This window comes from Harpia harpyja, chromosome 14, assembly GCF_026419915.1.
Source record: "Harpia harpyja isolate bHarHar1 chromosome 14, bHarHar1 primary haplotype, whole genome shotgun sequence".
Lineage (NCBI taxonomy): Eukaryota > Metazoa > Chordata > Aves > Accipitriformes > Accipitridae > Harpia > Harpia harpyja.
In genome coordinates, this window is record NC_068953.1 from 39,947,377 (window position 1) to 40,017,701 (window position 70,325).

A 70,325-nucleotide genomic window follows, 5' to 3' on the forward strand; every position below is an offset into this window, starting at 1 on the left:
CACGCGGTCTGCTGCCCTGGTCTGCTGGTGTTGGGGTCCGCATGCACGGCGGGAAACCACCGTCCGCGCCCCCTTATCCTAGGGTGCATGCGTCGTCTGGGCCTAGAAACTTCTATCCCAGATCTGAACAAAGGTAAATGAACAACAACACTATATAACAATGATTAATAATACTTTAACCTAACATATTTAACCAAAATATATACACTTACAAGACAAACACATACATACCACAAGAGAAAATATAGCGAAAGCTAACAAAGCAATTGCCACAAAATTACTAATCTGAGTAAACACCTGTGTCTAAATAATTGATACAGTTGCGTGCTTTGATTGACAAAGGACACGAATCTGTTTTACACCATCAGGCGAGGCAGTAGATACAAATTGCATTTTAGATACGACATGCTGGATTAATTGAATAAAACAAGGAATAATACATGGCAAAAACATCAAAGCGACAAATGCACATAACGGATAGAAGCTGTTTTACCCATGGTGCTTCGAGTAGCCAAGACCATAAATCACTGTTCCAGCTGTCCCATGTTTGAACGGGGACATGGGCTAGTTTCCTAATACCTGTGGTCAGTTGAAGAACTACTCCACCTACATCGTCTATTTCCAAACAACGAGAGACATTTAATTTCCCACATACTCCTCCCTCTTCAGCTAGTAAGTAATCCAAAACCATGCGGTGTTGAAGGATTGCAGTGCGCATCTGTTGAGATTGTTGAGTTACAAAAAAGAAGTCTATTGGTTCACTGGGATTCCAAGTGGCAGGCCCATAATGCTCAATTATTCTTTCGGGAGGCCACTCATTTTCCCCCCACTTTTGGGTTCCACCTATTTTAACCTCAACAGATCGCTTGCTACGTGCAATCCTTTTGTCCCCTAAATTATCATATAGTCTTACTCCCAATCGAGGACTACCCGCCTCTGGAAGAAGGAGAAACAGAGGTCGGATAATCCCTATATAACAAATCCCTGACCAATTTGCTGGTAGTTGTTTGTAGGCAGTATGTCCACAAATCCAATAATGGCCTTTTTTGGCTTTGGCACCATTAGCAAATGGTCCAGCTGCAGTCTTTGGGAATTGGAACTAAGTTGTGTTCTCATTTCCCAAAGGGCTAAAAAAGGTGCTTGGCTTGTTGTTGTTTGTCTGGCCGGTACAATACCAGGCACCAGTGTTGTTCTTCCACTCACAAATTTGATGATAAATATGGTTTCCAGGCCATCGGAGAAAGAAGGTTTCGGTTTTGTTCGACCAAAACCCTTTAAACCCTTTGTTGCGGCTGGTTTCATCAAGCCACATCCATATGTAAACACCTCTATCTTCATTAACCAATTGATGTGTGAGTGTCCGTTGACACCTGCTTTCTCCGACATTGACCCCTCCCTTCTGGGTGCGATTTAAACAATATCTACCCACAATAGGAAATTGAATTGGCCATGTTTCACTATCATCCCAGGTAGTGCTATCAGTTTCACTATAATTGCTTACGATTTGTGCTGGAGTGAGGGGTGTGGAGGTCCACGGCCAGCTTGACAACCCTAAAGGTCCTCCACAAACCCAGCAGTGACTCACATTAAAGGTTTGGCTTACAGCTTTTGCTAACAAAACAAATTCGTTATCCTTAAAGGGTTCATATGGGTGGGGGGGAGGTGGGGCAATTGGCTTCCCTTCACCCTCATAGGTAAATCCCCAACATAACATAATTAATAATTAAAAATAACATCATGTCTGCTCCTCTTCTACTGTGGGTACGTCTGAGTCGCTTGCTTCCTCCTGAAAATGAAACAAAAAAAAAATTTGCTTCTCGGGTTAGAAAGAGGGAACAATCCATCTAGTATGAATCTCATGAATTTTTCCACAGGCATCTTTTGCCTTCCAGGTATGTTTGTTAAGGGGTGTGTCCAACACCAGTGGCACTGTGCCCACTGTGGGAAGTTCGACTAAGACAGGTTGTCCTGGGAAATGAGATGGATTGCTGAGGTGATCAGGCCCATGTGGGGCTGGCATGATTGTTGGAGCTTTTGGACAGAATGCTGTGATCTTTGGACACCCATTTACTCCCCAGTGACTATTAACGCTGGCCACTGCATCCCACACTCGCTCAGCCCATCCTGGCTTATGCGGTTTGAGGAAGCGTTTTAACAGACCATTTGTTCTTTCCATAATTCCGTTTGCTTGTGGGTAATACGGAGTATGAAACACCCACGAAATTCCCCCCTGGGCTGCCCATTCCTGGACCACTTTGGCTGTGAAATGTGAGCTGTTATCTGATTGGATTGACTGTGGTTTGGGGAAAATTCCAAACCATTCTTTCAGAGCCTTTATTGGGTTTTCTGCTGTCGCCTTAGCACATGCTTTAGCTTGCACTCGTCCGGATACTATCTCCACACCTACCAGTATGTAGTACTTTCCCTCTGACCTTTGAAAAGGACCAATGTAATCAATCTGCCAGGCCTCCCATAGGCCTTTTCCCTCTCTTAAATGCAGGGGGTCACCCTCCAGCGGGTGTCTGTCCAAACGGACGCGGCACTGTTCGCAGGAAGACACGCAAGTTTTACATTCTTCCCTGGTAACTGGCCACCCTCGGGCTTGTGCCTCACAATAGAGGTCCTTAACTCCTGAATGTTTCCATTTTACATGTAGCCATTCTAACAGATGTTCCCAATTTTCTACTATTTGTGTGCTTTGTAGGGGAGCTAGCCGGGCTAGCTCATCTACTTTGGCATTCCATCGGCTCACCGCGGCGTCCTCTGGTTGGTGAGATGCTACCCATGCTACTGCAAATTTCCCTTGTCTGGCAATGGTAAGAATACCCTGCCATTTTTTCCTTTTGCCATACAGGTATTCTATTGACGTCCCACCCGTTTTGTTCCCAGAATGGAAGCCACTCAGTGCAACCTTTAAACACAGCATAAGAATCAGTATAGATATAGACAGAAGAAGCAGATTGAGCCTCGTGTTGAAAAACGCTCCACACAGCAATTAGTTCTCCTACTTGTGCACTACCTTCCCCTTCGGTAATGATCTGTTCCTTGGTATCTACTCGAAGTGCCACAGCTCGATATTTCCAAATTTTTCCCTCTCGCCTTGACGAGGCATCCGTAAACCAGACATTTTGCAATTGTCCAGAAAACGGAGGAGCTACTTGTATTACAGGCAAAAGCTCAGGGGTTTCCCTATCTGGGTTTACCTCATCTTGTATATTTAACACTTTCGTGGCTCCTTCAGATACAGAAAAAAATTCGCAGAAGTGTTCTGTTTGTGCATACCATTTTCGCACAGAGGCTCTCTGGGCCACCCCGTCAGGGGGTGGAGTTCCTGCCAAAACTGCTTTGATCACTTTAAATGGACCTCTGAGCACTATAGGTTGTTGCCGGATGGTCCGTTCGGCTTCTCTCAGAGCTAAACTAACTACAAATAGACCTTTTTCCCAAGTTGTATACCTTTTTTCAGCATCTTTAAAGCTACGAGAATAAAAACCAATGGGCCGAACAGGCCCCTCTGGACCCTTTTGCCACAGATGGATTGACAGTCCAGTCTTGGCAAACCCCCACTCAATTTGAACCGGATCTGTTGGGTGAATGGGGCCAAGGGCCTGATAGGCAGTCGCTTCAAACACCAACAGCTGTAAAGCCTCCTCATGGACCTGAGTCCATTCCCACTGAGCTCTCTTTCGCAACAGGTCATACAGGGGTCTAGCAATAATTGAGAACTCAGGAATGTGTTTCCTCCAAAACACAGCAAGCCTAGTGCATGCTGTAAGTCCTTCTTTGACTCTGGCATCTTGATCTGATCAAGAGAGGAAAGGGTATCCGGTGGGATACACGTCATGCCTCCCTTCCACCAGGTTCCTAAAAATTTTACCTCATTTGAAGGGGTTTGGATCTTCTCAGGTGGAATTGTCAACCCTATACTTTCCAAATGGGTGATGATGTCATTCTGGGTTTCTCTAACTTCTTCTACCTGACTCCCTCCTATGAGCACATCATCTATATATTGATAGATCTTTACCTCTGCTTTTATGGGAATTGTTTCCAACTCTTGCGCTAGAGCATGGTGAGCCAGCGTGGGGGAGTGTTTGTATCCTTGAGGCAGTCATGTTAAGGTGTACTGTTGTCCTTCCCAGGTGAAGGCAAAGCGATCCTGGTCCTCAGGTTGTAAAGGGACCATAAAAAACATATCCTTAACATCGATCGTTGCCATGACAGGGTGGGATTGTTCCTGAATGGCAGCTATCAATTCAGCAATGTTTGGTACAGCAGCTGTTAGTGGACCTGTGTTGGCATTGAGCTTCCTGTAATCTATTGTCAATCTCCATTTGCCATTTCGTTTTCCGACTGGCCATGCTGGAGAGTTGAAGGGGGAGTGAGTGGGAACTACAGCCCCTTGTTTCTTTAAATCCTCCAGAACTGGCGTAATTCCTTCTCTTGCTCCTAGAGGCACTGGGTAGGGTTTAACATTGGTCAATTTGGAAGGGGGGAGCTTGCAATAGACACACCTCCATGCCGGATGTTTCGGCCAATTGCCTAATCTGAGGGACACCAAAAGACCATGAGTTTCCCTGGGTGTCACGCCACTGTCTACCCTTCACAACATCTATAGCTAGAAGATTCATCTGGAAAGATCCTACGGCCACCATGGTATTGACAGGGTTTTCCTCCCTTGGCAACCATAGTGTCACCGGCGTCATAGGCACTGATTGTGTTTTTCCCAAGGCATTTAAGACAATCAGATTTCTAGATGGAATCGAAACTCCACATTGTTCTGCTTCAGTCCACTTTAGCGTGGTAATTTGTGCCCCAGTATCAATTAAAAAGGTCACCAGTCTTTTCCTTGGTCCTACAGCAACAGTAATCAGTAAATCCCCTTTTGTATTGCAGGTGAGTTGTCTAACAAACATCCATCCTCCGCCTCCCCCCTCACCTTCGGGGGGTGGAGGGTCTAGTTTCCCACGACCTTCTTCTCCCTAGTCGGCTTCTCCTCAAGGTCTATCAAGGGTGGGGCACTAGGGATTGGTTTGGAAACGGCCCTTTGCCCTGACCAATTCTGCACAAGTTGCTCCAATCTTTGGGTCGGGAGCCCATCCATCAAGTCCCGGGGAATGCCTTTCTGAAGCCCTAGCTGCCACAGTCCCTGTCGACTTAGGGGCCTCTCTCTTCCAGGGGGTAATTGCCGCCCAATAAGTCGTCGTACGATCTTGTTTTCAGTTCTTTGAGACAATCCACCAACGGGCCATATTTTCTCCCAAAATTAATCAATTCCTGAGCTATCTCTCCCCATGTCCATATTTTTCTCCCTGACTGCCGATGATCAGGGGACATTTTTCCCTCCAGAGTGGCCATAATTCTTTCTCTATCGGGGGTGTTTTGAATCCTCCCTTGCAATTTAATCCCAATGGGTTTCAGGGAGTCGGGAAGTCCCCGTATCAGAGGAGTCATCCTCTCCGGGTCCACAGGCATCATCATCGGGGAGCCCTGGTGGGGCTTGAGCTCCCGATCGTACATCATCTGGAGACATGCCGCCTTTTGCACACTTTCCACTAGCTGATCCACCGTACTGGTTATGGCCAGGGGATCTCCCCTCTCCAAGGGGTTCAGCCCTCCGGCCCAATACGCAGCTCTCTGAGTCCATGGCCATGGGGCTCGGCGATCGCCAGTAGTTAGAAACACACCTGGACCCCAATATCCTTCTGCTTCTTTCTCTGACAACAAAATTCCGTCCCCTCCTGACAAAGACACTCTCCACACATACTCTGTCTCTGATTCCTTTGCTGTCCTTGCAAAATCTTTTTTCAGCTTTGCTAATTCAGTTGCTGTAAATGGGGCTTCTTTGGTGATAACCTGAGGACGGTCATCGCTATCGTCCTCATACACATACTCTGTTTTAATCAGTGGATACATATGTGGGAGGCTTTCTACGGTTTCTTTTGCCTTCTGCAAATCTCCCTGGGGGTAGATTTGCCGTATCCCTTTCTCCGCAGGCGTCACTTCTACCTCTGCCTGTGTATCCACCTCTCTCAAAAGTTGGTTCTTCAATTCCTTCTTTAATATCACGTTTAGGTTCCTTTCCTGCTCCAACAACTGTTTACTTTCTTTCAATTGTTCCTGCAGACCTTTGATTATCATCTGCGGGGAGTCTATCACAGTATCAGTTTGACAAGACTTCTGCTTTCTCTCTTCCATCGCAGCTGCAAGACTCGCTCCCAACACCGCACAAATTATAGCTTTTCCTTTCCCCTTCTTAACCTTAGCTTCCTTCTGCAAGATTCTTATCCTATCCACCACACTCTGTGGTTGAAACCAGTGGGTTTTCGCCCAATCTTGTCCCTGGAGTGAGGGGCGAGATTGGTGCGCCTCTAAAAGATCATATAGTTTCTCTATTCCTTCAACCTGTGAGGGCACAAAATCACAAACATCAACAGTTTTCTGAGCATCCATTTTCTCTAACACAAAGCGGGGCGTCTGCGTCCTGAGAGGGTCACAACTTAACAACAAATTCCCCCTATTCGCTCTCAGAAGGGCACACTTTAAAGTTACAGACCAACACAAAGGAGGGGGTTACGTCCTGAGAGGGTCCCACAATAGTACCGAATTCCCCCTTTTCACTCTCAAGAGAACACACTCCAAAGTGACACACTAACTCAAAGGACGGTTACGTCCTGAGAGGGCCACACATGAGTATCCAAGTTCCCCCTATTCGCTCTCAGGAGCCAGACTACACATTAACACAAAAATTCCACAACAAAGTCATACAGCACTCTCATCTCTGGGGATTCTGTCCGTGACGCCAATTTAAAAAATGTCTCGATCCAATATCGGGAAGGGTTCATAAATGATCCCAAGAGCGAGATGAAGACACAAACGAGGTCAGATGCTGTACAACCTTACAAGTTTTATTTCCTATAACAACTGATAATAGCCACAGGACAGAGGGAAGAAGGAAGGAAAAAGAGGCAGACCTATGCAAGAAAATGGAAGAGATACAGCAAGACGACCAGAAGAGATACAAGAGACCACCACCACGAAGCCAGCAACGTCCCGTTGACTCGGTCTCGGTGCAGGTGATGGAGGGTCCAAGCTCCAGGTTCCAGCAGACAGGTGATGCCAAAGTCCCAGTTCCAAGCGCTGCAGTCCCTTTTCAGTCCTTTTTGTCTTTTTGTTCCTTTTCAGTTGCTTTTCAGTTGCTCGAGAGAGGAGTACGCAGTTCTTTTATTGTCCCGGTCCCCACGATTTCTCCAAAGAGTCCACCCATTTCCACGGAGCTCATTATCATACATGCCGCCCCGTGTTCCTCCATGGGCGCATGCCCAGGTGTTCTCGCGATGCACCGCGCGAAGTGTACCTTCTATATTCTCTCTCTTGGGCAGAGGAGCGCTCACTCCTAATAGCTGAGATGTTGGTCCTTACAGGTGGGGAATAGGACATCTCCTCCTTGAATCGCTGGAAATCCTCGGACAGCTTCTCCACAGCCAAAATGCAGGCTTGTAGGGAGGAGGAGAGATTTTCTTCGTATTGACGGAGTTGGCGAGCCACTTCATCCACTGTCGGTGCCTCTTCGTCTTTCCAGGTCATTATTGCCAGTGAGTTGGCATAGGACGATGGTGCGCTCCGTACAAACTCCCGCCACATGGGTCGTGTGCATTGGACTTTGTCTGGATCTTTGGGTAATTGTGGGTTGTCCGGGTCATAATGAATCGTCTCTAGCACAGCTAATTCCCTCAGATATTGGATACCTTTTCCCATGGTGGTCCACTTGCTTGATTGACATATAACATCTTCCTTAAAGGGGTACCTTTCCTTCACACTTGACAGGAGTCGCCTCCAGAGGCTGATGGCTTGTGTCCCTTTTCCAATTGCCTTGTCAATGCCACCTTCCCTGGCAAGTGATCCCAGCTGCTTGGCTTCTCCACCTTCTAATTCCAAGCTATTAGCCCCATTGTCCCAGCATCGGAGGAGCCAGGTGATAATATGCTCACCTATATGGCGGCCGAAATCTTTTCGCATATCCCGCAGCTCACTCAAGGATAGGGACCGGGTTATTACCTCTGGTTCTGCCTCTTCCTCCTGTTCCCGTGATGACCCTGGTTCACCTTCATCCTTCGCTAAGCGAGCTGACTTTTTTGTATATTTCTTTTTCTGTACGGGGGTGTCCTGGGTTCAGCTGGGATAGAGTTAATTTTTACATAACCTGGGGGGGGGGGGGGGGGGCATAGCCGGGGCAGCCGACCTGAACTAGCCAAGGAGCTATTCCATACCATGTGACATCATGCTCAGTATATAAACGGGGAACGGGCCGGGGGGAGGGCTCTTGATTTTCGTTGGTGGAGCGTTGGGTTCCGGGTGGTGAGCAGTTGCACTGTGCATCACTTTTTTTTTGTATATTCTTTCATTAGTACCGTTGTTGTTGTTGTAACCTTTTTTTTTTGTGTTGTCCCAGTAAACTGCCCTTATCTCAACCCTCGAGGTTCCAGGTTTTTTTTTCTTTTCTCTCCTCCGTCTCCTCCCTATCCCACCGGAGGGGGGCGGGAGGAGTGAGCGAGCGGCTGCGTGGTCCTTTGTTACCGGCAGGGCTGAAACCACGACAGTCTTTTTTGGCGCCCAACGTGGGGCAGGAAGGCTTGAGATAACGACAGATCTGGCCAGAGCGTGTTGAAACAAATTTGTTATACGCATTTCTTATATTAGATAAATAGATGTTAGTCACAATGTTGATTCATTTGTTTACATGGTGGCGTTTTGTAAGTTCTTATGTGCTCTATGTATTGCCTGTAGTTACGTTTCACACCTCTGGGAGAGTGATTGGGATTATCATCTTGCTGTACTGGGCAATGTCGACTTGTGAAATGATTACATCACTGGTCATGAGGTTAAGCTGGTATCTGTATGAGGCAGTGATATCATTTCCATACTTCGGGCACCTTCTATCAGATTTTATTGGTAATTACACTCAGTCCATGGGGAAGTTAGGGGGGGATGCTTCCCCCCGTCCGTTTGCCTCCCTTCTCTCCTTCCGACTAATTACAACAGCCTTTGAGAATTTTGAATATCCTTGGGATGCACAAGCCAGTGTGCTGTTAGTGCTATGCCTCCTGAATATGTTTCAGGTCTTGTTTAGGGCTACAAAAAGGCTCTTTAAGAGTACCACCCAGAGATCTGCCCCAAAGCTGGATACTCATGGGTGGCACGGCATGTGGGAGGATATGGGCAGGTATCTAGAGAACTTCTTACCTCCAGTGGCTTGGAAGTTCACTCCCAAACAACTACAGAACCCTCATGAAGTGGTAGAATATTTGAAAGAAAAATGCTGTGGCTATTCCAAAGACGTACAAGTCACTGCACTGTGCTGGGCCCTGGCCAGTATCTACCAAACACTACTTGATGCTAGGCAGCACCGTCAGGGGGAAAAGGGGGAAAAGATGGAAAACAGGACAACAGGCACCGTGGCAACCCAAACCCTGACAACAGGCACCGTGGCTACCCCTACCCTGACAACAGGCACCGTGGCTACCCAAACCCTGACAACAGGCACCGTGGCTACCCCAACCCCGGAGACAGATACTGCAGCTAAACCAGAGAACCAACCTGTGCCAGTATCAGTCGCCCCTGTACAGAAAAAGAAACACACAAAGAAATCAGTTCGCTTAGTGAGAGATGAAGATGAACCAGGGTCATCGTGAGAACAGGAGGAAGAGGCAGAACCTGAAATAATTACCCGATCTCTATCCCTGAGTGAGTTGCGTGACATGCGAAAAGATTTTAGCCGCCACCCAGGTGAGCACATTGTTACCTGGCTGCTCCGATGCTGGGATAATGGGGCTAGTAGTGTGGAATTAGAGGGTAAGGAAGCCAAGCAGTTGGGATCTCTGTCTAGGGAAGTGGGCATCGACAAGGCAATTGGGAGAAAAACACAAGTCCTCAGCCTCTGGAGGCGACTTCTGTTATGTGTAAAGGAAAGATACCCCTTCAAGGATGAAGTTACATTTCACCAAGGCAAGTGGACCACCATGGAGAGAGGTATCCAGTACCTGAGGGAATTAGCCGTGCTGGAGGTGATTTATAATGATCCAGAAAATGCGCAGTCACCCACAGATCCAGATGAAGTCCAATGCACACAACCCATGTGGCGGAAGTTTCTACGAAGTGCACCACCAACCTACGCCAACTCATTGGCAGTAATGTCCTGGAAAGAAGGCAATGGACAAACGGTGGATGAATTGGCTGTCCAACTCCGGCAATACAAAGGAAGTCTCTCTTCCTCCCTACGGGCCTGTGTCTCGGCTGTAGAGGAATTGTCCCGAGAGTTCCAGCAATTCAAAGTGGATATGTCCTTCTCCCCACCTGTACAGGCCCGCATCGCAGCTATTGGGAGTAAGCACTCCTCTGCCCAAGAGAGAGAAGAGAGAAAGTACACACGACGGGCTAACCTGTGGTTTTACCTGCGTGACCATGGAGAGGACATGAGGAGGTGGGATGGAAAACCTACCTCAGTCCTGGATGCACGGGTACAGGAGTTGTGAGAAAAAGCAACCAGAAAAGAGGATTCTTCTTGGAAAACTGCTGCTCTAGTTTCCCGTGAGCAGTCCCCCAGACGCAGTAGATGGGCTGATCCCATTTCTGATCCTCTTGAAGGGACTTCTGATTCACGTGTGCGAAAAGTGAGTAATGGATATTCTAACCAGGATTAGAGGGGCCCTGCCTCCAGCCAGGTGGACGAGAGGGACAACCGAGTCTAATGGACAGTGTGGATTCGATGGCCTGGCACGTCAGACCCACAGGAATATAAGGCTCTAGTAGACACTGGTGCACAATGCACCCTAATGCCATCAAGTTATAAGGGGGCAGAACCCATCTGTATCTCTGGTGTGACAGGGGGATCCCAAGAGCTAACCGTATTGGAAGCTGAAATGAGTCTAACCGGGAATGAGTGGCATAAACACCCCATTGCAACTGGCCCAGAGGCCCCGTGCGTTCTTGGTATAGATTATCTCAGGAGGGGGTATTTCAAGGACCCAAAAGGGTACCGGTGGGCCTTTGGTATAGCTGCATTGGAGACGGAGGAGATTGAACAGCTGTCTACCCTGCCTGGTCTCTCTCAAGACCCTTCGGTTGTGGGGTTGCTGAAGGTTGAAGAACAACAGGTGCCAATTGCTACGACGACAGTGCACCGGCGGCAATATCGCACCAACCGAGACTCCCTGATCCCCATCCATAAGCTGATTTGCCAATTGGAGAGCCAAGGAGTGATCAGCAAGACTCACTCACCCTTTAGTAGTCCCATATGGCCTGTGCGGAAATCTAATGGGGAATGGAGACTAACAGTAGATTATCGTGGGCTGAATGAAGTCATGCAACCGCTGAGCGCTGCTGTGCCAGATATGTTAGAGCTTCAATATGAACTGGAATCAAAGGCAGCTAAGTGGTATGCCACAATTGACATTGCTAATGCATTTTTCTCCATTCCTTTGGCAGCGGAGTGCAGGCCACAGTTTGCTTTCACTTGGAGGGGCGTCCAGTACACCTGGAATCGACTGCCCCAGGGGTGGAAACACAGCCCCACTATTTGCCATGGACTGATCCAGGCTGCACTGGAAAAAGGTGAAGCTCCAGAACACCTGCAATACATTGATGACATCATTGTATGGGGCAACACGGCAGAAGAAGTCTTTGAGAAAGGGAAGAAAATAATCCAAATCCTTTTGAAGGCTGGTTTTGCCATAAAAGAAAGTAAGGTCAAGGGACCTGCACAGCAGATCCAGTTCTTAGGAGTAAAATGGCAAGATGGGCGTCGTCACATCCCTATGGATGTGATCAACAAAATAGCAGCTATGTCCCCACCAACTAATAAAAAGGAAACACAGGCTTTCTTAGGTGTTGTGGGCTTTTGGAGAATGCATATTCCAAATTACAGTCTGATTGTAAGTCCTCTCTATCAAGTTACCCGGAAGAAGAATGATTTTAAATGGGGGCCTGAGCAACGACAAGCCTTTGAACAAATTAAGCGGGAGATTGTTCATGCAGTAGCCCTTGGACCAGTCCGGGCAGGACAAGATGTTAAAAATGTGCTCTATACTGCAGCTGGGGAGAATGGCCCTACCTGGAGCCTGTGGCAGAAAGCACCTGGGGTGACCCGAGGCCGACCCCTGGGGTTTTGGAGTCGAGGATACAGAGGATCCGAGGCTCGCTATACTCCAACTGAAAAAGAGATATTGGCAGCATATGAAGGAGTTCGAGCCGCCTCAGAAGTGGTTGGTACTGAAACACAGCTCCTCTTAACACCCCGACTGCCAGTGCTGGGCTGGATGTTCAAAGGGAGGGTCTCCTCTACACATCATGCAACTGATGCCACGTGGAGTAAGTGGGCCGCACTGATCACTCAACAGGCTCGCATAGGAAACCCCAGTTGCCCAGGAATTTTAGAAGGGATCACAGACTGGCCAGAAGGCAAAGATTTTGGAATGTCACCAGAGGAGGAGGTGACACGTGCTGAAGAAGCCCAGCTGTATAATAAACTGCCAGAAAATGAGAGGCAATATGCCCTGTTCACTGATGGATCCTGCCGCATTGTGGGAAAACATCGGAGGTGGAAGGCTGCTGTATGGAGTCCTACACGACTAGTCGCAGAAACTGCTGAAGGAGAAGGTGAATCGAGTCAGTTTGCAGAGGTGAAAGCCATTCAGCTAGCGTTAGACATTGCTGAAAGAGAAAAGTGGCCAGTGCTCTATCTCTATACTGACTCATGGATGGTGGCGAATGCCCTATGGGGGTGGCTACAGCAATGGAAGCAGAGCAACTGGCAGCGCAGAGGTAAACCCATCTGGGCGGCAGCACTGTGGCAAGATATTGCTTTTCGGATAGAGAAGCTAGTGGTAAAAGTACGTCACGTAGATGCTCATGTACCCAAAAGTCAGGCCACTGAAGAACATCAAAACAACCAGCAGGCAGATCAGGCCGCCAAGATTGAAGTGTCTCAGGTGGACCTGGACTGGCAACATAAGGGTGAGCTATTTATGGCTCAGTGGGCCCATGATACCTCGGGCCATCAGGGAAGAGATGCAACATATAGATGGGCTCGTGACCGAGGGGTGGACTTGACCATGGACACTATGGCACAGGTTATCCACGAATGTGAAACATGTGCTGCAATTAAGCAAGCCAAGCGGCTAAAACCCCTGTTGCATGGAGGGCGATGGCTGAAATATAAACAGTGGGAGGCCTGGCAGATTGACTATATCACACTCCCACGAACCCGCCAAGGCAAGTGCCATGTGCTTACAATGGTGGAAGCAACCACTGGATGGCTGGAAACATATCCTGTGTCCCACGCCACTGCCCAGAACACTATCCTGGGCCTTGAAGAGAAAGTTTTATGGCGACACGGCACCCCAGAAAGAATCGAGTCGGACAACGGGACTCACTTCCGAAACAACCTCATAGACACCTGGGCCAAAGAACATGGCATTGAGTGGGTATATCACATCCCTTATCACGCACCGGCCTCCGGAAAAATCAAACGATACAATGGACTGCTGAAAACTACATTGAGAGCAATGGGGGGTGGAACTTTCAAACATTGGGATACACATTTAACAAAAGCCACCTGGTTAGTTAATACTAGAGGATCCGCCAATTGGGCTGGCCCTGCCCAACCAAGACTTCCACATACTGTAGAAGGGGATAAAGTCCCTGTAGTGCACATGAGAAGTATGTTAGGAAAGACAGTCTGGGTTAGTCCCCCCTCAAGCAGAGACAAACCCATCCAAGGGGTTGTTTTTGCTCAGGGACCTACGTACACCTGGTGGGTGATGCAGAAGGATGGGGAAGTTTGATGTGTACCTCAGGGAGATTTGATTTTGGGAGAGAATAGCCAGTGAATTAGGCTGTATGATATTTAACTGCTAAATAACCTGCCAATGTATGTCATTGTATCTATAGTGTCTATATGCCATATCAAGGGTATTACTGTAAGAATTACCCAAATGACTGAAGGATGGACTTTGAAACTGAGCCAAGTACAACAGTGATAGAACTTGAACTGGTGCCCAGCAATTTCCTCAAGATCAGCCTCTTCGACCTGCAGGCCAAGGGTGTGGGTTGCACCAAATGTACCGGCCACAAGTTCCAGAGGCAGCATACAACAACCTAACACCTCACACCATCTCTCTTATCCTGAAGAACTGTTACAACAGATGGAGCCCCAAAGTCATGGACTAAATAAAACTGATGGACACATTGGAGGGATAGCCAATCGACTAAGGGAATACTATTTGGGGGGGGGGGGGATGTCCATATACATATATATATATATGAGACAAGGAAAGTGGTAGTAGTTGATTAGAAAATGTAAGATCTGGGCATGATGTAGATGGTATAGAATAAGGGGTGGATAATGTCCTGGGTTCAGCTGGGATAGAGTTAATTTTTACAGGAACCTGGGAGGTGGGGGGGGGGGGGCATAGCCGGGGCAGCCGACCTGAACTAGCCAAGGAGCTATTCCATACCATGTGACATCATGCTCAGTATATAAATGGGGAGCGGGCCGGGGGGAGGGCTCTTGATTTTCGTTGGTGGAGCGTTGGGTTTGGGGTGGTGAGCAGTTGCACTGTGCATCACTTTTTTTTTGTATATTCTTTCATTAGTACCGTTGTTGTTGTTGTAACCTTTTTTTTTTGTGTTGTCCCAGTAAACTGCCCTTATCTCAACCCTCGAGGTTCCAGGGTTTTTTTTCTTTTCTCTCCTCCGTCTCCTCCCTATCCCACCGGAGGGGGGTGGGAGGAGTGAGCGAGCGGCTGCGTGGTCCTTTCTTACCGGCTGGGCTGAAACCACGACAGTGGGCAACTGATACTGGTGCAGGTTGGTCCGCTGGTTCAGTTGCAGTATCGCTCGCCGGGTTTTGGATAACCGCAGTGTCTGTCGCCAAGGTCTGGGTGGCCTCAATGCTCGTCGCCGGGGCTGGAGGGGCCACAGCGCCCGTTGCCGAGGTTTGGGTGACCGCAGTGCTCATCGTTTTGTTGTTAGGTCCAGAGACCTTCTCTTCCCCTTGAGGGTACTGAGTGGTGTCGAACAGGGCTCGGTAGGCATGGGCCAGGCCCCAGCACGTTGCAGTGATTTGTATCTCTCTGGAGCTGCCAGGGTGACAGCATACCTTTTCCAAATATTTTACTAGTTCTTCCGGATTCTGCACTTGTTCAGGGGTGAATTTCCAAAACACTGGAGGTGCCCACTTCTCTAGGTACTTGCCCATACTACCCCCCACACCCTGCCACTCATAATTATCCAGCCTCGGGGCAGATCTCTGGGTGACCTTCTTAAAAAGTTGTTTAACCTTAAACAAGAGCTGAACCACGTTCAGGAGCATGCTAATTCCTAGCAGTAGGGCTAGGACCGTGCTGGTCCCAACATCCCAAGAGTATTCAAATTTTTCAAAATTCTCAAACACCATTGTAACTGGACTGAAGGAGAAAGGAGAGGGGAAGAGAGGTATCCCACCCACAGACTGGTTTTCCAAGGAGGAAAGGTAAATGGTGTAATTATTAATAGTTTCCCACAGATGGCTCCTGGAGTATAAAGGTGACAATGCTGAGTGCAAATACCGGATTAATCGCACAACCGATGACTTCATCAAACCATAAACCAGTGTTATACAATACATCAAAGCGAAAACCTTAATCCACCTCCCACGGATGATAAGCAGCAGAAGAGGGACTACATACAGCAAGCGAAGTGATACATAACAGAACTTTAAAAACCAGAGCAACAACTCTAAGTACACATAAATCAACATAATGACCAGCGACTATTAGACCAATATAATGACTGCTTATAACAAACTTGTTTTAACAAGCTCTGGTCAGGTTTGTCGTTATCTCAACCCTTCAGGCCCCACGTTGGGCGCCAAAAAAGGACTGTGGTGGTTTAACCCCAGCCAGCAACTAAGCACCACGCAGCCGCTCACTCACTCACTCCCCCCCCACCCGGTGGGATGGGGGAGAGAATCGGGAAAAGAAGTAAAACTCCGGGGTTGAGATAAGAACGGTTTAATAGAACAGAAAAGAAGAAACTAATAATGATAATGACAACACTACTAAAATGACAACAGCACTAATAAAAGGATTGGAATGTACAAATGGATGGGTTTAGTCTCCCTCTAAGTCACCCCCACCCCCCATTTATTCTCCCTTTGCCCCTCCACGCTTTTCCTCAGCCAGTCTCTACCTCGCCCTTTCCATGGATCTCTCCCCCTCTCGCAAACCATTGCCCCTACACACCAACAACCTGCACGGCGGTCATGGTCTTTGTTCAAGGGCTGACACCGCCCTACGTCCCCAAGAGGCTGGAAGTGCTGCCGGGAGATCACCATCTGCCCTGCAGCAGCGTCCCCACCCTAGTGCTCACAGCAGGCTTGGAGGCCCCCTCAGATAAATCTGAGAAGCAAAGTGGGGTCTAATATCTCACCTCACCCTGGTTGTCTCCACACAGCTGCCTTCTCTTCTTCCCTGGAAGCAGCAGAGACACCAGCTGGGGGGTGAAACCATCCCCCCCTCCCGTGGCAGGATATCCCAGATGCCTGGCTGAGGACAAGGCGCTGGGAGCTTCAGCTGTAGCCCCTGGGGTTACGCCTCTCAAGGCCTCTGCAAGGCTGGCAGCAGGTGCCCGTCATGCTCCGTGCAGGTCCCAACTGCAAATCTTCGAGTGGAGCCTAGCCCTGAAACTCCCAGGGAGCCGCGTGTCATTGCACAGGGCACGTGATCAGCAGGGCAGAGAGGGCTGGAGCAGGTAGTTGTGGCCGAGTGGTGAAGGCGATGGACTAGAAATCCATTGGGGTTTCCCCGCGCAGGTTCGAATCCTGCCAACTACGGGGCGCAGTCCCCTTTTGGGCTCCCTGCAATTGACCACGCTGCAGCCAGCAGTGGGACTCAGCTCCCCACTGTGCCTGGTGCCCAGGGAGACAGTGAAAGCCCCTTGCCTACGGCACTTGTCCTCGCCCCCCCACACCCCACACCCCCCGAAATTCCTGGATGAAAGGGAAATCCTGCTCCCATTGACAAGGTAGGCAGGTTGGGGGAAGAGAATGGACCAGTGCCGAGTACCAGCCATGACAAGAGGTCCAATGTTAGAATCGTAGAATCATTTAGGTTGGAAAAGACCTCACGATCATCGGGTCCAACCGTCAACCATGCCCGCTAAACCATGTCCTGAAGTACCCCGTCCACTTGCTTTTTGAATACCTCCAGGGATGGTGACTCAACCACTTCCCTGGGCAGCCTATTCCAATGTTTGACAACCCTCTCAGTAAAAAAATTTTTCCTAATATCTAACCTAAATCTCCCTTGCCTCAACTTGAGGCCATTTCCTCTTGTCCTATCTCCAGCCACCTGACAGAAGACGCCAACACCCACCTCACTACAACCCCCTTTCAGGTAGTTCTAGAGAGCTATAAGGTCTCCCCTCAGCCTCCTCTTTTCTAGACTAAACAGCCCCAGTTCCCTCAGCCGCTCCTCATAAGACTTGTGCTCCAGGCCCCTGGCCAACTTGGTTGCCCTTCTCTGGACATGCTCCAGCAACTCAATGTCTTTCTTGTAGTGAGGGGCCCAAAACCGAACACAGTACTCGAGGTGCGGCCTCACCAGTGCCGAGTACAGGGGAACAATCACCTCCCTGCTCCTGCTGGCCACACTATTTCTGATACAGGCCAGGATGCCATTGGCCTTCTCGGCCACGTGGGCACACTGCTGGCTCATATTCAGCCGGCTGTCAACCAGCACCCCCAGGTCTTTCTCTGCCGGGCAGCTTTCCAGCCACTCTTCCCCAAGCCTGTAGCGCTGCATGGGGTTGCTGTGACCGACATGCAGGACCCGGCACTTGGCCTTGTTGAATTTCATACGATTGGCCTCAGCCCATCGATCCAGCCTGTCCAGATCCCTCTGCAGAGCCTCCCTACCCTCAAGCAGATCGACCCTGCCTCCCAACTTGGTGTCGTCTGCAAACTTGCTGAGGGTGCACTCAATCTCCTCATCCAAATCATCGAAAAAGATATTAAACAGAACAGGGCCCCACACCGAGCCCTGGGGAACACCACTTGTGACCCGCCGCCAACTGGATTTCACCCCATTCACCACTACCCTCTGGGCTCGGCCATCCAGCCAGTATTTCACCCAGTGAAGAGTACACTTATCCAAGCCACGAGACGCCAGTTTCTCAAGGGGCACGCCATGAGAGACAGTGTCAAAGCCCTTGCTGAAGTCAAGGAAGATAACATCCACAGCCTTTCCCTCATCCACTAGGCGGGTCACCCGGTCATAGAAGGAGATCAGGTTGGTCAAGCAGGACCTGCCTTTCGTAAACCCATGCTGACTGGGCCTGATCCCCTTCTTATCCTGGACTTGCCATGTGAGTGCTCTCAAGACAAACCGTTCCATAATCTTCCCCGGTACCGAGGTCAGGCTGACAGGCCTGTAGTTCCCCGGATCCTCCCTCCGACCCTTCTTGTAAATGGGAGAATGGACCAGTGCCGAGTACCAGCCATGACAAGAGGTCCAATGTTGTTGGCTCTTGAGCAGAACTTAAGAGCCTGATCTCACCTCACACCTCAGGCAGAACAACCCTACCAGCTGTCCTCCCTAGGCCTGAACCTACAGCAGCTCACCTCCAAAGACAGCCTGCACAGCATGGCCCTCATTGCTAAAGATGAAGGGGAGGCACCTCATGGATCGGAGATCTTGCCAGCACTCACAAAGTGCCCCTCACTTTAGGTGTCACAAAGGCAGACTGGTGTGGAGCAGCAGGCAAGGGGTGGGGGTGGGGGGAAGAGAAGGGGCCAGCGCCAACTATGAGCTACAGAAGAGGTCCTTCTTTGGACCTCATTGCTAACGATGAAGTGAAGACATATCATAGACCTAAGATCTTGCCTGGGGTCCTGGGGATATTCTGCCTGACCCGTCCCCAGCCCTTGCACACATGGACAACCTTTCCCAGGGGCCTTTCCCAAATTTAGCTTGAGGATGAGGGGATGAGGGGTGGGGCTCTCCTGTCTCCTCCTCTTCTGGGAAAGACATGGAAGTGCAGAAGAGGCCATGGTGGTGCCCGTGGCATCAGGAGACCATGCCCTGCCATCACCGACCCTGATGGGCGGGATAGAAAAGAACCAGAGGCTTCCCAGAGGGCTTCTTTCAGTCACATACCCAGCTGCTCCCAACAGAGCAGCAGCAGAGGAGGACCTGTTGGTAGCCTGCCTGGGTGGTTCAGCATCTTAAGGAAAAGGGAAACCCTGAGGGACACGTGCAGAGAGAGCCCAGACAAAGAGAAGGAGAGACGAGCCCATTGCTGGTGCATGGTCCGTTCCCTGCAGCCATGCCACTGAGGGTGGGGGAAGCATTGCAAGGGAAAAAGAAGCTCAGAGAGATAGTCAGTATGAATGGAGAAGGAAAGGGGCAATGGAGAGGGCACCTGGAAGGAGCCAGGGACCTCTTGATCTGCAGCAAAATACTTTCCCCTGAGCAATAGCCCCTGCAGCAGATAGGCTGGGGCCATGCTCCCCACGCTCACATCGGCACCCACGTCCCAGCGCTCTCCATCCCGCTTTTGTCTCCGCTGCATGCTCTGGCCTGTGGATGGGACGGGGCACCAGCAAACACAAGCCCAAAAATGCAGGCCTCAGCACTGCCACCTCGTCCCTCACGCTCACCAAGAGGCTTTACCAGCTCAGCCTGCCCAGAGCCTTCCCTGGGACACCTGGCAGCATTTAAGCCTGGCCACCTCCCAGTGTGGGTGGGCCAGCCCTGTCCTGTGGCGACTGGGAACCAACTCCACTCCCAGCAGGGCTGGGCAGGACAGGAATGGCACCAGGCACGGAGAGGAGGGGTTTCTCTGGCTCTTCGGCACCCTGCACGGTGGCGGGGGCAGCCCTCGGATCTCAGGGAGCAGCCAGGGCAGGCCTGCGCCAGGAGGGAGGACAAGCCAGGAGCTGTGGGGGAGCACAGCACAGCACAGCACAGCACAGCACTGGCAGGGCAAGGCCCTCACCGCTGGTCTGAAAGGCAAGGCGCCAACTGCTAGACAACTTGCTTAGAAGAACAAACACTGCCTAGGACTAAGGCCTTTTACCGCAGGGTCAACATGACCTGAAGACCCAACCTAAACTGGCTCCCACTGGCTGAGAACACCCCATGCAGATGATAAACCAATGGGAGATTTGTCTTTCAAAAAAACCCTAGGTATACAGCCATGGCCAGAACAGCAATCAACCTGAATCTAGTATAAAGCCCCTCCACCTGCACGGGACATTGGTTTAGAACAATGAAGATTAACACCCCACTGAGCATCTGTCCACACCACCTGCCCAGGAGAAGCACATAGTGATCTTGGGAGCAATAGTAACTGATTAGCCCACCCCTTAACATGAGTAATTTGCTTGGTCGACACAACTGTATTGTAAACATATACCAGCCCTGCTTTCCTCTGTCTTGGGGTCCTCCATGCATTAGGCTGGGGCACCACTATGTGAACAGCCAAACTCGGAGGATTAATTCCCTTGGTAATTCTATGCTTGGTAATGCTAAGCGTCCTTGTGTCCCTCCTCAGCCGGCAAAGAAGGGACGTTGACGCTGGGCACAGTCCCACAGCCCCCTGGGAGCTGGATTTCTGGGCAGGGTGGCAGCCCTCCTGAGTTCGCTGGAGAGCAGCTCCCCTCCACCCTGCAAAGCAACAAGGCTGCCCCCTCGCTCCGGGGTTTCCTTCAGTGCCTGCAGAGCCAGCTTGGGTGGTCAAGAAGAAAGTCCCCATCCAGGGTTATGGGCAGGAGATGTGGGGAGAAGGGCAAGGCAAGGCCCTTGAGCTCCGCAGCGAAGGCGCAAAGGAGGTGAACTTTCCTGAGAGCCAATTTTCTGGCCCGGGTGAGGGCACAGGACAGAGGAAGGGAAGGAGGCATGAGGGCTGGCAGTGCCAGGGAGCATCAGGCAGGGCCGTGGGAGGTGCCGGCAGAGGTGCTGGGGGGAGCAGAGTGGCGCAGCGGAAGCGTGCTGGGCCCATAACCCAGAGGTCGATGGATCGAAACCATCCTCTGCTAATTGTCGCTTTTTTTCCCTCCTCCTGACAGCTGCTGCCTCTCCCCGCAACTTTTAACCTGCACTGCTCTAGCTCTCTGGGCACCCATGGCCATGGCCCTCCTGTTCCCTCAGCCCCTTCTCTCTGCCACTGCCACCTTCTTTCTCCTTTGCCGCCTTAGGAGCCAGCACTCCCATAGTGCCCCTCGGCAAGGCAGACGGGAGGCTGTGGAGCAGCAGGCAGAGCTCCCCCCACAAGGAAGCGGGTGTCCTGGGGACACAGGCTTTTCTCCCTTCCCATCCAGCAGCTCAATCCCAACTTCCCAGCCGCAAGCAGGGACCTCCAGGAATCTGCAGGTGGGGAGGAGGAGGAGGACAAGGCTGGTGCTACTTTGGGAAACACCAATGCAATCAGCTTGACCATCTGGGGGTTTTCTCCATCCTAGTCTGTTTGCTGCCGTGCTCACTCGCAGCTCCAGCCAGGAGCAGGGCTGAGTAGGTATTCCCAGTGGGCACTGTATTGGCCATACGTGGCTAGGTGTTGGTAGTGGTGGGGAGAGGGGCTGCTGCAGGGTGGCCTCTGTGGGGAAGAGCTGAGGGGCTGCCCTGCACCACACACACAGCTGGTTCCAGGGGCCTCCACAACACTGAGCCATCTGCAAAGCTTGTGGCACCCAGGGCACCCATGCTGGCTGGAGCAGGCGGATATTCCTGAAGGAACTGCAACCTGCGGAGAAGGCACGCCAGTGAAGACTTTTCCTGACGGGCCTGAAGCCTGTGGAAGAGCCCACGCTGAAAGAGATTTTTCCTGTTCAGACGCGCAGCATGTGGAGAACCCATGCTGGAGTAGTCTGCAGTGAAGGAGTGCAGTTGAGCCTGGAAAAATTGGTTGGCATGGCGGTGTTTTCTTTGTCTTTTATTGCTCACTACAAGACAAAACACACACATAGCCCAAGCCTTTCCTTCTCTTCTGGCTGCTCAGCACTGGAATCCAGTGCTGGACACCCACCCCCTCACTCCCACATGCACATCAGCAGGTGCTCTGAACCCTCGACTGTACCACAGGTCTGTGCAGAATCCAGGCCTGGAGCCCAGGCCTGGTTTGTCCAGTGTCCTGCTCCAACCCTGGGCAGTCCCTGATGCCAATCCACTCTCTTCACTGGCTAGTGCAGCTTGAGATTTCCCAGCAAATACCCCTCTCACACACACATACACACACAAAGACCCCCCCCGCCAAAACCAGAAAAGCACAGTCTGACAGAAATGAGCTAGGAGTAGAATGCAATGAAAACAAGACCAATCGCATTCTTGTTCTTCACGTGTCTGCAAAGGGTTTCCAGGATAAGTTGCTCCTTCCCCTTCCCAGGGATCGAGGTGAGGCGGACCGGCCTGCTGTTGCCCCCATTCTCCTTTGCGCCATTCGCGAAGATAGGAGTGACAATGAATTTCTTCCAGGACTCAGGAACCTCTCCCAGTTGTCACAACCTTTCAAAGATAATTGAGAGTGGCCTCCTCTATAGGTCTTTCTTGCCTGAGTGCTTCACGAGCTGGCAGCAGGAAGATAGCACGGGTATCTGCAGGTGAGCTCCCTGCTACCTGAGTGCCTGACTGGCCAGAAGCCAGAAGATCGCTTGCATGTTGACTGTGAGGTGGCCTCTGGCTCTGCAGGCAATGGGCCACCCACAGGCATATCGCTTGTGCTAAGTGCTCGTCTTCATTCCAGAGTGGATACCACTGCACGGTATATCTTTTTATACCCAAACACTTCTTGGTCCAAAGGAAGCGGACAGTCCCTGAGAGGGAGATCTGAGAACATGCGGGCATGACAGTGTCAAAAATGGCCGTCCGGCAATCACAAAGCAATAGGAGAACCCACAGGGGATGACGCTGTCAGAAGTTGCCTCTTCCCTTTGTTTAGCGAGTGGGGGCTTCCTTGCCTGACGTGCTTCTGGGTAGACAGGTAGGGTTGGCTGGTCCTGACAGCCAATCACAGGTCTGCCTGAGAGCAGGTGGGCCTGATGGGGTCCAGAAATGGCTGTCAGCCAATCAGAGAGCAGTATGAAAACATGGTTGTTATGGTGCTTAATAAGAAAATGGCAGCTGAAAGAAAATGGTGCCCCCCGTGTATGTAGGGGAAGGTACGTCCTGGTCACGTGTACTTCATCATTCATCAGTGCCGGCACGGGCATTCACCAAAGCAATCATCCGTCGCCAAAACCAGGGGCAGCACAAGGCAGATTTTAGCCCAGGAACAGGTAATGCGTGGAGTCCTGCAAACAAATTGCTTACGGGCACGCAGCACAGAATGTGGCAGATGCTCATATCTGGCCAAGCATCATAGACCAAGAAACTTGTGCTAGAAATGATCCACCTGGCCTATTTGCACATTATATAGACAGAGAATTGCTACCCTAGCATTGCCTGCTTTTTACTTACTGATTGCTGAGCTACTACTACACACGTCTACAAGCTACGGACATATCCAGTGCCTAGGAAGAAACCCAGGCTGGTTGCTGTGCCTTTTTAATTCAGCCAAAGGGTACATCATGCAACCACACGCTAGCCCAGGACAGCGTGATTGTGACTCCGACTGGGGCAGACTCCGACCGCGCTACCTCAGCGTTATGCCCTCTGGTATTCCCCATGGGCACTGTATTGGCTACACATGGCAAGGTTTTGGTAGTGGAGGGGTCAGGGGGTGCTGCAGAATGGCCTCTGTGGGAAGAGATAAGGGGCTGCCCTGTGTCAGACACAGTCAGTTCCAGCTCCACAGTGGACCCACCGCACAAGACAGCTGAGCTGTCGTCATTGGTGGCCCCCCTGTGAAAACATATTCCAGAAAGGGCAAAAGAGGCCAGGCAGAGAGAGCTGGAAGGAGCAAAAAGAGTGGGAAAGAGCAGAGGGAAGACACATCCTGCTTGGACAGGTAAAGGAGTCTGGTGTGAAGCACTGCAGTTGTCCCGGCACAGGGGAGAGGAAAGGCGGTGTTTAAGTTTGTCTTTTTGTTTCTCACTACTTGCATCTGTTTTAATTGGCAAAGAATTAATTTTGCCCAAGTCAAGCCTGATTTTCCCACAAGAGTTTTTGCTAAGCCATGTCCGTGTGTTTATCTTGAGCCAAGAGATTTCTCAGTGTGTTTTCAGTGCTCCGCATCGCCCTGCGGGTGGGGAAAGTAGTGAGCAGCTGGGTGGGCGTTTGTCTGTGCTTAAACCACCACAGGTACGTACACGCAAACGCACACGCACCTGCATAGTACGTGCGCAGCTGGCCCACGTATGAACGCAGATGGGGAGCGTCACCATTAGCAGCACCCAGCAGCTGGAGTTTCCGTAGCCAAGAGCTCACACGCAGAGAAGCACACCCATGTGCCAGCAGCTTGAGGTCATGTGTATGTGTGTAGGGGTCTGGAAGGAGGAGGCGGGATAGTCTGTGAAGCGGAGGAGCAGGCAAGAGGGCAGTTTGTGACCTGGCAGAGCAGGAGGCAGGCAAGACTGGGACGTGGAGGAGCAGGAGGGAGGCCAGGCTCTGGGCTGGAGGAGCAGGAGGCAGGAGTGGCCCAGGAGCGTTGGTGGTATAGTGGTGAGCATAGCTGCCTTCCAAGCAGTTGACCCGGGTTCGATTCCTGGCCAACGCAGGCAAGCTTTTACTCAGCCTGGCTCCACAGTGCCTTGCCTGTCCTGTTCCCAAACAGCGCAGCTTCCCCCCCTCAGGAAGGTCACCTCGCATAGGGCGGTCGCGCCACTCCCCTTGACTCCCCCTGCAGCCTTGCTTCATGGACAGGCCTCTGGGCACCTCCGAGCCCAGCAGACACAGGCTGGGCTTTTAGCAAGGTCAGCCTTGCAAAAGCAGACTGCGGGGGCTGCTTTGCACCATTCTGAGATTCTCAGGCAGCGCTGAAGCATGGCAGCAGGTGCCCAGAGAACTTTGTTTGGGATTTTCCATGCCTGGGTATCACACTCAGGTTTCAGTGGGGCTCAGGCACTGTGCCACCTGCTCTAGCTTTGGGGCTAGCCCTGCTTTAGGCAGGCATTTGGACTAGTGACCGCCTGAGATGCCTTACAGTCTACCTCCTTCCATGAAGCAACAAGTCCCAGAGAGCTGTGCCCTCCTTCCTCTACGTCACGGGCAGTAAGTCAGCCTCTTCCCCGCAGGAACGGGAGCCCAGTCATTGCTCGGCACTTGGCGCATCTCCTGTCCTTTTGCCTTGACTCTCCAGACCCTTTCCCACACACTGACTCCTTGAGACCGACACAGCATTCCCCCAGGGGTTGGTGTGGCACAGCCCTCCTTGCCGAGCCTTCCCAGCCCCGAGCAGGGAAGAAGGAAGCACCCTGGTTGCCCCAGGAACCGTCCATGAGGCAGCGCTGCAGGCCAAGTGCTTGGCTTGCCATCTCCTGAGGCTCTGGAGGGAATGGAGGAAGTCACGGGAAAGGTAGACGTGTGCCTGGAGCCCTTGACAGGACATTGGCGTGCGTAGAGCCGTAATTCACTGACGGTTCCTTTGGTTGCTCCCGTGAAGGATTGCCTTGGGCTTTGGGAGATGTGTGGGAAGTGTGCTGCCCCTGTGCTGGGTACTCCGGTTCCATGTGGTATGAAGCGCGTGTAGGAGCTGCGGTCGCCAGTTTGCAGCCCTTGGTGGGAGCAGGGCAAGGGTGCTCCCGGGATACAGCTCCCCCTGCAGCAGTGCCAGGAGGAGGCTGGCTGAGGTGGGCTGGCTCTGGCAGCTGCAGGGGGCGGACCAGCAGCAGCAGCAGCGGGTCAGGATGGCCGAGTGGTCTAAGGCGTTGCGTTCAGGTTGCAGCCTCCCTGGGAGGCATGGCTTCGAGTCCCACTCCTGACAGGCTCTTCTCTCTGGCTGCCCCCCTTCATGCTTCTCTCTCTTCAGCGGAGGCTTCTTGCCCCTCTGGGGGCTCTGCTCAGCCTGCTGACCAGGTCTTGCTGCAGTCCCAGCTCCTGTAGAAGGAGAAATGGGCGTACCCATGCTGCCCCACCAGTAGCAGCTGGGTAGGCCTAGAACAGAATCATGGAAGGAGGAGAGCCCCTGGGGAATTCCACTTTTCCACTCTCCCCTACAAAAGTCACATTCTGCATGCCTCTCCCCTCCCCTGCAATGTGGAGCTTTGGACATTCTTCAAACATTCACCCACAAAACCCTCTTTCCCTGCTTCCGCTTTCCCCTCCAACAACCCTTCTGGTTGGAAGGCATTTCAGGGACTCAGAGAGTGCATCCTCCTGCTTCAGGCAGGCTCCCACCAGCTGATCAGTGCTTTGTCCTTTCGGGTCATAAAATACCTTGAGGACAGATGTTTCACAGCCTCTCTGGACCCCTGTTCCCATGCTTAGGCACCCTCCGGGTGATCATTTTTGATTGTGTAGCCAGTCACAAACTGCCTGCTCAATTTCTGACCATGGCGCTCATCCTCCAGCCATCGCAGGAGCCTCCTGGTAGGCACCAGGAGGCTCCTATTAGATCCCCGCTAAGCATTTTCTTCACCCAGCTGAGCAAGCCTTGGGTCCTCTGCCTTTCCTTACAAGGCCCCCCCAGCCCCTGACTATGCTAGGGATCCTCCGCTGAACTTGCTCCAGTTTATCATCACCTTTCCTTGGTTCCCCAGATAGTCCTTCTTCCCCCGTTTTGGAGATGGGGCAACTTTTCCCTCTCCTTAGTCATCAGGGAGCTCCTCTGCCCTCTGCTCCCAAAGCTGGAGAGCCCCTGCAATGCATCCTTCCCTCTTTCAGGCCCAGTGGCACATTGTGTAGGTGCCAATCCAGCACTAGGCATTGACCAGCAGGATTTCAACCCAGAAAGTTTCCCCGAACTGGCAGTTCCTCACCAGCAAAGATGGACAGCACCAGTGGGAAGAGGGACAGGTGGGAGTAAAGGCCCACCAGTAAGAGGCCAACAGGGGCATGGCAGGCTCTCTCCAACACTGCTGACAGGACAGAGGCATCCTCACGCAATGCCACCACAGGTTGCACGAGCACTGGTGGCATTTTTCAGAAGGACCGCAGTCAGGAAGTATGAGCCACAGAAGAGGTCCTCCTGTCCACACAGGAAGAGGAAGAGGAAGAGGAAGAGGAAGAGGAAGAGGAAGAGGAAGAGGAAGAGGAAGAGGAAGAGGAAGAGGGGACACGCACAGGGTGGTATCAGAGCATGCCGGAGCGTGTCGGGATTGAGGGAGATGCTGAAGGAGCTGGGATTGTTCAGCCTGGAGAAGAGAAGGTGAGGGGGCTTCTGCTGTATGAAGGTGGCTCTCTGGCTTGCCAAGGCCTGCCCTCGGCCAGAAAGACCTGGGGAGTGCAGGACCCAGGAGTGGCGTGGCCTCCTGCGTGAGCCTGCCTGGCCTGAGCTGCAGCTCCCAGGGGCTGGGGAGCTCTGGGAGATCTCTGGCCGCCCATTGAAGCCTGTAAGGGGGGCACAAAGTGTCCTCCCCGCAGTGTCCCGCAGGGAGGAGCAGCATCGGAGGCTACAGTGGATGGAACATTTGCCGTGACCTTGGGGAAGCAAAGAGTCGGCACCACGGCAGCCCCAGCAGGCAGTGCTGCCAGGAAGGAAACCAAGGACAAAATGCCCCGAGCAAGGAAGCTGCCTTGTGGGCACTGGCCCACACAACCCACTGGCCCAGAATCCTTTCTCCCCGAGTGCTGGGTGAGACTAGCAGAGCCCCAGGAAGACCCTCCATTGCTTGGAGAAACGCTGTCTCAGCCCCAGAAGGGACATCCCTCCTCCTGCAGTGGCACAGCATCTGCATGGGAAAGGGCTGTCCCTTTCCCCATGCTCCAGCCCTTGGAGCGCAGGGTCCCTCCACCTCTTTGCAAGACCTTCAGAGACTGGGCCCTGCTCTTGCTGCTCCCAGACACTCCTCCCACCCTGCTCGGTCCTGCGGATCCCAGGGATGGATGAGGACAGTCCTCAGCAATGCTGCTTCTCTGGCACATGCTTTCAGATTTGTGACTCTGTGGAAATTTAACCCTTCTCCCGTGACTAGGTGTTTCTCACGCCCTCTCTGAATGTAACCTGCCATTTGATATCTTAGGCTTGGGCACGGCAGCCTGGTCTGTCCTGCAGGTTCAGAAGTACCGGCTGCCAGCCCAGTGCTTTGGGCAGTCCAAAAGTACCAGGCAGTTGTGTCCTCAGTGTCCTGGGCTAAGTCTGAGGTCCAGCAGAGTGTCCCCGCCTGTGTTTCCTCCTGTCTGACTGCTGGGAGGAAGGGCCCTGCTCTCACCACACAGACTCAAACCTTGGCCCAAGGAGGATAGCACCAGTGCAGCTTCTCCCCACTGTGTGCACGGACCCTTCTTGGGCAGGCAGTGTGGTGGTCCCAGGGCATGAGGAAAAGTTCCCTCAGGCTCACAGTGAAATGTACCTGAGTCTGGAGCAGCCTCAGGAGAGAAAAACCTCATTGTCACTGAGTGAGAGGCCACTTTGGGGCAGAAGGGGATAGCATATGCTGGAATGTTGAGGAGATTAAGCTGGAAACTCCATAAGCAGGTGTAAGTATGCGAAAACAAGATTCTCCCAGGCTACCAGCCTGGGTCTTGTAAGAGAGGGCATGCCAGGCTTGCACAAAGTGCTCTGCCGCTCCCTGGAAAGATCCTGCGAGCGGAGAGTCGCGCGGTGGCCCTGAAGGAAGGCTGCACTTGGTGATGCCCAGGGAGATGGAGAGACCGCCAGGCTGGGCCAAGAGCACATGGCTCAGAGAGGGTGGCCACAGGGGAAGGAGAGCACATGTCCAGGAGGTCCCATGGTGTAATGGTGAGCACTCTGGACTCTGAATCCAGCGATCTGAGTTCAAATCTCAGTGGGTCCTTGAGCTTTAGGGTCCCTCAGGGCTTTCCTCAGCATGCTTACACATAGGCAGCCTTGCCTTGCTGTCAGGTCAATGGTTTAATGCACTCTCATCTTCCTTCCTTTCCTGTGCTCCCAGCCCTGGGACCGACACCAGTGCCCCTTCTGCTGCCCTGTGCCCACCAAACCTCTGCAGCTTTCCTGAGCACTGGACCCCACCCCCTCTCTGCTCCCTTGGTCTGGATGGCTGCTCCTGGATGAGGGCATCCAGCAGTGGCTCAGAGAATCACACAACACCTCAGGTGGAGAGCATGCACTCCAAGCCTGGCTCAAAGCAGCCTCAAGTGGAGGAGGCTATTCAGGGCCTTGTCTGCTTGGATGTGGGACACCTCCAAAGATGGAGACTCTGCAACATTCCCTGGGCGACCATTTCCCGTCTTTCATTACCACTGCGTGTGACATTACTTGTATTCCCACCCCTGTCCATTGCTTCTGGTGCCATCCATTTCTCTGAGGCTTTTCTGTCTTTTGCTTGCTTGTTTATTTTGGGGGCTCTGGGATCAGTTCAGGGAGCTCCACCCACAACTGGCAGTGCCCCGTGCATGGGGACAGACGCACGGTCATGGGAGAGAGCAGGTTCTCCCTCTTCCTTTATCCTGGGGTGGGCTGGGATAGAGTTTACTTTCACAAGGAGCTGGAGGGGGCCCAGCCAGGACAGCTGACCCGAACTAGCCAAGTTCGATACCGTATGATGTCATGCTCAGTATATAACTGGGGGAGCTGGCAGTGGGGGCGGGGGGGAGAAGGGATCACAGCTCGGAAATGAGCTGAGCATCAGGTTCTGTGTGGTGAGCAATTGCATTGTGCATCACATGCATTATATATTCTTTGGACAGCGAGCAGGCGGTGGTGCTTAGTTGCCAGCTGGGCTTAACTTACGACATCCTTGCAGCTATGTTGGCGAACTGAGGGGGGAGGAGAACAAACCACCACGAGCCTCCAGCTGTGCTGCACAAAGTCTTTAATGAGAAGGAGGAAATGCAGTGGCACGGAACAGAGACCGAGAAACATGTCTGCAGGGTTCAGGGAGGCACAGAGAATGGCCCATTTCCCAAGGACAAGCTCCAGGCAAAGCGCTTGCCTTTCCCCATCCCGATCTACCCGGTGGCAATGCCAGCCCACCAAGAGCAGGCCCTAACTCCGGCACACTCCCTCCGTCAGCAGGAGGTTCAGCAAAGCAGAAGAGAACGAGCCCTTTCCTGAGGAGCTCAGAGCAAAGCAGAGCCTGAGGAGACACGGCGAGGCCTGCAGTGCAGCGAGGAGCAGCAGGCACAGGTCCCTTCTGCCAGGTGGGATGAGGACACTGAGCCCACCTGCAAGCCGTGGCTACGCTCCTGCTGCTGCAGGATGCCTGTCTTCCTTGGTGCTCCAAAGGGGAAGATCTGCTGGCTTCAGCAGTTCAGACCGCAGCGGGTGGGAGGCAGACACAGCCCTGACCCCCCCAGACCAAGGGAGCCCCCAGAAGAGATGGGAACCCCCCCGGCGCTGAGGGAGCTCCCAACAGCAGCTGACAGCGAGGATCCCACGGCTGTGCTCTGAGGGAAAGAGGTGAGGATGGGGCCCGGCAGGGTTACCACCACCGGGGAGGCTTCGATGAACACCGTCGAGTCAGCGCAGCGGGCGACACAGGGCTCACTGCAGCTGCTTGCAAGTGGGGTTGGGCCGGAGGCACCGCAGGGCGTTGGGAGACAGGGTCTGAAGCAAGACATCTCTCGGCGAGGGAGGCAAAGCTGAAACACAGAGCAGGCAGGGAGCACGAACCTCAATATCAGCCCTTCTGTCTTTTCCTCAGCTCTCTCCATGGACACTCTTTGTTTTCAAAACACCCAGTGTGCCTACAGTTCCCACAGCCCTCATCGTGCCCTCCGAGTTGCACGGCACAGGAAGGCTGACCCACTTTTGGAATAGGCCCCAGCGCAGTGGCGTTAAAGCGCCTGTGGAAAGACTGATCATACCCCATCTCCATCGTTGCTTTCAAGATGGCACTGGATGCACTTGGCCATGTGGTTAGAGACCATCAGCTAAAGGTGCACATTCTGGTGGGCAGACCCCCCTGCAGCTGAGCCCCATGGTTCCCCTTCTGCTTGAAAGAACCCTCCTTTTCCCAGCCACCTCCCCCAAAAGGCAAAGAGACTGCAGCCCTTCAACAGTTGTATGGCAGGGCAAAGCTGAGGCAGCCCAAGTCTCAGCCTCAGTAACCACCAAGACAGCAGTTCAGCCCACAGAGAGAGATGGAGCGGACTCAGGCTTACCTTGCTCCTCGAGGAAAGGGAGGCAAGAGAGGAGGATGCAGAGCCTGGAGCAGCGCAGGCTTTTATGCTGTGTCCCAGAGCCCTGGGGGGGCCACAAACATTCCTTGCTCATGAAGCATCTCAACACCTAGTAGACACACAGGAGACTGTGAGTAAGTTTAAGCAGAACGTCAAGACTGCACAATCCCATGTGGGAGAAGAGCCTCATCGCACCAGCGATGTGACAAAGCTCAACGTCAAAGGAAGTCCTTTGTGGGCTGAAAGGAAGACCCCTGTGGGCTGGAGTGACAGCCAGGAGGACCTAGCTTACGCTCATCAGGCTCTACCACAGCATGGTTTTGTGATCAAAGAGATGCCCGCATTCTTCTCTGAAAGAGACCCACGCCCAAATTGACCTGTTTTGCTCAGCAAGGTCATCCCAGAGGCCAGAGGCCTGGATGGCCTGCTTTTGAGGAGAGGCTCAGGGCAGGGAGCCAAAAGCTCACAGCCCTTTTTCCTGGGTGAGGGATGGGGTGGCCCATTCCATGCATTTCAAACTACAAAGGGACATCGGATCAGTCTCCCAGAGTACCTGGGAGTCATCGTGATGTGGAAGAGTTGGGAAAAACCCTGAACTCCAGGCAAACATGAGTCACCCTGCTGTGGACTTCAGTGCACACGTTGCCCCAGCCTGAGGCGTAGCAGGGATGCTAGAGCTTATAGTCCCAAAGCGCCGCTTTCGTCAAGGGCTTTTCCACACATTTTAGCACCATTCCTGAATCAACTGGTGCTTCTATGCAACCTCCTGCATTTGTGTCTTCCAAGGCATTGCCTTTTGGTGGTTGCTCAAGGGCTCATGTGACTCCCAGGTGCTCTGGGAGACTGATCCGATGTCCCTTTGAAATTTGAAATGCATGGAATGGGCCACCCCATCCCTCACCCAGGAGAAAGAGCCACAATCTTTTGGCTCCCTGCCCTCAGCCTCTCCTCAAAAGCAGGCCATCCAGGCCTTTGGCATCTGGGATGACCTTGCTGAGCAAAACAGGTCAATTTGGGCGTGGGTCTCCTTCAGAGAAGGACGCGGGCATCTCTTTGATCACAAAACCATGCTGTGGTAGAGCCTGATGAGCGTAAGCTAGTTCTTCCTGGCTGTCACTCCAGCCCACAGGGGTCTTCCTTTCAGCCCACAAAGGACTTCCTTTGACGTTGAGCTTTGCCACATCGCTGGTGCGATGAGGCTCTTCTCCCATATGGGATTGTGCAGTCTTGACGTTCTGCTTAAACTTACTCACAGTCTCCCCTGTGTCTACTAGGTGTTGAGATGCTTCATGAGCAAGGAATGTTTGTGGCCCCCCCAGGGCTCTGGGACACAGCATAAAAGCCTGCGCTGCTCCAGGCTCTGCATCCTCCTCTCTTGCCTCCCTTTCCTCGAGGAGCAAGGTAAGCCTGAGTCCGCTCCATCTCTCTCTGTGGGCTGAACTGCTGTCTTGGTGGTTACTGAGGCTGAGACTTGGGCTGCCTCAGCTTTGCCCTGCCATACAACTGTTGAAGGGCTGCAGTCTCTTTGCCTTTTGGGGGAGGTGGCTGGGAAAAGGAGGGTTCTTTCAAGCAGAAGGGGAACCATGGGGCTCAGCTGCAGGGGGGTCTGCCCACCAGAATGTGCACCTTTAGCTGATGGTCTCTAACCACATGGCCAAGTGCATCCAGTGCCATCTTGAAAGCAACGATGGAGATGGGGTATGATCAGTCTTTCCACAGGCGCTTTAACGCCACTGCGCTGGGGCCTATTCCAAAAGTGGGTCAGCCTTCCTGTGCCGTGCAACTCGGAGGGCACGATGAGGGCTGTGGGAACTGTAGGCACACTGGGTGTTTTGAAAACAAAGAGTGTCCATGGAGAGAGCTGAGGAAAAGACAGAAGGGCTGATATTGAGGTTCGTGCTCCCTGCCTGCTCTGTGTTTCAGCTTTGCCTCCCTCGCCGAGAGATGTCTTGCTTCAGACCCTGTCTCCCAACGCCCTGCGGTGCCTCCGGCCCAACCCCACTTGCAAGCAGCTGCAGTGAGCCCTGTGTCGCCCGCTGCGCTGACTCGACGGTGTTCATCGAAGCCTCCCCGGTGGTGGTAACCCTGCCGGGCCCCATCCTCACCTCTTTCCCTCAGAGCACAGCCGTGGGATCCTCGCTGTCAGCTGCTGTTGGGAGCTCCCTCAGCGCCGGGGGGGTTCCCATCTCTTCTGGGGGCTCCCTTGGTCTGGGGGGGTCAGGGCTGTGTCTGCCTCCCACCCGCTGCGGTCTGAACTGCTGAAGCCAGCAGATCATCCCCTTTGGAGCACCAAGGAAGACAGGCATCCTGCAGCAGCAGGAGCGTAGCCACGGCTTGCAGGTGGGCTCAGTGTCCTCATCCCACCTGGCAGAAGGGACCTGTGCCTGCTGCTCCTCGCTGCACTGCAGGCCTCGCCGTGTCTCCTCAGGCTCTGCTTTGCTCTGAGCTCCTCAGGAAAGGGCTCGTTCTCTTCTGCTTTGCTGAACCTCCTGCTGACGGAGGGAGTGTGCCGGAGTTAGGGCCTGCTCTTGGTGGGCTGGCATTGCCACCGGGTAGATCGGGATGGGGAAAGGCAAGCGCTTTGCCTGGAGCTTGTCCTTGGGAAATGGGCCATTCTCTGTGCCTCCCTGAACCCTGCAGACGTGTTTCTCGGTCTCTGTTCCGTGCCACTGCATTTCCTCCTTCTCATTAAAGACTTTGTGCAGCACAGCTGGAGGCTCGTGGTGGTTTGTTCTCCTCCCCCCTCAGTTCGCCAACATAGCTGCAAGGATGTCGTAAGTTAAGCCCAGCTGGCAACTAAGCACCACCGCCTGCTCGCTGTCCAAAGAATATATAATGCATGTGATGCACAATGCAATTGCTCACCACACAGAACCTGATGCTCAGCTCATTTCCGAGCTGTGATCCCTTCTCCCCCCCGCCCCCACTGCCAGCTCCCCCAGTTATATACTGAGCATGACATCATACGGTATCGAACTTGGCTAGTTCGGGTCAGCTGTCCTGGCTGGGCCCCCTCCAGCTCCTTGTGAAAGTAAACTCTATCCCAGCCCACCCCAGGATAAAGGAAGAGGGAGAACCTGCTCTCTCCCATGACCGTGCGTCTGTCCCCATGCACGGGGCACTGCCAGTTGTGGGTGGAGCTCCCTGAACTGATCCCAGAGCCCCCAAAATAAACAAGCAAGCAAAAGACAGAAAAGCCTCAGAGAAATGGATGGCACCAGAAGCAATGGACAGGGGTGGGAATACAAGTAATGTCACACGCAGTGGTAATGAAAGACGGGAAATGGTCGCCCAGGGAATGTTGCAGAGTCTCCATCTTTGGAGGTGTCCCACATCCAAGCAGACAAGGCCCTGAATAGCCTCCTCCACTTGAGGCTGCTTTGAGCCAGGCTTGGAGTGCATGCTCTCCACCTGAGGTGTTGTGTGATTCTCTGAGCCACTGCTGGATGCCCTCATCCAGGAGCAGCCATCCAGACCAAGGGAGCAGAGAGGGGGTGGGGTCCAGTGCTCAGGAAAGCTGCAGAGGTTTGGTGGGCACAGGGCAGCAGAAGGGGCACTGGTGTCGGTCCCAGGGCTGGGAGCACAGGAAAGGAAGGAAGATGAGAGTGCATTAAACCATTGACCTGACAGCAAGGCAAGGCTGCCTATGTGTAAGCATGCTGAGGAAAGCCCTGAGGGACCCTAAAGCTCAAGGACCCACTGAGATTTGAACTCAGATCGCTGGATTCAGAGTCCAGAGTGCTCACCATTACACCATGGGACCTCCTGGACATGTGCTCTCCTTCCCCTGTGGCCACCCTCTCTGAGCCATGTGCTCTTGGCCCAGCCTGGCGGTCTCTCCATCTCCCTGGGCATCACCAAGTGCAGCCTTCCTTCAGGGCCACCGCGCGACTCTCCGCTCGCAGGATCTTTCCAGGGAGCGGCAGAGCACTTTGTGCAAGCCTGGCATGCCCTCTCTTACAAGACCCAGGCTGGTAGCCTGGGAGAATCTTGTTTTCGCATACTTACACCTGCTTATGGAGTTTCCAGCTTAATCTCCTCAACATTCCAGCATATGCTATCCCCTTCTGCCCCAAAGTGGCCTCTCACTCAGTGACAATGAGGTTTTTCTCTCCTGAGGCTGCTCCAGACTCAGGTACATTTCACTGTGAGCCTGAGGGAACTTTTCCTCATGCCCTGGGACCACCACACTGCCTGCCCAAGAAGGGTCCGTGCACACAGTGGGGAGAAGCTGCACTGGTGCTATCCTCCTTGGGCCAAGGTTTGAGTCTGTGTGGTGAGAGCAGGGCCCTTCCTCCCAGCAGTCAGACAGGAGGAAACACAGGCGGGGACACTCTGCTGGACCTCAGACTTAGCCCAGGACACTGAGGACACAACTGCCTGGTACTTTTGGACTGCCCAAAGCACTGGGCTGGCAGCCGGTACTTCTGAACCTGCAGGACAGACCAGGCTGCCGTGCCCAAGCCTAAGATATCAAATGGCAGGTTACATTCAGAGAGGGTGTGAGAAACACCTAGTCACGGGAGAAGGGTTAAATTTCCACAGAGTCACAAATCTGAAAGCATGTGCCAGAGAAGCAGCATTGCTGAGGACTGTCCTCATCCATCCCTGGGATCCGCAGGACCGAGCAGGGTGGGAGGAGTGTCTGGGAGCAGCAAGAGCAGGGCCCAGTCTCTGAAGGTCTTGCAAAGAGGTGGAGGGACCCTGCGCTCCAAGGGCTGGAGCATGGGGAAAGGGACAGCCCTTTCCCATGCAGATGCTGTGCCACTGCAGGAGGAGGGATGTCCCTTCTGGGGCTGAGACAGCGTTTCTCCAAGCAATGGAGGGTCTTCCTGGGGCTCTGCTAGTCTCACCCAGCACTCGGGGAGAAAGGATTCTGGGCCAGTGGGTTGTGTGGGCCAGTGCCCACAAGGCAGCTTCCTTGCTCGGGGCATTTTGTCCTTGGTTTCCTTCCTGGCAGCACTGCCTGCTGGGGCTGCCGTGGTGCCCAGACTCTTTGCTTCCCCAAGGTCACGGCAAATGTTCCATCCACTGTAGCCTCCGATGCTGCTCCTCCCTGCGGGACACTGCGGGGAGGACACTTTGTGCCCCCCTTACAGGCTTCAATGGGCGGCCAGAGATCTCCCAGAGCTCCCCAGCCCCTGGGAGCTGCAGCTCAGGCCAGGCAGGCTCACGCAGGAGGCCACGCCACTCCTGGGTCCTGCACTCCCCAGGTCTTTCTGGCCAAGGGCAGGCCTTGGCAAGCCAGAGAGCCACCTTCATACAGCAGAAGCCCCCTCACCTTCTCTTCTCCAGGCTGAACAATCCCAGCTCCTTCAGCATCTCCCTCAACCCCGACACGCTCCGGCATGCTCTGATACCACCCTGTGCGTGTCCCCTCTTCCTCTTCCTCTTCCTCTTCCTGTGTGCACAGGAGGACCTCTTCTGTGGCTCATACTTCCTGACTGCGGTCCTTCTGAAAAATGCCACCAGTGCTCGTGCAACCTGTGGTGGGATTGCGTGAGGATGCCTCTGTCCTGTCAGCAGTGTTGGAGAGAAGTGCCCCAGAGCCTGCCATGCCCCTGTTGGCCTCTTACTGGTGGGCCTTTACTCCCACCTGTCCCTCTTCCCACTGGTGCTGTCTGTTGTCGTGGTTCAACCCCAGCCAGCAACTAAGCACCACGCAGCCTCTCACTCACTCAATCCCCCCCCACCTGGTGGGATGGGGGAGAGAATCAGGAAAAGAAATAAAACTCGGGGGTTGAGATAAGAATGGTTTAATAGAACAGAAAAGAAGAAACTAATAATGATAATGACAACACTACTAAAATGACAACAGCAATAATAAAAGGATCGGAATGTACGAATGATGCGCTGTGCAATTGCTCACCACCTGCCAACCGACACCCAGCTAGTCCCCGAGCGGCCATTCCCCGCCCCCACCACCAGTTCCTATACTAGATGGGACGTCACATGGTATGGAATACCCTGTTGGCCAGTTTGGGTCAGCTGTCCTGGCTGTGTCCTGTGCCAACTTCTTGTGCCCCTCCAGCTTTCTTGCTGGCTGGGCATGAGAAGCTGAAAAATCCTTGACTTTTGTCTAAACGCTACTTAGCAACAACTGAAAACATCAGTGTTATCAACATTCTTCGCATACTGAACTCAAAACATAGCACTGTACCAGCTACTAGGAAGAAAATTAACTCTATCCCAGCTTAAACCAGGACAGTGTCCACCCCTTATTCTATACCATTGACGTCATGCTCAGTTCCCATACCTTTAGTTACATCCTGGTCAATCATCATCACCTTTTCCATCCCTTTGAGACATATGAACAATGAGATAGATACATATATATATGTATATATGTATAAACACACAGAGATACCATTCCTTTAGTTTATGGGTCATGTTCATAAAATGTTCATTGAGTTCATTTAGTTCCCGACTCAGGGTGCCATCTGTCCTACCAGTCTTTCTGGGCAGGAGGGATGGTGCAAAGTCCTCTCCGTCGGTAGAGCAGAATTGGGCTTCAGTGCGGTGCGACGAGCAGGTGACATTTGACGCAGCAGGAGGATGGTGTGCACCGTTGGATTATTGCATGCTGGAGTCAGTTCTGGTTCCATCACTACTGCGCTTCGCTCAGTTTTATCATAGTTCATTCTTGCTTGATCTAAGTGATTCTTACTATAGTACTATGGATATAGCACATAACAGTTATAGTAAGGATAACATACAGTAGCAGGGTTATATAGCAACTCATATCATACAGTTTACTTCTGGCTATTCTCACCTAAAATCAAATCCCCTTGAGGCACACATCGGATTTCTCCATCTTTTCGCATTACCCACCAAGTGCACCCAGGCCCTTGAGCAAAAGCAATCCCACGAATGGGTTTACCTTTGCCTGAGGCAGGAGTAACCCAGACTGTCTTCCCTAACATATTTTTTATGTGCACTACAGGGACTTTATCCCCTTCTACAGTATGTAAAAATTCTGACTGGGCAGGGCCACCCCGATTGGCAGATCCTCTGGTGTTGACTAACCAGGTGGCTTTTGCTAAATGTGTATCCCAATGTTTGAAAGTTCCACCCCCCCATTGCTTTCAATGTAGTCTTTAACAGTCCATTGTATGGCTCAATTTTCCCAGAGGCTGGTGCATGATAGGGGATATGATACACCCACTCAATGCCATGTTCTTTGGCCCAGGTGCCTATGAGGTTGTTTTGGAAATGAGTCCCGTTGTCTGACTCAATTCTTTCTGGGGTACCACCTCGCCACAAGACCTGCTTTTCAAGGCCCAGGATAGTGTTCCGGGCAGTGGCATGGGGTACAGAATATGTTTCCAGCCATCTGGTGGTTGCTTCCACCATTGTGAGCACATAGTGCTTGCCTTGGTGAGTTTGTGGGAGTGCGATATAGTCAGTCTGCCAGGCTTCCCCATATTTATATTTCAGCCATCGCCCTCCATACCACAGGGGCTTTAACCGCTTGGCTTGCTTAATTGCAGCACATGTTTCACATTCATGGATAACCTGTGCCATAGTGTCCATGGTCAAGTCCACCCCTCGATCACGAGCCCATCTATATGTTGCATCTCTTCCCTGACGGCCTGAAGTATCATGGGCCCAGCGAGCCATAAATAGCTCACCCTTATGTTGCCAGTCCAGGTCCACCTGAGACACTTCAATCTTGGCAGCCTGATCCACCTGTTGGTTATTTTGATGTTCTTCAGTGGCCCGACTCTTGGGTACGTGAGCATCTACATGACGTACTTTCACAAGCAGATTCTCTAGCCGGGACGCAATATCTTGCCACAGTGCGGCAGCCCAAATGAGTTTACCTCTGTGCTGCCAGTTGCTCTGCTTCCATTGCTGTAACCACCCCCATAGGGCATTTGCCACCATCCATGAGTCAGTAGAGAGACAGAGCACTGGCCACTTCTCTCTTTCAGCAACGTCTAACGCTAGCTGGATGGCTTTCACCTCTGCAAACTGACTCGATTCACCTTCTCCTTCAGCAGTTTCTGTGACTTGTCCTGTAGGACTCCATACAGCAGCCTTCCACCTCTGATGCTTTCCCACAATGCGACAGGATCAGTCAGTGAACAGGGTATATTGCCTCTCATTTTCTGGCAGTTTATTATACAGCTGGGCTTCTTCAGCACGTGTCACCTCCTCCTCTGGTGACATTCCAAAATCTTTGCCTTCTGGCCAGTCCGTGATCACTTCTAAAATTCCTGGGCAACTGGGGTTTCCTATGCGAGCCTGTTGGGGGATCAGTGCAATCCACTTACTCCACGTGGCATCAGTCGCGTGATGTGTAGAGGAGACCCTCCCTTTGAACATCCAGCCCAGCACTGGCAGTCGGGGTGTTAAGAGGAGCTGTGTTTCAGTACCAGCCACTTCTGAGGCAGTTCAAACTCCTTCATATGCTGCCAATATCTCTTTTTCAGTTGGAGTATAGTAAGCCTCGGATCCTCTATATCCTCGACTCCAAAACCCCAGGGGTCGGCCTCGGGTCTTCCCAGGTGCTTTCTGCCACAGGCTCCAGGTAGGGCCATTCTCCCCGGCTGCAGTATAGAGCACATTTTTAACATCTTGTCCTGCCCGGACTGGTCCAAGGGCTACTGCGTGAACAATCTCCCGCTTAATTTGTTCAAAGCCTTGCTGTTGCTCAGGGCCCCATTTAAAATCATTCTTCTTCCGGGTCACTTGATAGAGAGGGCTTACAATCAGACTGTAATTTGGAATATGCATTCTCCAAAAACCCACGACACCTAAGAAAGCCTGTGTTTCCTTTTTATTAGTCGGTGGAGGCATAGCTGCTATTTTGTTGATCACGTCCATTGGGATCTGATGACGCCCATCTTGCCATTTTTTTCCTAAAGACTGGATCTGCTGTGCAGGTCCCTTGACCTTTCTTTCTTTTATGGCAAAACCGGCTTTCAGAAGGATTTGGATTATTTTCTTCCCTTTCTCAAAGACTTCTTCTGCGGTGTTGCCCCATACGATGATGTCATCAACGTATTGCAGGTGTTCCGGAGCTTCACCTTTTTCCAGTGCAGTCTGGATTAGTCCATGGCAAATGGTGGGGCTGTGTTTCCACCCCTGGGGCAATCGATTCCAAGTGTACTGGACGCCCCTCCAAGTAAAAGGCAAATTGTGGACGACACTCTGCTGCCAGAGGGATTGAGAAAAACGCATTAGCAATGTCAATTGTGGCATACCACTTGGCTGCCTTTGACTCTAGCTCGTATTGAAGTTCTAGCATATCTGGAACGGCAGCACTCAGCAGTGGCGTAACTTCATTCAGGCCACGACAGTCAACTGTTAGTCTCCACTCTCCATTAGACTTATGCATTGTACATATGGGACTATTAAAGGGTGAGTGAGTTTTGCTGATCACTCCTTGGCTCTCCAGTTGGTGAATCAACTTGTGGATGGGAATCAAAGAGTCTCGGTTGGTATGATATTGCCGCCGCTGCACCGTCGTGGTAGCAATTGGCACTTGCTGTTCTTCAACCCTCAGCAACCCCACAATCGAAGGGTCTTGAGAGAGACCAGGCAGGGTAGACAGCTGTTCAGTGCCCTCCGTCTCCAAGGCAGCTATACCAAAAGCCCAGCGATACCCCTTTGGGTCCTTAAAATACCCTCTCCTGAGATAGACTATGCCAGGGATACACGGAGCCTTTGGACCAGTCGCAATGGGGTTTTTCTGCCATTCATTCCCAGTAAGGCTTATTCAGCTTCCAATACAGTTAACTCTTGGGATCCCCTGTCACGATTCAATATCGGGGAGGGTTCTTAAATGATCCCAAGAGCGAGATGAAGACACAAATGAGATCATAGAATCATAGAATCATTTTGGTTGGAAAAGACCTTCAAGATCATCGAGTCCAACCATTAACCATGCCCCCTAAACCATGCCATGGAGTACCCTGTCCACTCGCTTCTTGAATACCTCCAAGGATGGTGAATCAACCACTTCCCTGGGCAGCCCATTCCAATGTTTGACAACCCTCTCAGTAAAAAAATTTTTCCTAATATCTAACCTAAATCTCCCTTGCCTCAACTTGAGGCCATTTCCTCTTGTCCTATCTCCAGCCACCTGACAGAAGAGACCAACACCCACCTCACTACAACCCCCTTTCAGGTAGTTCTAGAGAGCGATAAGGTCTCCCCTCAGCCTCCTCTTTTCTAGACTGAACAACCCCAGATCTCTCAGCTGCTCCTCATAAGACTTGTGCTCAAGGCCCCTCACCAACTTGGTTGCCCTTCTCTGGACATGCTCTAGCAGCTCAATGTCCTTCCTGTAGTGAGGGGCCCAAAACTGAACACAGTACTCGAGGTGCGGCCTCACCACTGCGGAGTACAGGGGAACAACCACCTCCCTGTTCCTGCTGGCCACACTGTTCCTGATACAGGCCAGGATGCCATTGGCCTTCTCGGCCACGTGGGCACACTGCTGGCTCATATTCAGCCGGCTGTCAACCAGCACCCCCAGGTCTTTCTCTGCCGGGCAGCTTTCCAGCCACTCTTCCCCAAGCCTGTAGCGCTGCATGGGGTTGCCGTGACCGAAGTGCAGGACCCGGCACTTGGCCTTGTTAAACTTCATACGACTGGCCTCAGCCCATCGATCCAGCCTGTCCAGATCCCTCTGTAGAGCCTCCCTACCCTCAAGCAGATCGACCCTGCCTCCCAACTTGGTGTCGTCTGCAAACTTGCTGAGGGTGCACTCAATCCCCTCATCCAAATCATCGAAAAAGATATTAAACAGAACAGGGCCCCACACCGAGCCCTGGGGAACACCACTTGTGACCCGCCGCCAACTGGATTTCACCCCATTCACCACTACCCTCTGGGCTCGGCCATCCAGCCAGTATTTCTCCCAGTGAAGAGTACACTTATCCAAGCCACGAGACGCCAGTTTCTCAAGGGGCACGCCATGAGAGACAGTGTCAAAGGCCTTGCTGAAGTCAAGGAAGATAACATCCACAGCCTTTCCCTCATCCACTAGGCGGGTCACCCGGTCATAGAAGGAGATCAGGTTGGTCAAGCAGGACCTGCCTTTTGTAAACCCATGCTGACTGGGCCTGATCCCCCTCTTATCCTGGACTTGCCATGTGAGTGCTCTCAAGACAAACCGTTCCATAATCTTCCCCGGTACCGAGGTCAGGCTGACAGGCCTGTAGTTCCCCGGATCCTCCCTCTGACCCTTCTTATAAATGGGAGTCACATTGGCAAGCCTCCAGTCCTCTGGGACCTCCCCTGTTGACCAGGAACGCTGATAGATGATAGAGAGCGGCTTGGCAAGGACCTCTGCCAGTTCCCTCAGTACTCTTGGATGGATCCCATCAGGTCCCATAGATTTGTGAGTGTCCTGATGGCGTAGCAGGTCCCTAACTAATTCCTCCTGGATTAAGGGGGGTATGTTATGCTCGTCATCCTTACCTTCCAGCTCATGGGGTGGAGTACCCTGAGGATGACTGGAGTCACTATTAAAGACTGAGGCAAAGGAGGCATTAAGTACCTCAGCCTTTTCCTCATCCCTGGTTGCTACGTTCCCTTTTGTATCCATTAAAGGATAGATATTCTCCTTGGGATTCTTTTTACTGTTAACATATCTGTAAAAACATTTTTTGTTGTCCCTTACGATAGTGGCCAGATTTAGTTCTAGCTGAGCTTTCGCCTTTCTAATTTTCTCTCTGTATGATCTAACAAGATCCCTGTACTCCTCCCAAGTTGCCCGCCCTTTTCTCCAGAGATGATAAACTCTCCTTTTTTTCTTAAGTCCTAGCAAAAGCTCCCCATTCAGCCAGGCCGGTTGTTTTCCTCGGCGGTTTGACTTGCGGCACATGGGAATAGCCTGGGCCTGAGCCATTAAGATTTCCTTTTTAAAGAATGTCCATCCCTCCTGGACCCCTTTGCCCTTCAGGACCATCTCCCAAGGGACTCTCTCAACCAGTGCCTTGAAGAGGCCAAAGTTAGCCCTCTGGAAGTCCATAGTGGTGGTTTTGCTGACCACCTTCTTTGCCTCACCAAGAATTGAAAATTCTGTCATTTCATGGTCACTAAGCCCAAGACGGCCTCCAACCATCACACCTCCCACCAGTCCTTCCCTGTTCGTAAACAACAGATCTAGCAAGGCTCCTCCCCTGGTTGGCTCACCCACCAGCTGTGTCAAGAAGTTATCTTCCACACACTCCAGGAACCTCCTAGATTGTTTACTCACTGCTGTGTTGTATTTCCAGCAGATGTCTGGAAAGTTAAAGTCCCCCACAAGGACAAGGGCACATGATTCTGAGACTACTGCCAGCCGTTTGTAGAACGATTCATCCATCTCTTCAACCTGGTCAGGCGGTCTATAACAGACTCCCAGCACAATATCTGTCTTATTGGCTTTCCTTCTCATCCTCACCCATAAGCACTCCACCTTGTCATCAGAATCGTGTAGCTCTGAACAGTCAAAACATTCCCTAACATAAAGAGCCACCCCACCACCTCTTCTACCTTGCCTATCCCTTCTGAAGAGCTTGTAGCCATCCATTGCAGCACTCCAGTCATGGGAGTCATCCCACCATGTTTCCGTGATGGCGACTAAGTCATATCTATCCTGCTGCACAATGGCTTCCAGCTCCTCCTGTTTATTGCCCATGCTGCGTGCATTGGCATAGGTGCATTTGAGCTGGGTCATCGAATCCACCCCTAACATCGGCACGCTGCCCCCAGGCTCATCTCTGGTGCACCTAGTTTTATCCCTTACCCCCTTCGAACCTAGTTTAAAGCCCTTCCTATGAGCCCTGCCATCTCATGAGCAAGGATTCTCTTACCCCTTTGAGACAGTTGGACACCACCTGTCACTAGCAAGCCCGGTGCTGTGTAAGCCTCCCTATGATCAAAAAACCCCAAATTCCACCTATGGCACCAGCCTCTGAGCCACGTATTGACCAGGTGTGTTTTCCTATTCCTTTCAGTGTATTTCCTTGCCACTGAAGGGATTGAGGAAAAAACTACCTGTGCTCCTGATCTTTCTACTAATTGTCCCAGTGCCCTGAAATCCCTTTTGTTTGCCTTTGGATTCCTCTCTGCAATCTCATCACTGCCAACCTGCACAACCAGCAATGGGTAATAATCAGAGGTCCGAACCAGACCAGGGAGTTTCCTGGTAATGTCTTTTACCCGGGCCCCAAGGAGGCAGCAGACTTCCCTGTGGGATGGGTCAGGTCTGCATATCGGGCCCTCTGTCCCCCTTAAGAGGGAGTCACCTACAACAATTACCCTCCTTTTTCTTTTTTCAGAGGATGTGAGAATGCGTGGGGTTGCCCGATGGGGCTTAGGCACCTCCCTAGATAGGGCTTCATCTACACCCTGATCTTCACTGGCCTGGTCCTCAAGTTCCAGAGCCCCATACCTGTTCAGTAGGGGCAACTGGGAAGGTGAGGGAGACCGGGAGTGGATTCGCCTGCCTCCCCGAGCAGGGACCTGTATCCATTCCCCTCCATCTCTTAGGTCCCCTCCTGCCTGGTGGCAGGAGGGCAGGGGAACCTCCGATTCTTGCGGAGCCTCCATCTGCTGCCCCTGCCTCATGGATGGTAGGGTGTGGGGTGTGTGTGTGGTGTGTAGGGTGTGGGCCCACCAATCTATCTCCCTCTCACACTCCCTGATACTCCTCAACCTTTCCACTTCCTCCTTCAGCTCTACCACCAGGCTGAGCAAATCACTCACCTGGTCACACCTCACACAAGAGGTGTCCCCGCTGACCTCCATCATTTCTGATAGACTCAGGCACTCCCTGCAGCCAGAGACCTGGACAGCTGCATGTTTTACGCGGGACCTCTGTCTGCGTTGCCATATTTTTCCTAACAATGGCTTTCCCCCGAGTGACAACCATACCTGGGTCTCCCTCTGGGCCGACACCCACCACTTGAGCAGCCTGCTCGAGCTGGGAACGGGGGGGCTGCACCCTACCTGCACGAACTGCCACGCAAACTGCCGCGCCACGCCCTTTCTGACGCGCCACGCCCTGTTTGCCCGTCCTGTTCACCGCGCTCCTGGTCGCTGGCGCTCCTCAGGGCCGTTCAAATCTCCCGCGGTTGCCCCTGGCAACGCCCACGCCGCGTCAGCCTCTCCCGCGAGAGCCGCCGGCTCCGGCCGGGTCCCTCCACCCTTCCCCGGCGCTCCCGGGCCTCGGGAACCTCCCTGTCCGCCTCAATCTAGCGCTTAGCCGCCGACTTACCGCTGCCTCTGCTGGCCTCGCCGCTGACTGAACGCTGCTGACCGTTACGCCGCGTTCAAATCTCAGATGCCGTACAACCTTACAAGTTTTATTTCCTATAACAACTGATAATAGCCACAGGACAGAGGGAAGAAGGAAGGAAAAAGAGACAGACCTAAGCAAGAAAATGGAAGAGGTACAGCAAGACTAGTTACCACCACCATGAAGCCAGCAACGTCCCATTGACTCGGTCTCGGTGCAGGTGATGGAGGGTCCAAGCTCCAGGTTCCAGCAGACAGGTGATGCCAAAGTCCCAGTTCCAAGCGCTGCAGTCCCTTTTCAGTCCTTTTTGTCTTTTTGTTCCTTTTCAGTTGCTTTTCAGTTGCTCGAGAGAGGAGTACGCAGTTCTTTTATTGTCCCGGTCCCCACGATTTCTCCAAAGAGTCCACCCATTTCCACGGAGCTCATTATCATACATGCCGCCCCGTGTTCCTCCATGGGCGCATGCCCAGGTGTTCTCGGTGGGTTCTTCACCTTGCTCGTGGGCAAGCACAGCTTGGTAGGCACTGTTAGCTTCAGGCGGATATGGTGGTTTCTCCAGGGACATTTTGTTTCCTTCAGCGCGTACTCCCCCACAGCAACAGGTTGTTGAGGCTAGCAAATGGTAACTGTGCAGCAGCAATGTCGAGACAAACATAGTCCAACACAGTCTCCTACATCCCCCTGTCACACCAGAAATACAGATGGGTTCTGCCCCTTTATAACTTGATGGCATTAGAGTGAGTGCACTGTGTGCCGGTGTCTACTAGAGCCTTATACTCCTGTGGGTCTAACGCGCCAGGCCATCGAATCCACACAGTCCAATAGACCCGGTTATCCCTTTCCTCCACCTGGCTGGAGGCAGGGCCCCTCTAATTCTGGTCAGAGCATCCAGTATTCACTTCTCGTAAAATTGGCTCAGAAGTCCCTTCAAGAGGATAAGAAATAAGATCAGCCCTTCTACTCTGTTTGGAAACTGAAGCGGCATTTTTCCTGGTAGAATCCCCTTTTGTGGTGGTTTTTCCTCGCAGCTCACGTACCTATGCATTTAGGACCGAGGTAGGTTTTCCATCCCATTTCCTCATGTCCTCTCCATGATCACATAAGTAAAACCACAGGGCACCTCGCGGTGTGTACCTTCTATATTGTCTGTCTTGGGCAGAGGAGCGTTCACTCCTAATAGCTGAGATGTTGGTCCTTACAGGTGGGGAATAGGACATCTCCTCCTTGAATTGCTGGAAATCCTCGGACAGCTTCTCCACAGCCAAAATGCAGGCTTGTAGGGAGGAGGAGAGATTTTCTTCGTATTGACGGAGTTGGCGAGCCACTTCATCCACCGTCGGTGCCTCTTCGTCTTTCCAGGTCATTATTGCCAGTGAGTTGGCATAGGACGATGGTGCGCTCCGTACAAACTCCCGCCACATGGGTCGTGTGCATTGGACTTTGTCTGGATCTTTGGGTAATTGTGGGTTGTCTGGGTCATAATGAATCGTCTCTAGCACAGCTAATTCCCTCAGATATTGGATACCTTTTCCCATGGTGGTCCACTTGCTTGATTGACATATAACATCTTCCTTAAAGGGGTACCTTTCCTTCACACTTGACAGGAGTCGCCTCCAGAGGCTGATGGCTTGTGTCCCTTTTCCAATTGCCTCGTCAATGCCACCTTCCCTGGCAAGCGATCCCAGCTGCTTGGCTTCCCTACCTTCTAATTCCAAGCTATTAGCCCCATTGTCCCAGCATCGGAGGAGCCAGGTGATAATATGCTCACCTATATGGCGGCCGAAATCTTTTCGCATATCCCGCAGCTCACTCAAGGATAGGGACCGGGTTATTACCTCTGGTTCTGCCTCTTCCTCCTGTTCCCGTGATGACCCTGGTTCACCTTCATCCTTCGCTAAGCGAGCTGACTTTTTTGTATATTTCTTTTTCTGTACGGGGGCAACTGATACTGGTGCAGGTTGGTCCACTGGTTCAGTTGCAGTATCGCTCTCCGGGTTTTGGATAACCGCAGTGTCTGTCACCAAGGTCTGGGTGGCCTCAATGCTCATCACCGGGGCTGGAGGGGCCACAGTGCCCGTTGCCGAGGTTTGGGTGACCGCAGTGCTCATCGTTTTGTTGTTAGGTCCAGAGACCTTCTCTTCCCCTTGAGGGTACTGAGTGGTGTCGAACAGGGCTCGGTAGGCACGGGCCAGGCCCCAGCACGTTGCAGTGATTTGTATCTCTCTGGAGCTGCCAGGGTGACAGCATACCTTTTCCAAATATTTTACTAGTTCTTCCGGATTCTGCACTTGTTCAGGGGTGAATTTCCAAAACACTGGAGGTGCCCACTTCTCTAGGTACTTGCCCATACTACCCCCCACACCCTGCCACTCATAATTATCCAGCCTCGGGGCAGATCTCTGGGTGACCTTCTTAAAAAGTTGTTTAACCTTAAACAAGAGCTGAACCACGTTCAGGAGCATGCTAATTCCTAGCAGTAGGGCTAGGACCATGCTGGTCCCAACATCCCAAGAGTATTCAAATTTTTCAAAATTCTCAAACACCATTGTAACTGGACTGAAGGAGAAAGGAGAGGGGAAGAGAGGTATCCCACCCACAGACTGGTTTTCCAAGGAGGAAAGGTAAATGGTGTAATTATTAATAGTTTCCCACAGATGGCTCCTGGAGTATAAAGGTGACAATGCTGAGTGCAAATACCGGATTAATCCCACAACCGATGACTTCATCAAACCATAAACCAGTGTTATACAATACATCAAAGCGAAAACCTTAATCCACCTCCCATGGATGATAAGCAGCAGAAGAGGGACTACATACAGCAAGCGAGGTGATACATAACAGAACTTTAAAAACCAGAGCAACAACTCTAAGAACGCATAAATCAACATAATGACCAGCGACTATTAGACCAATATAATGACTGCTTATAACAAACTTGTTTTAACAAGCTCTGGTCAGGTTTGTCGTTATCTCAACCCTTCGGGCCCCACGTTGGGCACCAAAAAGGGACTGTGGTGGTTTAACCCCAGCCAGCAACTAAGCACCACGCAGCCGCTCACTCACTCACTCACTCCCCCCCCACCTGGTGGGATGGGGGAGAGATTCGGGAAAAGAAGTAAAACTCGGAGGTTGAGATAAGAACGGTTTAATAGAACAGAAAAGAAGAAACTAATAATGATAATGATAACACTACTAAAATGACAACAGCAATAATAAAAGGATCGGAATGTACGAATGATGTGCTGTGCAATTGCTCACCACCCGCCGACCAACACCCAGCTAGTCCCCGAGCGGCCATTCCCCACCCCCACTCCCCTCAGTTCCTATACTAGTTGGGATGTCACATCGTATGGAATACCCCATTAGCCAGTTTGGGTCAGCTGCCCTGGCTGTGTCCTGTGCCAACTTCTTGTGCCCCTCCAGCTTTCTCGCTGGCTGGGCATGAGAAGCTGAAAAATCCTTGACTTTCGTCTAAACACTACTTAGCAACAACTGAAAACATCAGTGTTATCAACATTCTTTGCATACTGAACTCAAAACATAGCACTGTACCAGCTGCTAGGAAGACAATTAACTCTATCCCAGCTGAAATAAGGACATCCAGTGTTTGCTGGTGAGGAACTGCCAGTTCGGGGAAACTTTCTGGGTTGAAATCCTGCTGGTCAATGCCTAGTGCTGGATTGGCACCTACACAATGTGCCACTGGGCCTGAAAGAGGGAAGGACGCATCGTGGGGGCTCTCCAGCTTTGGGAGCAGAGGGCAGAGGAGCTCCCTGATGACTAAGGAGAGGGAAAAGTTGCCCCGTCTCCAAAACGGGGGAAGAAGGACTATCTGGGGAACCAAGGAAAGGTGATGATAAACTGGAGCAAGTTCAGCGGAGGATCCCTAGCATAGTCAGGGGCTGGGGGGGCCTTGTAAGGAAAGGCTGAGGACCCAAGGCTTGCTCAGCTGGGAGAAGAAAATGCTTAGCGGGGATCTAATAGGAGCCTCCTGGTGCCTACCAGGAGGCTCCTGCGATGGCTGGAGGATGAGAGCCATGGTCAGAAATTGAGCAGGCAGTTTGTGACTGGCTACACATTCAAAAATGATCACCCGGAGGGTGCCTAAGCATGGGAACAGGGGTCCAGAGAGGCTGTGAAACATCTGTCCTCAAGGTATTTTATGACCTGAAAGGACAAAGCACTGATCAGTTGGTGGGAGCCTGCCTGAAGCAGGAGGATGCACTCTCTGAGTCCCTGAAATGCCCTCCAACCAGAAGGGTTGTTGGAGGGGAAAGGGGAAGCAGGGAGAGAGGGTTTTGTGGGTGAATATTTGAAGAATGTCCAAAGCTCCACGTTGCAGGGGAGGGGAGAGGCATGCAGAATGTGACTTTTGTAGGGGAGAGTGGAAAAGTGGAATTCCCCAGGGGCTCTCCTCCTTCCATGATTCTGTTCTAGGCCTACCCAGCTGCTACTGGTGGGGCAGCATGGGTACGCCCATTCCTCCTTCTACAGGAGCTGGGACTGCAGCAAGACCTGGTCAGCAGGCTGAGCAGAGCCCCCAGAGGGGCAAGAAGCCTCCACTGAAGAGAGAGGCCAAGAGAGAGAAGCCATGAAGCGGGGCAGCCAGAGAGAAGAGCCTGTCAGGAGTGGGACTCGAAGCCATGCCTCCCAGGGAGGCTGCAACCTGAACGCAACGCCTTAGACCACTCGGCCATCCTGACCCGCTGCTGCTGCTGCTGGTCCGCTCCCTGCAGCTGCCAGAGCCAGCCCACCTCAGCCAGCCTCCTCCTGGCACTGCTGCAGGGGGAGCTGTATCCTGGGAGCACCCTTGCCCTGCTCCCACCAAGGGCTGCGGACTGGCGACCTCAGCTCCTACACGCGCTTCATACCACATGGAACCGGAGTACCCAGCACAGGGGCAGCACACTTCCCACACATCTCCCAAAGCCCAAGGCAATCCTTCACGGGAGCAACCAAAGGAACCGTCAGTGAATTACGGCTCTACGCACGCCAATGTCCTGTCAAGGGCTCCAGGCACACGTCTACCTTTCCCGTGATTTCCTCCATTCCCTCCAGAGCCTCAGGAGATGGCAAGCCAAGCACTTGGCCTGCAGCGCTGCCAAGCACTTGGCCTGCAGCGCTGCCTCATGGACGGTTCCTGGGGCAACCAGGGTGCTTCCTTCTTCCCTGCTCGGGGCTGGGAAGGCTCGGCAAGGAGGGCTGTGCCACACCAACCCCTGGGGGAATGCTGTGTCGGTCTCAAGGAGTCAGTGTGTGGGAAAGGGTCTGGAGAGTCAAGGCAAAAGAACAGGAGATGCGGCAAGTGCCGAGCAATGACTGGGCTCCCGTTCCTGCCGGGAAGAGGCTGACTTACTGCCCGTGACGTAGAGGAAGGAGGGCACAGCTCTCTGGGACTTGTTGCTTCATGGAAGGAGGTAGACTGTAAGGCATCTCAGGCGGTCACTAGTCCAAATGCCTGCCTAAAGCAGGGCTAGCCCCAAAGCTAGAGCAGGTGGCACAGTGCCTGAGCCCCACTGAAACCTGAGTGTGATACCCAGGCATGGAAAATCCCAAACAAAGTTCTCCGGGCACCTGCTGCCATGCTTCAGCGCTGCCTGAGAATCTCAGAATGGTGCAAAGCAGCCCCCGCAGTCTGCTTTTGCAAGGCTGACCTTGCTAAAAGCCCGGCCTGTGACTGCTGGGCTCGGAGGTGCCCAGAGGCCTGTCCATGAAGCAAGGCTGCAGGGGGAGTCAAGGGGAGTGGCGCGACTGCCCTATGCGAGGTGACCTTCCTGAGGGAGGGAAGCTGCGCTGTTTGGGAACAGGACAGGCAAGGCACTGTGGAGCCAGGCTGAGTAAAAGCTTGCCTGCGTTGGCCAGGAATCGAACCCGGGTCAACTGCTTGGAAGGCAGCTATGCTCACCACTATACCACCAACGCTCCTGGGCCACTCCTGCCTCCCGCTCCTCCAGCCCAGAGCCTGGCCTCCCTCCTGCTCCTCCACGTCCCAGTCTTGCCTGCCTCCTGCTCTGCCAGGTCACAAACTGCCCTCTTGCCTGCTCCTCCGCTTCACAGACTATCCCGCCTCCTCCTTCCAGACCCCTGCACACATACACACGACCTCAAGCTGCTGGCACGTGGGTGTGCTTCTCTGCGTGTGAGCTCTTGGCTACGGAAACTCCAGCTGCTGGGTGCTGCTAATGGTGACGCTCCCCATCTGCGTTCATACGTGGGCCAGCTGCGCACGTACTATGCAGGTGCGTGTGCGTTTGCGTGTACGTACCTGTGGTGGTTTAAGCACAGACAAACGCCCACCCAGCTGCTCACTACTTTCCCCACCCGCAGGGCGATGCGGAGCACTGAAAACACACTGAGAAATCTCTTGGCTCAAGATAAACACACGGACATGGCTTAGCAAAAACTCTTGTGGGAAAATCAGGCTTGACTTGGGCAAAATTAATTCTTTGCCAATTAAAACAGATGCAAGTAGTGAGAAACAAAAAGACAAACATAAAACACCGCCTTTCCTCTCCCCTGTGCCGGGACAACTGCAGTGCTTCACACCAGACTCCTCTACTCGCCCAAGCAGGATGTGTCTCTGCTCTTTCCCACTCTTTTTGTTCCTTCCAGCTCTCTCTGCCTGGCCTCTTTTGCCCTTTCTGGAATATGTTTTCACAGGGGGGCCACCAATGTAGACGACAGCTCAGCTGTCTTGTGCGGTGGGTCCACTGTGGAGCTGGAACTGACTGTGTCTGACACAGGGCAGCCCCTTATCTCTTCCCACAGAGGCCATTCTGCAGCACCCCCTGACCCCTCCACTACCAAAACCTTGCCATGTGTAGCCAATACAGTGCCCATGGGGAATACCAGAGGGCATAACGCTGAGGTAGCGCGGTCAGAGTCTGCCCCAGTCGGAGTCACAATCACGCTGTCCTGGGCTAGCGTGTGGTTGCATGATGTACCCTTTGGCTGAATTAAAAAGGCACAGCAACCAGCCTGGGTTTCTTCCTAGGCACTGGATATGTCCGTAGCTTGTAGACGTGTGTAGTAGTAGCTCAGCAATCAGTAAGTAAAAAGCAGGCAATGCTAGGGTAGCAATTCTCTGTCTATATAATGTGCAAATAGGCCAGGTGGATCATTCCTAGCACAAGTTTCTTGGTCTATGATGCTTGGCCTGATATAAGCATCTGCCACATTCTGTGCTGTGTGCTCGTAAGCAATTTGTTTGCAGGACTCCAAGCATTACCTGTTCTTGGGCTAAAATCTGCCTTGTGCTGCCCCTGGTTTTGGGGATGGATGATTGCTTTGGTGAATGCCCGTGCCGGCACTGATGAATGATGAAGTACACGTGACCAGGACGTACCTTCCCCTACATACACGGGGGGCACCATTTTCTTTCAGCTGCCATTTTCTTATTAAGCACCATAACCACCGTGTTTTCATACTGCTCTCTGATTGGCTGACAGCCATTTCTGGACCCCATCATGCCCACCTGCTCTCAGGCAGACCTGTGATTGGCTGTCAGGACCAGCCAACCCTACCTGTCTACCCAGAAGCACGTCAGGCAAGGAAGCCCCCACTCACTAAACAAAGGGAAGAGGCAACTTCTGACAGCGTCATTCCCCGTGGGTTCTCCTATTGCTTTGTGATTGCCGGACGGCCATTTTTGACACTGTCATTCCCGCTTGTTCTCAGATCTCCCTCTCAGGGACTGTCCGCTTCCTTTGGACCAAGAAGTGTTTGGGTATAAAAAGATATACCGTGCAGTGGTATCCACTCTGGAATGAAGACGAGCACTTAGCACAAGCGATATGCCTGTGGGTGGCCCATTGCCTGCAGAGCCAGAGGCCACCTCACAGTCAACATGCAAGCGATCTTCTGGCTTCTGGCCAGTCAGGCACTCAGGTAGCAGGGAGCTCACCTGCAGATACCCGTGCTATCTTCCTGCTGCCAGCTCGTGAAGCACTCAGGCAAGAAAGACCTATAGAGGAGGCCACTCTCAATTATCTTTGAAAGGACGCGACAACTGGGAGAGGTTCCTGAGTCCTGGAAGGAAGTCATTGTCACTCCTATCTTCGCGAATGGCGCAAAGGAGAATGAGGGCAACAGCACGCCGGTCCGCCACACCTCGATCCCTGGGAAGGGGAAGGAGCAACTCATCCTGGAAACCCTTTGCAGACACGTGAAGAACAAGAATGCGATTGGTCTTGTTTTCATTGTATTCTACTCCTAGCTCATTTCTGTCAGACTGTGCTTTTCTTGTGTTGGGGTGGGGGTGTGTTTGTGGAGAGTGGCTTAGCAACTTCATCTGCCAGTTCCTTCATGGCCCTCGGATACATCTCATCGGGTCCCATGGACTTGTGCACATCCTTAGGTGGTCTCAAACCTGATCTTCTCTTACGTTGGGTGGTACTTCATTCTCCCAGTCCCTGCCTTTGGATCTGTGAATTGGGTGGCATGGCTAGAGCACTTGCTGGTGAAGAGTGAGGCAAAAAAGTTGTTGAGTACCTCAGCCTTCTCCATGTCGGTTGTAGCCAGGTCTCCCATTCTGCTCATCGTGGGGGGGTGTACAGTTTGTTTCATCTTCCTTTGTTGTCTCACGTACCTGAAGAAACCCTTCTTGTTATTTTTCATGTCCCTAGCCAAGTTCAGCTCCAGCTGTACCTTGCACTCCACAAGTGGGCCACCAGGAGAGTGTAGTGAGGGGGCCTGCACTGGTGAGCAGATCCTAGGGTTATGGGGTGAGGTCTGGAGATGGACTTGAAGTCGATACCAGGATTAGGAGTGAAGGCTCCCTCTGGGATTTACAGTGAAAGCTGTGCTGGGACAGACTTTCCCTCCTCCTTCCAGCCCTTCTGCCTGGAAGGGGTTTCCAGTAACTGCCATGAAAGGGGAACGCAGAGCAGGTGGCATTGCATGCACACATCCAGCTCAGGCTCTGTGGCATTTCTCTCCAACACCCCTGCCAGGACAGAGAAACCCCACGCCATCCCACTGCAGGCTGCACAAGCACCGGTGGCATTTTTCAGGAGGACCACGGTCAGGAAGTATGAGCCACAGAAGAGGTCTTCCTGTGCACACATCTATCAGGAAGAGAGGACATGCGCAGAGTGGGATCGGAGGGTGCCAAAGCGTGTGGTGATTGAGGGAGATGCTGAGGGAGCTTGGTTTGTTCAGCCCGGAGAAGAGAAGGTGAGGGGGCAACTGATTGCAGGCTTCCACTGTGTGGAGCATGGTTTGTAGAGAAGGCAAAGGCAGTCCCTTCCTGGACAAAAGTCAGCTGGACAAGGTGGCAAGGATCCTCCACTGTCTTTGCAGTTAGCCCTGCACTGAGCAGCAGGATAGTCTACACACCTGCAAGTGGCCTGCCAACCTTTTTCCTAGGACTGCATCATTCTTTGCAGCGGTTGCTGTTTTAAATAAAACCCTTTGATTCACATAAACCCCATGCAAATCATAATTAGAGCCTGAGACCTGATGTTCTCTTTGTGTGTGGTTTTTGGTGGGTGGGGGTTATCCGTAGGAGACAGGGCTAGTGTGGGTAGGTTTCCTGCTCATGCAACAATCTCAAGTCATTGTCCTGGGGAAAAGACTGTGTGCAGTAAAGGGCCTTTTCAGCAAAGCCTCTGTGCTTGGCATCCTTGTTAACTGGGTTGAATAAAAGTTTTCATGTGGTCTGTATAATGACACCTCAAGGATGCCCACTTCTCTCTCTCATTCTCAGCCTGGTTGTTTCACCCCACTTTTAAAACCCACCTAGTTCTAGGTTTGATCTGCATGAGCCAAGAGGTCTGAGTGTGCTCCATGGCTCCTAGGAGAGCACAAGGGCTGGGTTTGTGCAGGCAGGGAACAACAACTGCTCTGCATTTCCCTTTCAGTGACTATAGACCTCTCTGGGCTGGAAGGAGGAGGGAAAGTCTGTCCAAGCACAGATCTCTCTGCAAATCCTGGAGGGAGCCTTCAATCCTAATCCTGGTATTTACTTCCTGTCCATCTCCAGACCTCACCCCATACCCCTGGGGCCTGCTCACCAGTGCTGGCACCCTCACTGTCATCTCCTGGTGGCCTACTTGTGGGCCTGGGAGGCTCAGTTGTGAGAATCCCTGGCTGCTAGGGTGGGCACCAGGCCTCAAGCCCCTTCTCGGGTGAAAGCGTACCTGGATACGTTGGATACGTGGTTGGAGTGGGTCATCTCAAATCTTCCTTTCCAGCACAAGCTCATTGATGAAAGCTGAGCAGAAGGATTGTTGCCCTTCCCTTGGCACTGCAGAGGCTACATCTGGATTGGTGTGCCCATTTTGTTTTGATGCAGGCTGAAGTTTCCTGGCCAACACCTCACACACACACACGCGTGCGCGTGCACACACACAAACATACACACCCACAAAAAGAGGAGAGCAGAGTCAGACAGAAATGGGCTAGGAATAGTGTAATGAAAACAACAATCACCTTCTTCTTCTTCATTTGTCTGGAAAGCGTTTCCAGGATGAGTTGCTCCTTCCCCTTTCCAGGGATCGAGGAGAGACTGGCCAGCCTGCAGTTCCCCAGGTCCTCCTTTGTGCCCTTCTGGAAGATTGGAGTGACTTTGACTTTCTTCCAGGCCTCAGGGAACTCTCCCAGTTGCCATCACCGTTCAAAGGCAATCCGGAGTTTCTTCTTCCAGAAGTTCTCCTTGTCTGAGTGCTTCTGTGAGCTGGCAGCAGGAAGACGGCATGGGTATCTGTAAGTGAGCTCCCTGCTACCTGGGTACCTGATTGGCCAGAAGCCAGATTATGGCTTGGATGTTGACTGTGAGGTTGCGTCTGGCTCCGCAGGCCATCTGCAGGAACATGGCTTGTGCTAGGTGCTTGCGTTCTTGATAAGCAGCAGCGTGCACATTTTGGGCTGTGTGCTTGTGAGTTCCCTTCAACCTCATTGCCTGCTAGGCCAGCAGCAGGCATGTGGTTTGCATTTTGATCTTAAGGTCACTTCTGTCTCTGCAGCTGATGGGCCGGAGTAGGCTCACGGCAGCTCTAGGCGCTTGTGAAGGTCACTGGTGCCTGAATACCTGATAGGAAAGAAGGAGGCACGTGGCTTGGATGCTGATTGCAAGGTCACTGCTACCTGAGTAGCAGACGGGCCAGTGAGAGGAATATTCCAGGCAAGTGAAGAACTGCAGTGTCCCAACAGCTACAGGAAGTTGTGTAAGGAAAGAGCCAGACTCTCCGGAGAGGGGCGCTGCGAAAGGGCAAGATTAACACTAACAAGTTGCAACAAGGGAAATGCCAGCTGCCTCTGTGGGAAAGTAAGTGACAAGGGGCACGGTGCAGCCCTGGAAGAGCTGCCCAAGAGACAGTGACCTCTCCGACAGTGGCAGTGTTCAGAAGTTGATGGGGCAAGGCCCAGAGCTTCCTGAGGTAACTGGGAAGTTTGGCCTGCTCAGGGCAGGCAGTTGTCCCATAGGACCTCCAGAGGTCCCTTCTAACTTTCATTATTCTGGGGTGCACTGAGTCTCATGGGCCCTTGAGTAGCCACTGAAAGGCAATGCCTTGGAAGGCTGCAGCAGCACGAGATTGCACAGAAGTACCAGTTGTTTCACGAACGGTGCTACAGTGTGTAGAAATGTCCTTGAAGAAAGCAGCACTTTGGGAGGAATGAGGCTATAAGCTCTGCTATCCCTGGCACGCCTGAGGCCAGGGCACTGTGTCCACTGAAGTCCACCGCAGGGTGACTCGTGTTTGCCTGGAGTTCAGGGTTTTTCCAAACTCTTCCACATCACGATGACTCCCAGGTGCTCTGGGAGACTGATCCATTGTCCCTTTGTAGTTTGAAATGCATGGAATGGGCCACTCCATCCCTCACCCAGGAAAAAGGGCTGTGAGCTTTTGGCTCCCTGCCCTGAGCCTCTCCTCAAAAGCAGGCCATCCAGGCCTCTGGCCTCTGGGATGACCTTGCTGAGCAAAACAGGTCAATTTGGGCGTGGGTCTCTCTCAGGGAAGGATGCGGGCATCTCTTTGATCACAAAACCATGCTGTGGTAGAGCCTGATGAGCGTAATCTAGGTCCTCGTGGCCGTCACGCCTGCGGGCAGGGGACTTCCCTGCAGCACACCATGGTTTTTCCTTGCTGTTCAGCTTTGCCACATCCCTGGAAAGGGTGTCTCTTCTCCCATATGGGATTGTGCAGTCTTGACCTGCTGCCTGAACCTACCCACAGTCTTCTGTGCACCTACGATGACCTGCAGGGAGAAATGTCTCTCTGGTTCAGCCTGAGTGCCTGCACTGAAAGCACTTGAGAGCTGGCTTGAGGTGCCCTTCATGGTTGAATTTCACCATGATTCGTGGACAAGCTCACCATGAAGAGGGCAAACTGACAAAGCCGATCCGTATGACGCAAACTCACTTAAAAACTCTGCACACCTAGCCTGAGACCTTGGAGTTAATTGGCCTTATGAAGCTGGGACACAGATGAATCACTTCAATGTTCAATGGTATAAAAAGGTAGAAGAACATTCGGGATGAAAGAGGCAAGGGCTTAATCACCAGAGAGACCTCGGCAAGCAGAAGCTACTAGGTGTTGAGATGCTTCATGAGCAAGGAATGTTTGTGGCCCCCCCAGGGCTCTGGGACACAGCATAAAAGCCTGCGCTGCTCCAGGCTCTGCATCCTCCTCTCTTGCCTCCCTTTCCTCGAGGAGCAAGGTAAGCCTGAGTCCGCTCCATCTCTCTCTGTGGGCTGAACTGCTGTCATGGTGGCTACGAAGGTAGATACTTGGGCTGCCTTCGCCCTGCCATACAACTGTTGAAGAGCTGTAACATCTTTCCCGTCAGATAGGGCTGGCTGGGGAGAGCTGGGAAGAGGAGGGTTCTTTCAAGCAGAAGGGGATCCATGGGGCTCAGCTGCAGGGGGGTCTGCCCACCAGAATGTGCACCTTTAGCTGATGGTCTCTAACCACATGGCCAAGTGCATCCAGTGTCTTCTTCAAAGCAACAATGGAGATGGGGTATGATCAGTCTTTCCACAGGCGCTTTAACGCCACTGGCTGGGGCCTATTCCAAAAGTGGGTCAGCCTTCCTGTGCCGTGCAACTCGGAGGGCACGATGAGGGCTGTGGGAACTGTAGGCACACTGGGTGTTTTGAAAACAAAGAGTGTCCATGGAGAGAGCTGAGGAAAAGACAGACAGGCTGATATTGAGGTTCGTGCTCCCTGCCTGCTCTGTGTTTCAGCTTTGCCTCCCTCGCTGAGAGATGTCTTGCTTCAGACCCTGTCTCCCAACGCCCTGCGGCGCCTCCGGCCCAACCCCACTTGCAAGCAGCTGCAGTGAGCCCTGTGTCGCCCGCTGCGCTGACTCAACGGTGGCCATCCAGGCCTCCCCGGTGGTGGTGACCCTGCCGGGCCCCATCCTCACCTCTTTCCCTCAGAGCACAGCCGTGGGATCCTCGCTGTCAGCGGCTGTTGGGAGCTCCCTCAGCGCCGGGGGGGTTCCCATCTCTTCTGGGGGCTCCCTTGGTCTGGGGGGGTCAGGGCTGTGTCTGCTTCCCACCCGCTGCGGTCTGAACTGCTGAAGCCAGCAGATCTTCCCCTTTGGAGCACCAAGGAAGACAGGCATCCTGCAGCAGCAGGAGCATAGCCACGGCTTGCAGGTGGGCTCAGTGTCCTCATCCCACCTGGCAGAAGGGACCTGTGCCTGCTGCTCCTCGCTGCACTGCAGGCCTCGCCGTGTCTCCTCGGGCTCTGCTTTGCTCTGAGCTCCTCAGGAAAGGGCTCGTTCTCTTCTGCTTTGCTGAACCTCCTGCTGACGGAGGGAGTGTGCCGGAGTTAGGGCCTGCTCTTGGTGGGCTGGCATTGCCACCGGGTAGATTGGGATGGGGAAAGGCAAGCGCTTTGCCTGGAGCTTGTCCTTGGGAAATGGGCCATTCTCTGTGCCTCCCTGAACCCTGCAGATGTGTTTCTCGGTCTCTGTTCTGTGCCACTGCATTTCCTCCTTCTCATTAAAGACTTTGTGCAGCACAGCTGGAGACTCCTGGTGGTTTGTTCTCCTCCTCCCTCCGTTGGCTACGCGCTCTGCAAGGAAGAGCACTGGCTTCTGTCCCGATCTTACCAGCAGTTGTGGGTGGAGCTCCCTGAACTTACAGCAGAGCTCCAAAAAGAAGCAAGCAGGCAAGAAGAAGACTAAAGCCCCAGAGAAATGGAGCGTGAGTCTGTAACCTGCTCATCACAGCCCTGCAATGTTTCCCAGGGTCAGCCTTGCGTCCCAACCCTGAAAGCATTCAAGAGCTGATCTCATTTCTTCTGCCAGTGTACCCAGCGCTTCTTGCATGTATGCTCAGGAAGCAGTGACTTTTCACTGCCTCCCCTGAGTACCCACTGGCAGAGGATAGTAGCAGGCTTATGAACTGGCCTGAGATGATAACATGGAGACGTGTGCTCAGCTGAGTTGTGGAGGGTGCCTTCCAAAACAGGCAGGGACAAGTTGCCTCTCTGAGCCTGAATCTCAGCGAGACTCGTGGCATTTGGAAGTCAGGTTTATGCCTCCTTTCCTTTTGCTGATGCACCTTGCTACTCACAGGTGTTTTGGAGGCAAGAAGCACCTAAGCTGCTCAGCAGTAAAGCAAGGCCTCCTACGTGCAAGCATGCAGCCAAGCACAAAGCTAGATCCAGTGTCACTGTTTAGTCTTGCAGATTATGCATTACTCTCCCCAGCGCTGCACCACCAACACCTCTCAGCGGTCACTGCTGCTCCAGGTGCATGAATTTTGGACGAGGGGCACATCTTCCCCTGACCGAACGCTGTTGCTTCTGCTTTCTCTCTTGGTCCAATCCGGCAGCAAGTGGAAAGCCTTCTGCAAGGTGTCCTTCCTCTGCAGCAGACCTTGATGTCTGCATGCTAGGTGTGCTTACAGGGATGCCACCAGTGTCTTTGTGTGGCTGATTCCCACTTCTGCACAGCTAGGGGCTCTGTCAGCCCTGCCAAAGGGACACTGAGGTGATTAAGGACTTGGCTCATCCGTCATACAAGGACAGGCTGGGGCAGCTGGGTTTGGTTAGCCTGGGGAAGGGAAGGCTGAGGGTGCTGAAGAGTGGACAGGTAGATTAAAGGAGAGTGAGCCATCCTCTTGTCAGTGGTGCCCAGTGGGAGGGCAAGAAACAATGGACAGAGGTGGAAATACGAGAAATGTCTCACACAAAGTAACCCCATTTTACTGCGGGGGTGGTCAAAGACCAGTGTCCCAGTTGGTGAGATGTGATTGTTAATACGGACATTTGAGTTAACGTCTCAGTCCTCTCAATTGTTGTACAGAGTCTTCGTATGAAAAACAGCCATTGCAATTCTCTCTTTCATTGGTGTTGTGGGAAGAAACTCCAGGGGATGGGTATGGAGTGGAAAGGAGGAAAGCGCTGGTTTTCATGTCTGGACGTAGGCAGCGTGATTGCCAGATGGGGTTAGGGTGGGCATTTCAGTAGGAAACTGAGCACGCACAATCACAATCCTGCTCTTCATAACTCCACCTATTTGTAGCACTGCCGATGACAGGGTGGGAGTCTGTAAATACTGTGCTAGCACAACCCCACCACCCAGACTAGGTTTTGACTATCAGCACAGCAAAGAACGTTGCATTTTTTGCTTTAAGCAACCCTGGAATCAGAGACTTGAGAAGCTTTGTCCCCTTTAGGTAGAGAGTCTAGTTGAGAGAGGCTCCCTTGGCCCACAGGCCATAAGCTGCAAGAGAAGTGAGGGTATCTCATTTCTTAGTTACCAAGAACATCGTTACACCCAATTCCAGTAAACTTCAGGATGTCTCTGCAATGCCGGAGCCTGGACAGGTTAGGTCAGCATCTCCAGGGTGATTTCAGATCTGACAGACAGGCCTCTGAGCCACTACATCCACCCCATCTAACGCCCGTAAGTAACTATACCGTGCAGCACTTCCCCCAAGTAAGTATATGCTCTAAGTTTCAGCAATCCCACTGGTTACATTCTATGGTCCCTTGAATTTTTACTCTGAGGGACTGGACGTGTATCTTGAAGGCATCTGTCAGTCCTCTAAAGAGGGGTTTAAGGTGGCTAGGGTTGAGCAGGGCAGCCATGCAGATGATAAACCAACGGGAGATTTGTCTTTCAAAAAAACCCCAGGTATACAGCCACGGCCAGAACAGCAATCAACCTGAATCTAGTATAAAGCCCCTCCACCTGCACGGGACATTGGTTTAGAACAATGAAGATTAACACCCCACTGAGCATCTGTCCACACCACCTGCCCAGGAGAAGCACATAGTGATCTTGGGAGCAATAGTAACTGATTAGCCCACCCCTTAACATGAGTAATTTGCTTGGTCGACACAACTGTATTGTAAACATATACCAGCCCTGCTTTCCTCTGTCTCGCGGTCCTCCATGCATTAGGCTGGGGCACCACTATGTGCACAGCCAAACTAGGAGGATTAATTCCCTTGGTAATTCTATGCTTGGTAATGCTACGCGTCCTCGTGTCCCTCCTCGGCCGGCAAAGAAGGGACGTTGACGCCGGGCACAGTCCCACAGCCCCCTGGGAGCTGGATTTCTGTGCAGGGTGGCAGCCCTCCTGAGCTCGCTGGAGAGCAGCTCCCCTCCGCCCTGCAAAGCAACAAGGCTGCCCCCTCGCTCCGGGGTTTCCTTCAGTGCCTGCAGAGCCAGCTTGGGTGGTCAAGAAGAAAGTCCCCATCCAGGGTTATGGGCAGGAGATGTGGGGAGAAGGGCAAGGCAAGGCCCTTGAGCTCCGCAGCGAAGGCGCAAAGGAGGTGAACTTTCCTGAGAGCCAATTTTCTGGCCCGGGTGAGGGCACAGGACAGAGGAAGGGAAGGAGGCATGAGGGCTGGCAGTGCCAGGGAGCATCAGGCAGGGCCGTGGGAGGTGCCGGCAGAGGTGCTGGGGGGAGCAGAGTGGCGCAGCGGAAGCGTGCTGGGCCCATAACCCAGAGGTCGATGGATCGAAACCATCCTCTGCTAATTGTTGCTTTTTTTCCCTCCTCCTGACAGCTGCTGCCTCTCCCCGCAACTTTTAACCTGCACTGCTCTAGCTCTCTGGGCACCCATGGCCATGGCCCTCCTGTTCCCTCAGCCCCTTCTCTCTGCCACTGCCACCTTCTTTCTCCTTTGCCGCCTTAGGAGCCAGCACTCCCATAGTGCCCCTCGGCAAGGCAGACGGGAGGCTGTGGAGCAGCAGGCAGAGCTCCCCCCACAAGGAAGCGGGTGTCCTGGGGACACAGGCATTTCTCCCTTCCCATCCGGCAGCTCAATCCCAACTTCCCAGCTGCAAGCAGGGACCTCCAGGAATCTGCAGGTGGGGAGGAGGAGGAGGACAAGGCTGGTGCTACTTTGGGAAACACCAATGCAATCAGCTTGACCATCTGGGGGTTTTCTCCATCCTAGTCTGTTTGCTGCCGTGCTCACTCGCAGCTCCAGCCAGGAGCAGGGCTGAGTAGGTATTCCCAGTGGGCACTGTATTGGCCATACGTGGCTAGGTGTTGGTAGTGGTGGGGAGAGGGGCTGCTGCAGGGTGGCCTCTGTGGGGAAGAGCTGAGGGGCTGCCCTGCACCACACACACAGCTGGTTCCAGGGGCCTCCACAACACTGAGCCATCTGCAAAGCTTGTGGCACCCAGGGCACCCATGCTGGCTGGAGCAGGTGGATATTCCTGAAGGAACTGCAACCTGTGGAGAAGGCACGCCAGTGAAGACTTTTCCTGACGGGCCTGAAGCCTGTGGAAGAGCCCACGCTGAAAGAGATTTTTTCCTGTTCAGAAGCACAGCATGTGGAGAACCCATGCTGGAGTAGTCTGCAGTGAAGGAGCGCAGTTGAGCCTGGAAAAATTGGGAGGCATGGCGGAGTTTTCTTTGTCTTTTATTGCTCACTACAAGACAAAACACACATATAGCCCGAGCCTTTCCTTCTCTTCTGGCTGCTCAGCACTGGAATCCAGTGCTGGACACCCACCCCCTCACTCCCACGTGCACATCAGCAGGTGCTCTGAACCCTCGACTGTACCACAGGTCTGTGCAGAATCCAGGCCTGGAGCCCAGGCCTGGTTTGTCCAGTGTCCTGCTCCAACCCTGGGCAGTCCCTGATGCCAATCCACTCTCCTCACTGGCTAGTGCAGCTTGAGATTTCCCAGCAAATACCCCTCTCACACACACACACACACACAAACACACCCCCACCCCAACACAAGAAAAGCACAGTCTGACAGAAATGAGCTAGGAGTAGAATACAATGAAAACAAGACCAAGCGCATTCTTGTTCTTCACGTGTCTGCAAAGGGTTTCCAGGATGAGTTGCTCCTTCCCCTTCCCAGGGATCGAGGTGAGGCGGACCGGCCTGCTGTTGCCCCCATTCTCCTTTGCGCCTTTCGCAAAGATAGGAGTGACAATGACTTCCTTCCAGGACTCAGGAACCTCTCCCAGTTGTCGTGACCTTTCAAAGATAATTGAGAGTGGCCACCTCTATAGGTCTTTTTTGCCTGAGTGCTTCACGAGCTGGCAGCAGGAAGATAGCACGGGTATCTGCAGGTGAGCTCCCTGCTACCTGAGTGCCTGACTGGCCAGAAGCCAGAAGATCGCTTGCATGTTGACTGTGAGGTGGCCTCTGGCTCTGCAGGCAATGGGCCACCCACAGGCATATCGCTGTGCTAAGTGCTCGTCTTCATTCCAGAGTGGATACCACTGCACGGTATATCTTTTTATATCCAAACACTTCTTGGTCCAAAGGAAGCGGACAGTCCCTGAGAGGGAGATCTGAGAACAAGCGGGCATGACAGTGTCAAAAATGGCCGTCCGGCAATCACAAAGCAATAGGAGAACCCACAGGGGATGACGCTGTCAGAAGTTGCCTCTTCCCTTTGTTTAGCGAGTGGGGGCTTCCTTGCCTGACGTGCTTCTGGGTACACAGGTAGGGTTGGCTGGTCCTGACAGCCAATCACAGGTCTGCCTGAGAGCAGGTGGGCATGATGGGGTCCAGAAATGGCTGTCAGCCAATCAGAGAGCAGTATGAAAACATGGTGGTTATGGTGCTTAATAAGAAAATGGCAGCTGAAAGAAAATGGTGCCCCCCGTGTATGTAGGGGAAGGTACGTCCTGGTCACGTGTACTTCATCATTCATCAGTGCTGGCACGGGCATTCACCAAAGCAATCATCCATCCCCAAAACCAGGGGCAGCACAAGGCAGATTTTAGCCCAGGAACAGGTAACGCGCGGAGTCCTGCAAAACAAATTGTTTACGGGCACGCAGCACGGAATGTGGCGGATGCTCATATCCGACCAAGCATCATAGACCAAGAAACTTGTGCTAGGAATGATCCACCTGGCCTATTTGCACATTATATAGACAGAGAATTGCTACCCTAGCATTGCCTGCTTTTTACTTACTGATTGCTGAGCTACTACTACACACGTCTACAAGCTACGGACATATCCAGTGCCTAGGAAGAAACCCAGGCTGGTTGCTGTGCCTTTTTAATTCAGCCAAAGGGTACATCATGCAACCACACGCTAGCCCAGGACAGCGTGATTGTGACTCCGACTGGGGCAGACTCTGACCGCGCTACCTCAGCGTTATGCCCTCTGGTATTCCCCATGGGCACTGTATTGGCTACACATGGCAAGGTTTTGGTAGTGGAGGGGTCAGGGGGTGCTGCAGAATGGCCTCTGTGGGAAGAGATAAGGGGCTGCCCTGTGTCAGACACAGTCAGTTCCAGCTCCACAGTGGACCCACCGCACAAGACAGCTGAGCTGTCGTCTACATTGGTGGCCCCCCTGTGAAAACATATTCCAGAAAGGGCAAAAGAGGCCAGGCAGAGAGAGCTGGAAGGAACAAAAAGAGTGGGAAAGAGCAGAGACACGTCCTGCTTGGGCGAGTAGAGGAGTCTGGTGTGAAGCACTGCAGTTGTCCCGGCACAGGGGAGAGGAAAGGCAGTGTTTTATGTTTGTCTTTTTTTTTTCTCACTACTTGCATCTGTTTTAATTGGCAAAGAATTAATTTTGCCCAAGTCAAGCCTGATTTTCCCACAAGAGTTTTTGCTAAGCCATGTCCGTGTGTTTATCTTGAGCCAAGAGATTTCTCAGTGTGTTTTCAGTGCTCCGCATCGCCCTGCGGGTGGGGAAAGTAGTGAGCAGCTGGGTGGGCGTTTGTCTGTGCTTAAACCACCACAGGTACGTACACGCAAACGCACACGCACCTGCATAGTACGTGCGCAGCTGGCCCACGTATGAACGCAGATGGGGAGCGTCACCATTAGCAGCACCCAGCAGCTGGAGTTTCCGTAGCCAAGAGCTCACACGCAGAGAAGCACACCCACGTGCCAGCAGCTTGAGGTCGTGTGTATGTGTGCAGGGGTCTGGAAGGAGGAGGCGGGATAGTCTGTGAAGCGGAGGAGCAGGCAAGAGGGCAGTTTGTGACCTGGCAGAGCAGGAGGCAGGCAAGACTGGGACGTGGAGGAGCAGGAGGGAGGCCAGGCTCTGGGCTGGAGGAGCGGGAGGCAGGAGTGGCCCAGGAGCGTTGGTGGTATAGTGGTGAGCATAGCTGCCTTCCAAGCAGTTGACCCCGGTGCGATTCCTGGCCAATGCAGACCAACTTTTCTTCTGCCTGGCTCCATAGTGCCTTCCCCATTTAGCAACAGCAGGCTGCAGGGGCTGCTTTGTACCATTCTGAGATTCTCAGGCAGTGTTGAAGCACTGCAGCAGGTGCCCGGAGAACTTTGGGATTCTCCATGCCTGGGTGTCACACTCGGTTTTCAGTGGGGCTCAGGCATTGAGCCACCTGCTCTAGCTTTGGGGCTAGCCCTGCTTTAGGCAGGCATTTGGACTAGTGACCGCCTGAGATGCCTTGCAGTCTAGCTCCTTCCATGAAGCAACAAGTCCCAGAGAGATCTGGGCCCTCCTTTTTCTGCACCATGCGCAATAAGTGAGCCTCTTCCCCACAGGAATGGGAGCTCAGTCGTTGCTCTGCACTTGGCGCATCCTCTGTGCTTTCACCATGACTCTCCAGCCTTGACATGATGTTGGCATGTGCAGAGACGTAATTTGTGATGGTTCCGTTGGTTGCTCCCGTGAACGACTGCCTCGGCCTTTGCAAGGAGCTGCCCCTGTGCTGGCTACTGTGCAGTCCTGAAGTGTGTGTAGGTGCTGCAGTCGCCTGTCAGCCGCCCTTGGTGGGAGCAGGGCAAGGGCGCTCCCAGGATACGGCTCCCCCTGCAGCAGTGCCAGGAGGAGGCTGGCTGAGGTGGACTGGCTCTGGCAGCTGCAGGGGGCGGACCAGCAGCAGCAGCGGCAGCAGCGGGTCAGGATGGCCGAGTGGTCTAAGGCGCTGCATTCAGGTTGCAGTCTCCCTGGGAGACGTGGGTTCGAGTCCCACTCCTGACAGGCTTGTCTTTCTCTTGGTTTCCTTCCCTTTCCCCCCCTGAGGGGATGGTCTTGCTCCTCTAGGCGTTCTGGAGGTTAGGGCTTGCTGCATAGCCTAACCACCACCACTGCCGGTGGCTTAGCACAGAGATGCTGCTAGAGAGTCCCTACGCAATTCCACTTTTCCACTCTCCCCTACAAAACGCACATTCTGCATGCCTCTCGCCTAGAATGTGGACCTTTGGGCATTCTTCAAACATTCACCCACTAAACCCTCTCTCCCTGCTTCCACTTTCCCCTCCAACAACCCTTCTGGTTGGAGGGCATTTCAGGGACTCAGAGAGTGCATCCTCCTGCTTCAGGCAGGCTCCCACCAGCTGATCAGTGCTTTGTCCTTTCGGGTCATAAAATACCTTGAGGACAGATGCTTCACAGCCTCTCTGGACCCCTGTTCCCATGCTTAGGCACCCTCCGGGTGATCATTTTTGAATGTGTAGCCAGTCACAAACTGCCTGCTCAATTTCTGACCATGGCTCTCATCCTCCAGCCATCGCAGGAACTCCTATTAGATCCCCGCTAAGCATTTTCTTCTCCCAGCTGAGCAAGCCTTGGGTCCTCTGCCTCTCCTTACAAGGCCAGAGCCCTCTGCCCCTGACTATGCTAGGGATCCTCCGCTGAACTTGCTCCAGTTTATCATCACCTTTCCTTGGTTCCCCAGATAGTCCTTCTTCCCCCGTTTTGGAGACGGGGCAACTTTTCCCTCTCCTTAGTCATCAGGGAGCTCCTCTGCCCTCTGCTCCCAAAGCTGGAGAGCCCCTGCGATGCGTCCTTCCCTCTTTCAGGCCCAGTGGCACATTGTGTAGGTGCCAATCCAGCACTAGGCATTGACCAGCAGGATTTCAACCCAGAAAGTTTCCCCAAACTGGCAGTTCCTCACCAGGAAACATGGACAGCACCAGTGGGAAGAGGGGCAGGTGGGAGTAAAGGCCCACCAGTAAGAGGCCAACAGGGGCATGGCAGGCTCTCTCTAACACTGCTGACAGGACAGAGGCATCCTCACGCAATGCCACCACAGGCTGCACGAGCACTGGTGGCATTTTTCAGAAGGACCGCAGTCAGGAAGTATGAGCCACAGAAGAGGTCCTCCTGTGCACACAGGAAGAGGAAGAGGAAGAGGAAGAGGGGACACGCACAGGGTGGTATCAGAGCATGCCGGAGCGTGTCGGGATTGAGGGAGATGCTGAAGGAGCTGGGATTGTTCAGCCTGGAGAAGAGAAGGTGAGGGGGCTTCTGCTGTATGAAGGTGGCTCTCTGGCTTGCCAAGGCCTGCCCTCGGCCAGAAAGACCTGGGGAGTGCAGGACCCAGGAGTGGCGTGGCCTCCTGCGTGAGCCTGCCTGGCCTGAGCTGCAGCTCCCAGGGGCTGGGGAGCTCTGGGAGATCTCTGGCCGCCCATTGAAGCCTGTAAGGGGGGCACAAAGTGTCCTCCCCGCAGTGTCCCGCAGGGAGGAGCAGCATCGGAGGCTACAGTGGACGGAACATTTGCCGTGACCTTGGGGAAGCAAAGAGTCTGGGCACCACGGCAGCCCCAGCAGGCAGTGCTGCCAGGAAGGAAACCAAGGACAAAATGCCCCGAGCAAGGAAGCTGCCTTGTGGGCACTGGCCCACACAACCCACTGGCCCAGAATCCTTTCTCCCCGAGTGCTGGGTGAGACTAGCAGAGCCCCAGGAAGACCCTCCATTGCTTGGAGAAACGCTGTCTCAGCCCCAGAAGGGACATCCCTCCTCCTGCAGTGGCACAGCATCTGCATGGGAAAGGGCTGTCCCTTTCCCCGTGCTCCAGCCCCTGGAGCGCGGGGTCCCTCCACCTCTTTGCAAGACCTTCAGAGACTGGGCCCTGCTCTTGCTGCTCCCAGACACTCCTCCCACCCTGCTCGGTCCTGCGGATCCCAGGGATGGATGAGGAAAGCCCTCAGCAATGCTGCTTCTCCGGGACATGCTTTCAGATTTGTGACTCTGTGGAAATTTAACCCTTCTCCCGTGACTAGGTGTTTTTCATGCCTTCTCTGAATGTAGCTCGCCATTTGATATCTTAGGCTTGGGCATGGCAGCCTGGTCTGTCCTGCGGGTTCAGAAGTACCGGCTGCCAGCCCAGTGCTTTGGGCAGTCCAAAGGCACCAGGAGGCTGTGTCCTCAGTGTCCTGGGCTAAGTCTGAGATCCAGCAGAGTGTCCCCGCCTGTGTTTCCTCCTGTCTGACTGCTGGGAGGAAGGGCCCTGCTCTCACCACACAGACTCAAACCTTGGCCCAAGGAGGATAGCTCCAGTGCAGCTTCTCCCCACTGTGTGCATGGACCCTTGGCCAGGTGGACCCAGGGCATGTGGGAGAGTTGCCTTGAGCTAACAGTAGAATTCACCTAAGTCTGGACCAGTCTGGAGCAGCCTCAGGAGAGAAAAACCTCATTCTCACTGAGGGAAGGGCCGCTTTGGGGCAGAAGGGGACAGCGTGTCCTGGAAAAGAGGACCAGGGTCTGAAGTCAGCCAGCACTGTCCCACCAGAGGAAGGCAGTCCAGCTTGTGCAACCCATAACAAGCTGCCTTGGGTCCTCCTGCCAGCTCTTCCCTCTGTTGAACCTCATCCCGTGCCCTCTCTCTTGGTTGCCCCCTTCGGCAATGTCAGGAGCTTGGCTAGGACCGCAACCAAAAGTGAGGATATGTGGTTAACGGCTGCTTAGTATGAGGTACAAGGTGAGAACAGGAGAGGCAATAACTTACACAGGCAGATTGGGAGGCTGTCCAACATGGGGGTGAAGGGAGGCGGCAGCAGAGACCGCAAGTGCAAGTATCGAGCCACAGATCGCTGAGCCACGAATGTAGTCTGCAAGGTGCAACGTTGAAGAGGTTAAGCTGGAAAATTCATAAACAAGTCTAACGAGGAAAAAGCAAGATTCTCCCAGGTTACCAGCCTGGGTCTTGTAAGAGAGGGCATGCCAGCCTTGCACAAAGTGCTCTGCCACTCCCTTGAAAGATCCTGTGAGCAGAGACTGGCCCGGTAGCCCTGAAGGAAGGCTGCACTTGGTGATGCCCAGGGAGATGGAGAGACTGCCAGTCTCAGCCAGGAGCACGTGGCTCGGCAAGGGTGGCCACAGGGGAAAGACCACATCTGCCCAGGAGGTCCCATGGTGTAATGGTGAGCACTCTGGACTCTGAATCCAGCCATCTCAGTTCAAATCTCAGTGGGACCTTGAGCTTTCGGCTCCCTCACGGCTTTCCTCAGCATGATTACACATTTAGCTCTCTACAGCTACCTGAAGAGGGGGTTGTAGTGAGGTGGGTTCTGCTCTCTTCTGTCAGGTGGCTGGAGATAGGATGAGAGGAAATGGCCTCAAGTTGTGGCAAGGGAGATTTAAATTAGATATTAGGAAAAATTTCATTACTAAGAGGGTTGTCACACATTGGAATAGGCTGCCCAGGGAAGTGGTTGAGTCACCATCCCTGGAGGTATTCAAAAAACGTGTAGACGGGGTATTCCATAACATGGTTTAGTGGGCATAGATGATGGTTGAACTCGATGATCTTGAAGGTCTCT

The 70,325-nt window shown here is 52.9% G+C and overlaps 8 non-coding genes across 8 annotated transcripts; 6 read left to right on the forward strand and 2 right to left on the reverse strand.

The window, feature by feature from the left end:
• Positions 1–16,785: 16,785 nt before the first annotated feature.
• Positions 16,786–16,867, forward strand: TRNAS-AGA (transfer RNA serine (anticodon AGA)). Its single transcript has one exon. It is a non-coding gene; the product is annotated as a tRNA-Ser (tRNA).
• A 4,134-nt stretch (positions 16,868–21,001) lies between these two features.
• TRNAM-CAU (transfer RNA methionine (anticodon CAU)) lies at positions 21,002–21,073 on the forward strand. The gene has a single exon. It is a non-coding gene; the product is annotated as a tRNA-Met (tRNA).
• A 3,539-nt stretch (positions 21,074–24,612) lies between these two features.
• Positions 24,613–24,684, forward strand: TRNAG-UCC (transfer RNA glycine (anticodon UCC)). Its single transcript has one exon. It is a non-coding gene; the product is annotated as a tRNA-Gly (tRNA).
• A 4,105-nt stretch (positions 24,685–28,789) lies between these two features.
• TRNAQ-CUG (transfer RNA glutamine (anticodon CUG)) lies at positions 28,790–28,861 on the forward strand. The gene has a single exon. It is a non-coding gene; the product is annotated as a tRNA-Gln (tRNA).
• Positions 28,862–34,860: 5,999 nt separating this feature from the next.
• TRNAQ-CUG (transfer RNA glutamine (anticodon CUG)) lies at positions 34,861–34,932 on the reverse strand. Its single transcript has one exon. It is a non-coding gene; the product is annotated as a tRNA-Gln (tRNA).
• Positions 34,933–51,258: 16,326 nt separating this feature from the next.
• TRNAG-UCC (transfer RNA glycine (anticodon UCC)) lies at positions 51,259–51,330 on the reverse strand. The gene has a single exon. It is a non-coding gene; the product is annotated as a tRNA-Gly (tRNA).
• A 10,952-nt stretch (positions 51,331–62,282) lies between these two features.
• TRNAM-CAU (transfer RNA methionine (anticodon CAU)) lies at positions 62,283–62,354 on the forward strand. The gene has a single exon. It is a non-coding gene; the product is annotated as a tRNA-Met (tRNA).
• Positions 62,355–66,678: 4,324 nt separating this feature from the next.
• TRNAL-CAG (transfer RNA leucine (anticodon CAG)) lies at positions 66,679–66,761 on the forward strand. The gene has a single exon. It is a non-coding gene; the product is annotated as a tRNA-Leu (tRNA).
• Positions 66,762–70,325: the final 3,564 nt, after the last annotated feature.